Genomic DNA, 66743 nt, shown 5'->3' with positions numbered 1-66743 from the left:
CTGGGCACCACAAATCATCGTGGCTCCCTGGTAACAAACTCAGTTTTGTTTTTTAAAATTCTTCAGGGCGTTTGGATTCTCTTCACAGGCCAGCCTGACCCTGGCCTTTTGTGAGCTTTGCTCTTGAGCTACTCAAATGAACTAGGTTGGTATGGCCTGAAGTTCTTCATGGGATAGTTGTGGCTCCTGGATGTTGTTCCCTGATTGCCCTCTTCTGCCAGTCCTTGTGGGTCTGGCTAAGGGCTTTTACCTTAGTGCAGCAGTGGGGAGCCTGTGGCCTCGAGGCCACATGTGGCCTTCTAGGTCCTTGGGTGTGGCCTTTTGACTGAGTCTAAGTTTTACAGAACAAATCCTTTTATTAGGGGGATTTGTTCGGTGAAGTTTGGATTTAGTCAAAGGGCTGCACTTGAGGACCTACAGGACCACCTGTGGTCTCAAGAACGTAGGTTCCCTACCCCTGCCTTAGTGGCTTAGCCTGCATGCAATGCAACAGGGCTGAAAATTAAGATTTCAAAAAACCTGGTTTTCAACCAGTCATCAAGGTTATGTCTCCACAACCTCAAATAACTTTAGTGTCAAGGAGCGAGCAAGTCATTGTGGGCTGATTAGACTAGATTTACAAATACTCTTTGCTATAAGATGGAAAGCTAGCCAAATGTAGTATATGGGGCGGAATGCACCACAAGCCATTCAGCTGATTGGAGTAGTTAGCACTTAGATTAAAACAAGAAAAATATTGATGGTGCAGATGAGTCTTAACAAATGTCTTCCTCTGAAGGGGGTTGTTAAAATGGAATTTGAGCTTCTCCCTTTATGTGTAATGCAGCCTAATGCACTCCTGATAGCACTGTCAGGGAGTGGGCATTTTTAGAGTAATAAGTGGCTACTTTGGATAATGTTGAATTTTTCCCTTGAATTTGACTGACTTTTCTCGTCTGTTATTCCCACTCTGTGTATGGGGGTAACTAAATATGTAGTGAAATCATGCCTACCTTTGTCAAATATATATGCACCTATCTATATTTATCTATATATACATATATCTTCTTGCTGAAATTATGTTTCTCAGACAAAACATGCAAATGCAAATTACCCTTTCCTAGACCGATATTTTAAACCATGCAGTCCACCTTCCAGCTGCCAACGCCCAAGTCTCGCCTTGCTAACTTGCTGTGTTTACATGCCCTCCTACCTGTATACATAGAAGTTATTTTTTTTAATGGATATTTATTTTTTTATGTTGGCCAGTATGCAGATTGCTTCATCTGGCCTAGGGAGCTCTGATATTCAGTGGCTAGGACTTTGTCGAAGGCTGGCTCAACACAGGGGTGGTGCTCAGCCCCATTTCCAGTAGCCTGGGCTCATTTTGCTGTTTACTTGGTGTTTTCTCCCTCTACACTGAGCAGTGATGGCTCCTTCATTTTTTTTAACCGAATTCCCTTGTACAAGTAGCTTGAATTAGATTTCAAATGATCTGAGCCATTGGCTGTTTCCTGCCTGACAGAGTGACACATGTTCTTTCCTCAAACTCTAGGAAACAGGTTGCCTCCTGTAGAGCTGGCTGGGTGGATTAACCAGCTACTTCCCATGAAACTAGAGTTTCTACAAATCCTGTGTTTCACTCTCGAGTGGAGAGATAGTCATTGTTTTCCCTCTACTACTGTGTGCGTCACATGTGACTTGCTTTCTTTAGGAATTGTGTGTCAGTTACTGAAGTGTCTGTCAGTTTGGCTTTGATTAAGCTTTCTTCTTGGAGCCTGTGGGCATATCCTACATTTCTGAAGAAACATTCTCAAGAGCAGGGTCCAAGAAGGTTATATCATGACAACTTTATATCTTACTTACCAAAAAACCAATGTTTCTCAAGGACTAGACTGTCCTCTCTGCAGGGCCAAGGCAGCCTCTGGGCTTTGTTGTCATGTTCTTAAAAAGATCACTGCCAGCCAAACACTCACTTTTTAGAGGCAATTCCTGATTTTAAAGTAGAGACACATATAAACTACTGTATTCCTTCCACTAACTGTTCAAAACTAAATGACCAGAGACATTTGTATTTACCTTTCTGAATCATGTGGGATTTGCTGGGAAACATGCCAGCCCTATCAGTCATAACCTGGAGTGGACAACGTTAGATTTAATCTGGTTAAGGAGCTTTTAAAGTGAGGGAGGTGCTGGGAGCACCTTCGCTCGGCCCCATTTGCCATCCTTTTCTGTGGGCTCTTGATGTGATTTTGAGCTGAGGGGCCTGCTCCTCTCCATTGATACCTTGAATGACACAGAGCATCTTTGGAATTGTCCAAAAGTCTTGGCAACAGGCTGTGCAGGCACTACCACCACATGTGGTTTCATTTTACACCTGAGGAGGTGAAAAAAAGGTAATAGCAGCCAAATTTCAGTTAAAGCCAGGGAAGCAGCCATTGACCATTTTGGCCAGTTAAGACCAAATGAGATGGTAGAATGTGGCTGTATGTACTAACTATGCTAGCCATGTGTGGATGGCTTTGGGGGGATTCCAGAAACAGCTGGGCTGCTCAGCAAACCTTCTCTCTCCTTGTAGTCTCAACCCTTCTCCCAAAGCAAATGGAGGAAAAATGCCTCCAAGGAATTAGCTCTTTGTTTTTTTTTTGGAAGGAGCCCAGTTGATGGTCTCACATAAGGTAGGCAGCTAACCACGTGCAGGAAATACATGAGGTGCCAGAGCTTCTCTGGTCATGGTCACAATGTGAATGATACTAACTGTGAAGGGGCATTCCCTCTGTACTCTAAGCCTTCTGACCTTTACGAGGGGATTGACTCAACCCAGGCTTCTAAGAAGGCCCAGTCATCCCAACCAAACAGGAAAGGAGCGGCGTTCATTCCTATTTGGACAAAATCACAAAGGTGTCTAAAGTGGGAGCTGAGTAACTGGAGACAGTTTCTTGGTGACTCTTGTTGCATGTTTTGGGGAAAAGTGATTAGACAATTTCTTACTCAGTTTCTTTTCTTTGCTGCCCAGGAAAGAGCTCATTCTGACCAAGGTGTCCTTGGAGACTAGGGCAGGTCCAGGAGCTAAGTGCTATCCACAGTCTTGAGCCCTTTCCTAGTTCTCTGTTCTCTTTTTATCACTGGTTTTAGGCTTCACATAGGGAGGCTCTTGGAAGGTTAGCTGGTTGGTGGCTGCATGTTAGCCCGTAGTGGAAAATGGAAATAGAGTATTTGGAAACATTGAGCATCATGAACCTTTTTAATGCTGATGAACATGGCCTGGGAAACAGAATTTTTACTTGCCCTCAAATATGCTTAGCTTTACACCACTTTAAAATAATTCAGAGATGATTTTTTTTCTTGTTTTGTATAAGCCCACATTTACATACAATTATTCTTTGTAAACGTAATGCCTTTTTTCTTGAAATGCTAAGGTCTAGATGAAAAAATGGTTAGGTGAAAGTAGCAGTGATGACCCTAGAAAAGCATGTGTTGAAGCCTGGCTTGATCCTTTGAGTAAAATAAATGCTAGGATTGGGAAGGGGGTGGGAGGGGTGGGATGGGGGGAGGGGTTACTTTTGTGAAAGGTATTAGTGCAACTCAAAAGATCATGAAAACTTGATTCTTCACTGATTGGGCAGGACCAACATTCCTCCCCCGGTTATCATCACACTAAAGTTGTTAGCAATAAACTATTAAAGAAAAGCAAGCCCCAGAGGCCTGCAAATGACTGAGATCACTTTCCACATCAAACTATTTTCATAAAGATAATGACTTTTGACTTGAATGGTAGTTTTAACCATACAACTTTTAGATAGCTTTGTTCTATTTATATAGTGGCTATTGATCATTACAGATGTATTCTTTATGAACACTGCTGTAAAAAAAAGGTTTAAATGACTTGCTGAGTTGGGTAGTTATCATGGCAAACCCCACAAACTTCAGTAGAAATGACGATTGTCATACAGAGCATCTGAGAACTATGTGATAATCTAGACTTTATCATTTCAAAAATGTTTTTTTAAGAATATACATGCATGCCAAATGTCTTTTTCAATGATTTGTAATATACGTTTTATGACTGGAAACTTTTTTGTACAAGACACTTCAATAAATGTTTTGATTTAACTGTTGGTTGTGATTTTGTTGGGCTTTTTGCTGTTTGTGGGAAACTGCCTGAGGAGATTCACAGTGGAGGAGAGAAAGCATCAGACTGTGGGAGACAGGGTTGCTCAACCCCCCCAGCTTTGCCGGTGAGACTGAGGAAATCACAGGTCTTCAGATATATCTGTAAATGGAGTTAATACGGTCTGTCCATCTTTGTTTTATAAATCATGGTATCTGTCATCCTTTTCAATTTTCTTATGCTGATCTCCCACATAGATTTGTAGTAGGAACAAGTGAATGAATATAAAACCTAATGCTTAACCCTGGCATTTTACATTTTGTTCAGTGCTGACTAGTTTATTGGATGACCCTTTGAACTACCAAATATAGGAGATTGGTTTGCAAGAGCTTCTTGTGTGCATGCTGACTTGGATTTCAGATGAGGAGCAAGTGAATGGCCAAGCTGCTATGGTGCCCTTGGGTGCTTCTCTAGGAAGTGCATTGCTGCTCTTGGCCTGTACAATTCTGGTTCAGCTTTCACGCTGATTTATCTAGGTGGCACAGCTAGCGGAAAGTGCTGGGCCTGGAGTCAGAAGAGCTGAGTTTCCATTCAACCTCAAGACATTTCTTAGCTGTGTGACCCTGTGTTGGTAAGCAAAATGGGCTGTTAGCACTCAGTTCAACCAAGTGCCCTTGAAGACTTTGGCTTTTGTTTCCTTTGATTAATTCAGCGTATTTCATTGAGTCTTACTAGGTGCTAAGCCGCAGGCCCAAACCCCTATTAGGTGCTAAGCCTATGTGGGTGTGAAGCTCCCAGGGTACTAAGGGGAGGTGCTAACTCAAGAGCCAATTATAGGAGCCTAAGTTCTGGTCATTCAGATGACGTTTGATGACATCTGAAATGGTATAAGAAGAGAAGACAGAGCCATTTGCGCAGGGGCTCTCACTCTTGGTGGCGTGGAGACTCCAGGCAGCTGTAGCTAAGAGCCCTCCAGCTCATAAACCCAGATGCTGGGACTTTGTTAAACTCTGGTAACTACGTATTGAGATTTGAATCAGACCGTCGATGTTTGTAATTTGTATTTTGCTCTGAAGTTCAGGGTGCTTTTTCCCCTGAACTAGGTGAATGGTATTTGTATGCTGAATTAAAGTAAGCTTGTCAACCCCTTAACATTGCTTTCCTTAGTAAAGCAGATCAGAAGAACCTGGGCTTTGGCAGCATGCTTGTGGTTGGGCTTGTGTTGGTCTTTCACCCCCACAACAGCTGCTAGCTGGATTGTTGAAACACACCCTGGGTAAAGCACTGGACCTTCGGCTGCTTCAGTTTCCTCAACCACAAAATGGTACAGTAACTGTCAATCTCACAGGATTTTTGTGAAGACCAAATATTTATTTGTAAAGTGCTTAGCACAGCACTTAAGAGTAGGTGCTTAATAATTCTCTTCCCTGTCCACCAGAGGGTTCTGGGTCCAGTAGATTGGAGGCTGAATTGTTGCAATTTATAGCAGGCTCTTGTTTTTTGATCAATCTTAAAGATTAGGGGCACTGACATATACCTGGGTGCCTGGGGGCAGGTACTGCTTTTTCTAGTCACTCTGGGACAGTTCCTAATTAATGACCCGAGGGGTTTCGGATTACTAAAAGGTTGGCTTTTTGAAACTAAGTTGAATACTTAAAATTTATTCCAGTGGATCTGCCCGTCTCCCCGATGACCTTCAAATGATGGAGTCCACAACCCATCTGGGTTTAGATTTGTCTTCCTGTCCTGCATCACTTGCCCATTCCCTCCCATAAATTTCCCATAGGGGTCTACCTGAATTATTTGAAAGTTTTAAAGTTTCAACCCATGAAACTTAATATTTATCCCCTATTAGACTTCCCTCAAGTGTTCTAATTGATACTAAAAAAAATCAAAGGATTCGTTGATAGGTACTGCTGCCAATCACATCAACATGCAGAAACATTTTAATAACATGTTCACCTTTGCTCCCACAGAATACAGAAAGCCAGTGGGCTCTGCGCCTGTTTCAGGAACTTTTTATAGGTCTTAGTTCCATCAGGAGAAAGCATACAATGGAATTTTGTAGAGAGCAGAAGGGGAAGGTAGAGAACAGAAAGGAAACATCTGTTTCAGGTAGAATAAGCTAGTCAGTAAATCCTAGAGCTAAAGCTGGAATGTGCAGACTAACCAGAATAATTAACCTCTGAGTTTATTGCTTGCCATACTCATTTAAAGTAGGATAGAGGTAACCAAGCTGAGCCAGAAATGCTCATATCACTAACCAGTTAATGACCTGAGTTCATTTGGTGTCAGCCAAATTCTGAAATCCCTATCAACAGATGACACTCCTAGCTTTGCGTGTCCTCTCTGCGAGTTTGGTAAGCATGCCGTTTATGGTAATAGCTAGCATTTATAGAACGGTTTGCAAAGGGCTTCACAGAGAGTTATTTTCAGGCCCAAAGGACTCATAATGAAAAATGCTGTCCACCTCGGAGAACTGATGAATTCTGGGCGCACATTGAAGAACATTTCTTTTCACTGTATCTTTCTTGACTTTTTTTTTTGGCAACATAGCTAATAAGGAAATATGTTTTGCCTGACCACATGTATAATGAGTATAATATTGCCTGCCTTGTCAATGGGTGGGGGAGGGCCTCTGGGAAGAGAATTTAAATCTCAAAACATTTCTTAAATGTTAAAAACAATTTTAAAAAGCATTTTCATTTTATCCTCACCACAACCCTGAGGTAGGTGCTATTACTGATTCCCATTTTACAGGTGAGTAAAGTGGGGTAGGGTTCACACGGCTATCGAGTGTCTGAGGCTGGATTCGGGTTCAGTTGTTCGTGCTTAGAGGTCCAGCGCTGCCCCCACCTCGAACACGTCACACAGAAAGGGACCAGAGCGCTTCGTCACGCTTTCGGGTTGTCGTTGGCCTGATTTAATGCCTTCTCTCTATCGTTTGCTAAAACCCAGGTAAAGTCTAGCTGCGGCGTTTCCCCGATTTACTGCTCTGGAAGAGGAGGAAGTCAAAGGATCTGGGTTCAAATCTCAGCTCTGGTGGGGTACTTCACCGGCATGGGCCTCAGTTTCCCCAAACGCGCTTCTTTCTCGGTCTGCCACTGGAGTTCGGGGATCTGGGGAAGGCAGGTGGGTGTGAGTGTACCACAGGAACAGGAAGAGGAAGGGAGGAGAGCGCAGGGCGCCTGCGCGCAGAGTAGTCGTGACGGGCAGGGCGGGGTGGGGGTGGGGGTGGGGGTGGGGGTGGGGGTGGGGAATACATAAGTTGTGCGGGTCCGGGCACTTGCGCAGATGTAAGGCTGGCGGGTTGGCGCTAGGTTTGGCGCCTGCGCACTCAGGGTCTGTTCTCAGCTGGGCAGGGCGCCTGCTCGCGGGGACGGACGGCTACAAGTCCTTTGTGCTTTGATATTGGGGAAATGGGGGATCTCCCGGCTTGCATTGCGCGGCAGCAGGGGTTGACGGGGAGGGACTCTCCTCGCCGAGGTTTCTCGTAGAAGGGGAGGGGTGCGGACTGCGGGAACCCTCACCACTCACCTAGAAGCGCCCTGTAAGGGTGAGGAGGAATCAGGAGGCCTTAGTGACATCACAACCGTCTTTAACAGGTTCTAGGCGGTTAACGCTCCGCGCAAGCGCGAAGGGCAGGGTCACCTAACGGTCCTTGGTCCCGCCCTACGGGATCCCGCGGCGCGTGGGCCTGTGGGGCCTGTAGTTTTCCCTTTTGTAGCCGGTTTTTCCCCGCCCCTTCCGCTCTTGGTTCCCTTGGGACTCCGTTTCCCGTGGTGCGTCGGGGCCGCCTTCCGGTGTGGGTACGGATCGGCGCACGCGGCTGCAGTGGCGGTGCCCCGGTGACTTTACTCCGGGGCCATGGAGGGCAGTTTCGGCTCGGACTTCGGGGGTGCGGCGGGGGCCGGGGGCGGGAAGCTGGACCCGGGGCTCATCATGGAGCAAGTGAAGGTGCAGATCGCCGTGGCCAACGCGCAGGAGCTGCTACAGGTGCGCGGCCGGGGCCTGGGGGCGGGGGTGGGGGCCGTGGCCTGGCCGAGGGTCCCCTGGCGCGCGGGTCACTGTGTCTCCCTTTTCTCTCCAGAGGATGACGAACAAGTGTTTCCGGAAGTGCATTGGGAAGCCCGGCAGCTCCTTGGATAACTCCGAGCAGGTGAGGGCGCCTCGCGGGGGGGACCCCCGCCGCTCCACGCGGGGACCGGGACCACCACTCCTCCGTCCCCGCCCCTCCAGCTGGGGGCGTCGGGCCGTGGGCCCAGAGCTCAGCCACAGTGGGGCCTTGGGAGGCTGGCACTGAGCTAAGTGGATGGAGCCCGGGCTGGGTGGGCAGGACTGGGGTCGGGGGTGGCACGTGCCCTAAGAAATTGAGCCGAATAACCAGGAGCGAGAGGTCGGGGTCCTGGAGGAGCGAGTGGCTTCTGGGGGTATTCGGGAGGGAGGGGGCAAGAACTGGCGACTTCTTTGCGGGGTGGAAGAGGACCCAGAGAATTAGTGACTAGAAGAAGCAGTGCCTGCCCCTGGGCACCCAGACCTGGGTAAGGGGCTGTGTGTATGTGGTCGTCCTCTGTTCTGGTCGGACTTCAGGGTATCGTGTCCAGTTCTACTGAGGGCTACAGCAGGGCCAGAGGAATCCCGAAGCACCGTGGTATGATTTAAAGAGTTTGGATACACGAATTTGAATTCTGGTTCTGTTCCTTAATAGTTATTTATTTCTCTTAGCCTTACCTCAAGTATGAGCTCCTTGAGGGCAGAACCTGTCTTTTTGCTTCTCTTTAAATCTCTAGTGCTCAGCAGAGTCTTGCACATTGTAGGTGCTTAATAAATGCTTATGGAAGCCTTAATCACTGAATGGCGAAAGACCTTGGCTTAAATAGGCCGACGTCTCCCACTGCATCACCGGCCTCCTCCAGTCATCCTGATGAACATCGGGTCACTGCACCCAGATGGCTCTGGAGGAGAAAGTGAGGCTGGTGACCTTTCACAGCCCTCCTTCATTTAAATCCAATTCACTTGCAAGTCATGGTGGCGGTTGTTTTTTGTCCTTCTGTTCTGACATCAGGGGCATGTCATGGCGTCACCTTCCTGATGTCATGGTCCTTTTTGAGAAGGAAGGACAAACAACAAGCACATTGTAGGTGCTTAATAAATGCTTAGTGACTGACTGTCTCCAGTAGGGTAGTGAGGGGAGCCAGAAGGCAGAATAATTAAACTAGAGAAGACTTAAAGGGTGTTGTGATTCTTCTGTTTGAATATATAAATAGCTGTCATGGGGAAGAGGGGTTCCTTTAGTTTGACCCCAGAGGGCAGAACTAGAACCAATGGCTAGATTCAAGCTTGTTGGAAAGAAGGAACATCCCAGCGATCTGAAGTGTGCAAGAGTGGAATGGAAGCTTTGGAGCAAGGGAGCATTCCAATTGTTGGAAATGTGTAAGTAGAATAGTGAGGATTCGTGCTTGGGCCTAGGGTGTAGGTGTCAGGATTTAAAGCTAAAAGAGACTTTTGAGACATCGAGGCGTAGCTCCTACATAGGAGGCACTTGTGGGCCAGAGAGGTGAAATCATTTGCCTTGTAGGTTAGTAAGTAGCAGAATCAGGATTCAGGCATTGCAGTTGTACATTTGTTGTTCAGTCACGTTTGACTCTCCCTGCCCCCATGCGGAGTTTTCTTGGCAAAGATACTAGAGTAGTTTGCCATTTTCTTCTCCAGTTCATTTTACAGATGTGGAAACTGAGGCAAACAGGGCGATTGTGACTTTCCCAGGGTCACACAGTTGGGAATTGTCTGAGTTCGGATTTGAACTCAAGAGGAGTCTTCCTCAGTCCAGGCCTATGCGCTATGGCGCCACCTAGCTGCTGTTTCTCTATCAGTCTATTCCCTCTATTAGTCATTGTAGCAGCACAAGGGGTTTCCAAAATGGGGAACCTGGCCATTCAGCCACTTCACTTTACGCTTCTGGTGACCAGAGGGGAGGACCCCCACACAGGGCTGTACAGGACATAGTCTAGAGAGAGGAAAACCTGCCCCAGCCTACTATTGGAGTCCAGCAGGAACTATTCTTTGGAGAAAGCCACCCTCTCTTTTAGCTCTAGGGTTCTGTGGGCATTGGCCATGCTTGGCAGCCTCTGGATGACCCTCTGAAGATGAGGAGGAAGAAAAATTTGTTTTTCAGGTGTGTCTACTCTCTGTGAACCTATTTGAGATTTTCTTGGCAAAGATACTGGAGTGGTTTTTCATTTCCTTCTCCAGCTCATTTACAGATGAAGAAACTGAGGCATCCAGGGTGAAGTGACTTGCCCAGGGTCACACAGCTAGAGTGTCTGAAGTTTGTTTTGAGCTCAGGTCTTCCTGAATCCACCAAGCTGCCCCATGTAGGATCTAGAAGCAGTTAAATCAGGGCACTGAGCCCCCTCTTTACCTGTTTCATTTCTTTCCTCTTCAGAAGTGTATCGCGATGTGCATGGATCGGTACATGGACGCCTGGAATACAGTGTCCCGAGCCTACAACTCCAGGTTGCAAAGGGAGCGAGCCAACATGTGAGGCATGAGCTCTTCTCGTGGACATCCAGGGACTCTAGCTTTGTCATCCAGGGAGTGCATCCTCCCACCCTCCCTTCTGACAGGGCGCTTTGAGAATGAAAGGAATACGGCTGGGAAATTTGGCTCGATTCCTTGGTGATTACCCACTCCCTTCTCAGCACACTAATAAAAGCCCTGTTTGTGGAGCCTGGATCTCTGCCCTGCTCTAAGGGCCCAGTTCTCCCCTTCTTTGCCGTGGTCTCAGCCTTTAGGCAAAGGATGGCCCTCATGCCAGCTGTAGAAGCTCCTGGCCACCTCCCTGAGGTCCCTGACCATGCCTGGCACCAGGCACGCATCGATTTGGAGCTGGGCCTTTGGCTGTTCCCTGGGAAAGGTGTGGTTGGGTCCCCCCGGCAGGGGATATGCAGCTCATGAGCCTTGGGGACCGGGATGATGTAATCACTCCCTGTCATTCATCCAGAAAACAGTAAATCGCTGTCTGTGACACTAGAGAAACTTCTTTTCTCTCTCTTCTGAGCAATGACAAGTGTATGGATTTTTCTTTCAAAGGTTTGTGCCTCTGAGATGGGATGTGTCCTGCTGGTTGAGAGTGGGCTAGGTGAGATGTTCTGCCCAGCTATGAGGGCAGGGGCCTAGATTTGGAGTCACTGTCGCCCGTGCGACCTTGGGCAAGTCAGATAGTCTGTCTAAAAGGAAGAGCTGAGACTACATGATGGCCAGGTCTCTTTCTACTTAAATCTTAGTATAATAGTGTGAGTTAGACTATCTCCCTCTGCTGTATTTCCTCTTCCCTTTGGTATACTGAGGCTGTGGTGACCCAGATGAGCATGCAGGTGACAGCCTTTTCGAGGCCTCGAGCTGGAGCTGTCTTGAGGATAAGCAATAATAACGATAACAAATAGCATTTATAAAGCATCTACTATGTGCCTGGCACTGTGCTAAGTGCTTTAGAAATGCCTCACAGCAACCCTGCAAGGTAGGTGCTGTTACTCCCTTTTTATGGTGGAGGAAACAGGCAAACAGGTTAAAAGAATTGCCCAGGGTCTCACGCTGGATTCACGCTGTGGCTGGATTCACTCTCCAGCCTTCCTGATTCTAGGCTCCGTGTGCGATCTGCTGGAGCGCCTAGCCACCAAGGATGCTGTTTGTGCATTCTGAGGGTGGGGTAGGGTTCCCTTAGGTCTGGTGGTCTGCTTGGCTGGTGCCTCAGGGATTCAGGGAGGCTTTGGTCTGAATGCTGAGATGCCAGCAGCAGTCAGTCACCTCAGACTGTGAGGGTCAGCTCTGGATGTGGGGGGGTGGGGCAGGAATGATGACTGAAGTGATTCACATACATACCTATATATAGCTCCTTAAGGTTTGCATTGCATCTCTGTAAGTATTAAAGAATTATCCCCATTTTGCAGATGAATAAACTGAGTCTCCGAGAGTTAAATGATTAGTCCTTGGTTACCCAGCTACTGGAGTAAAGTTCAGCTAACATTTATTCAGTGCCAGCTAGTATGTTTGAGATTCCCTGTGCTCAGCCCTGGGGATACAAAGGCACAGAATGACAACATTGGCTGCCTGTGACTAGTGCTAATAATGGGTCTTGGTCCCAGCAGTCTTACTGCTGGACTAAGGGTGGCCTGCTGGGGAAGGGCTGAGTCATTCTTCCCCCACAAGCTAGAGTCTGAATCAGGTTGTATTTACTTGTACAAAAGAGCCTAATACAATTGCACCGTGTTAAATGCAACCCACACCCTCCCCTGCCCTACACCCACCCCAGGTGGTAGGGACCACCTTTCCATCAGTTACCACGTGGGATGGTTCTTGGCTTTCAGACTATCACTGCTGTCCAGCAGAAGGAGGCACGCAGCTCCTTAGGGTCAGCAGCCGCTGCCTGCTTCAGGTTGATTCAAACAGGCCGGGGGGACTTTGGCCTGGCCTCTTGCCTCCTGATTTTTCTGGCCAGTCAGAGTCTGATGTTCTGCCTGATCCAGCCCCTTACAGCTGTCACCTTGGAGTAGACCCCTGGGAAGTATGGTCTGGCACAGCCGTACCCCCAGCTGGTGACCCCAGCAAGAAACCACCTCCCGGCAGGCTCCTTGCAAGCCAGCGGGCCCCCGGCATCACCCTGGAAGGACAAGAGAAGCAAGAGGGTCAGAGGCAGCTGAACTGGGGCCCTAGAGAAGATAGGCCACCCTCCTCCCCTGCTGGGGCTCCTGAGAAGAAGAGATTTCGCTGCTAGTGAGATCTGCGGAAGGAGCGCACGGGGAGGCTTAGGCAGCAGTCCCAGCTCTACCACTAACTGGCTGTCCCATCACAAGTCATGTCACCTGCACGGGCCTCGGTTTCCTAATCTAAAGTGAGAACGACCATTTCTGCCCTGCTTTCCTCACAGAGTGGTTAAAACTGCTTTAAAGATTTACAAAACACTTTCCCCATGAGAATCGTGAGCCAGATATTACAACCAAGTTAAAAGTGTGGTCTGGATCTAAGGCTTGCTGGGCAAATGTGTCTGCCCCATGCGCTGGCTGCATCTGGTCACAGGAGAAAAGCCAGAGGATTCAGTGTTCTGGGGAGCCTGGGCTGCGGCCTCACCGAGCAGCTGTCTACACCTCCCTGGGTGAAGCCTGCGCACAGCATTCTGTTACTGATCTGGATGGGGTAAAACTTCCTGCACGTCTCTTCTCCAATGATGTTCACCGCTGCTTTCTGCAGGTGCCTCGCCATCAGCCCTGTTCAGCACAAATGGGAGTTAGCAGTGACCTGGAGGAGGGCCAGGTGGTGGGTGAGGAGCAAAGGGGAGGATCTCAGGACTCCTTTTTATAACATCTCCCTGAGAGGTTACCCGGCTTCTGCTGGAGGATCTCCAGAAAGGGGGAACCACCGCCTCCTGTTAGTGACCCAGTCCACTTTTAGATGACTAGTTTGTTTTTCTTTTCACCAGCCTCAGTTTGCCCCTCTGCAACTTAGACCCATCACTTCTATTTCTGTCTCTTTTGGGTGGCAGTCCTTCATGTATTTGAAGGATTTGTCATATCCTGCCTAAGCCTTCTGTCTCTCTTCCGGCCCCTTGAAGGTTAAACATTATTACACTTGGACTCTCAAGTCCCTTTGTAGACATGATCCAGCTTCTCATCTCCCTTCCTAAACTGTGCTTGGATCTAAGCACTGTACAGCTAGTTACTATGGGGTCTGCCATGGGCAGAGGCATCTAATAGAGGGGTATGAAGTGGCCCTTGTGTTGATACCCAGTTCCAGCTGCATAACGCTTTGGGACAGTGAGCAGGCGAGGAGGCCTCTGGAGGTGAGGGCTGGGGCTGAGGTGGATCCGAATGGGGAGGGCCCTTGGAGGCTGTCCGGGCCAACAGCCTCACTTTGCAGAGGAGGAAAGAGACCTGGGGGAGGGAAGTGAAGTGCCCAAGTGAGCACTCAAACCCAGATACTCTGACTCCAAGTTCAGAGCTCTTCCATGGTACCACACACTATTGGAGACCTGAATGATCGCCCCTGCTCATTACCGAATAAAATTATAAGCTCTTCGCATACTGCTTGGATAATGTTCAGTCATGTCTGACTCTTTGTGACCCCATTTGGCTTTTCTTGGTAAAGATACCAGAGTGGTTTGTCATTTCCTTCCCTAGGTCATTTTACAGGTGAGGAAACTAAGGCAAATGGGTGAAGTGACTTGGCCAAGGGCACATAGCTAATAGGAGTCTGAGGCCATATTTGAACTCAGGAAGATGAGTCTTCATGACTCTAGGCCCAGTGCTCTATCCACTGGGCCGCCCAACTACCCCATCCTAGAATGTAGTAGGTGCTTAATAAATTCTCTTCCCATTCCCACTCCCTGTTCTCATTTTTCTCCCTTTTGTGTTGGATTTAAAGTCAGAGGACCTAGGCAGAGATGCCAACTCTCCCTGTGTGACTATAGACTGGTCATGTTGTGGAGCTTATCTATAAAGTGATCTGATAAATCTGTGCCTCCTGCCTCTGCTCAGAGTGGGCTTGGCCACCCTACATCCTGCCTATCCCTGAGCCTTGGATTAGAGGGGGTAGGGTGGGGTTAGCCGGGCAGTGGCAGTGCTCAGGAAGCTGTAGGTGCTTCACCTACCTCCTTCTCGGATGGAGCCCCAGCCAGTGATGAAACACTTTGTGCCTTCAGTGAAGAGGTGAGAGTGGTCTGGGAGACAGATGGGCTTGATGACGCTGGTGTATTTCACGGGAGCCGAGAGTTCCAGGAGGGCCACGTCATAGTCCAAAGTGTAGACATTGTAGAATGGGTGCTTGTAGATGCGGTACACCTTCTCGACCTTCCCATCCGCACCACTTAGGGAGGCTGTCCCCAGGAAGGCCACCCACAGGTTGGGGTCACTGTAACTGAAGCCACAGAGGAGAATTTCACTGGTTTCATTTGTATCTCTAATAGCTACCAGTCTTAAAGCATTTTACTTTCCTGTGAAGTGGACTTGCAAGTATTATCTTCATTTTACAGCTGAGGAAACAGGCTCAGGTTAAGTGAACTGCTCGTGGTCTTCCTGCCAATGCCCTGACTCCTGACTTCCAGGGCACAGAAGCTTCCTGCCTCCATCTCCAGTAAATACTTGGCCTCAAGGAATTTAATCAAGGAGAGAGAAAAGGCTAGGATCTAGAGCCAGAAGGGGTTTTAGAGATGATTTGATTCAACCCCCTCATCAGACAGAGGCCAAGTGGCAGAGCTATGGCCTAAATCTAGGGACAGAGCCCACTCTTCCTGCGGTGCACAGGGCAGGCAGGAAAGGCTTCTTTGAGGAGGTAGCAGTTGAGTTGGATCCCAAAGACACCATGGAGCTGATATGAGGGCAGCAGCCCTGGAATTTCATGATCTCCAGTGGAGCAGCCGTGGCCAAGCACTTTCAGGTAACCCCTGAGGCAGAAACCGAGTTTTCAATGCTATATATGAACTGACTCCCATTTCCTGTAAAGGGCATTTGGTAATCACATTAATTATTATCTTCTGAGAGGCAGGATAATGTGGTGGAGAGAATGTGTGAACAGCCAGAAGACCTGAGTCTAAGTCTTAGGTTCACTACTCATTTGAGCTTCAGTTTCCTCCTCTATGAAATGGGCATCATAATCATAAGGACTATTTCCATTCGTCCTGATTTATATCTCACCACTGGGTCCGGATGGCTCTGGAAGGGAAAGTGAGGCTGGTGACTTTGCACAGTCCTGCCTCACTTAAATACAATACACTTGCATGTCAAGGCATCACCTCGATGACGTTACAGTCCTCTTCAAGAACGAAGGACAAGCAGCAACAGTAATCATAATCTTTGTACTCCCTACCTCAGGAGTGTGTCTGAAGCTCAGATTAGATAATATACATAAGGGACTTAATCAAATGTTACTTTTCTCTCCTTCCAGTGGAAATAAAGGCCCCATTTTCACAATATCTGGCAAATCCAGGGGAAGGAAACCACCTGATCTAGGGTGAACCAGCAGGAGGAGCATTTCTGAGGATCTAGGTCAAAGGGTCCACCAAGAAGCCAATCAAATAACGAGGCAGACAACTTCAAGGTGGGAGAGGGAGGAAAGTTAGCAGAAACAGGGGGCTCGGAGCTAATCCTGGTTCTGTACCGCTTCAAGTATGACCAAGCATTGTGCTATGGTCCTTTGAAGGAAGTGCTGTCAGAATTGTTCTCTGAGGCTCTAATAGGGGATGGGACTTGTCCCGCCTCACAAAGCTACCAAGAGGCAGAGCCAGGTCCCCAACTCAAGCCTTCAAATTCCCAATTTAAGTTGCTTTATATTATGTCCAGATTTGAGAGGCTGTGCAGTAAGAAGGAGTGAGAAGCTTTGGAATCAGAGGACCTGGGTTTGAATTCTCCCTTTCAAGTTGTTTACTTCCCTGGCCTCTGTCTCTTCCTGTAAAACAAGGGGCTTGGTCTCTGGAGTCCCCTTTATCTCTAGATGGATGAATCTGAGCTTTCTTCCCCCTTTAAATCTATGATTCTGTGACCCTAAGGAAATATACAGCAGCTTCTGGGTTGAGACTGTAAATACTGAGCTTTGGTGAAAACACTTTTCCTTTGGATTTTAACATAATCTTTTGGGAAACTATAAGGAGTCATTAAAATGTTTTCGTTTCAGGGTGACTTTTCACCCTTACCTGATATTTTAAAAGTTATTACTACTGTTAGTAGCTAGTGTTTTTATCAGTTTTAAAATATGCAAAGCCCCTCACATATATTATTTCATTTGCTCCTCAGAACAACCTCGGGAGGTAGGTGCTCCCATTGTCCCTATTTTACAGGTGAAGAAACTGAGGCTGAGAGTTTTCGTGGTGTGCTCAGGCAAGCTAGTAAGTGCCTGAGACAATGTTCAAACTCAGGTCTTTCTGATTCCAAACCCAGCATATTCCGTCCATTCTGTCACCAGCCTGGTGCTCCGAAAGCAGTGAAGCCGACAGATGAAGAGAGGTGTGTTTCAGCCCAGAAGCTGTGCAGCGTCTTGTTGGCATCCTCAAGAGCAGCAGGGGGAGCCAAAGATAAGGGAATGTCTGTCAGCAAGTGTCAAGTCGAGTATATTGTAGCTGCATTGGAGTCAGACCAAGGTGCTGTGTCACCTTGGACAAGTCATTTCCCTGTCTGTAAAATATAAAGTCCGTTCCACTCTTCTCTCTTTTTCTTTTTAAATTTCACTTATTTTGCTTTTTAAAAAATTAAGTATTAATTTTCTCTCACTCCCCCCTGCCCCCACTGGAAAAAGAAAACCCTTTTTAACAAATAAGGAAGCGTAGTCAAGCAAAACAAATCTTCACATTTGCCAGGTCCAAGAATGTATATCATTCTGCACCCTCGGTCCACCACCTCTCTCTCAGGAGCTGTTTAACCTGTTTCATCATTGGTCTTCTGGGATCGTGGCCCCTTTGGGGCCATCTCTCCCATGGTATTGAGTAGGGCTTTGTATGGCATTTGTATCGCCAGTACCCAGCACAGTGCCTGTCACATGGGAGGCCCTTAATAACTTGTTGATTGGTTGATACAAGCTGTGAGTTCTTTGTGTAAAATACATAAGCACATATTTGGAGGCCTATACTTGGAGGGATCATTGGCATTCTCAACTTTTGATAGCAAGAAAGGTGGAAACTTTTTTCTTTAAAAAATATTCTTTGGTATATGGGATGGCTCTCTAGGAAGGGAGTGGGGAAGGAATAGAGGGGAAAGTGTCAGCAACAGGAATAAAAGATATCAATACAAATTTATTTTTTAAAAAAAGTGGGATTAGGTCCATGTTGGAAAGGAAGCTGGTAAAGTGCTTTGCTAGTGTTGTATGATGGGAGTTGGATCAAAGTCCATTCTGTGGAATGTGCTTGGGGATGGGCGTTTGGCCCCATCCCATGGGGCACCTGTGATGTTGAATCTATGCCTCGGTTACTTTCAGCAACATGTGCCATTTTGCCTCTTCTGCAATCAGGGACTACTGGCCCCGCTCCAAAAGGACTGTGTCCTGACCCCGTTGTGATATGGGGCCTGAGGCCAAGAGAACTGGCCAATGAGCAGCAAGTGCTGTCCACTCCGCCTTTAAAAGGGAGAGACGATTTTTATCCCCCCCTCTGCTTTCCTCCTTCTGAGTCTGGCTGTCCTTTGGACTTGCCGTGGGAGAGGGACTTTCTTCTTCCCCTCCTCCCCTACCTCAGTCACGGCTGTTTGCGAATGGCAGTGAGACTGTGTGTTTGTCTTATTAGCCCGAGATTGTTACTCAAGGCTCTCTGGGTAGAGGAGGGGAGAGACATATTGGAAAATGAAGGTGATGTAGAAACAAAATATATCAAGAAAAAAGAAAGAAAAGAAATCCAAATCAGTGGAACCGTAGGTGCTGTTCCTCTCTTCCATTTCGGTGTTGGGTTGGATTTCTGGAGTTCATGTGAAGGGGAATTTTTCAAAGACTTCAGGCTCTGTGCCTTTTCCTTCTTCAGCAATGATGGGGTCCCCCATTTTAGCTCTTACTTCATCAAATCTGAGCTTAGGGAGGAAGTTATTTTGTGTAGCTGCCCCGCACAGGTCTGTATTACATTGTTATGAGACTGTTGACAAAAAAATGATCTGAAGCTCTTGCCGATAACTGTGAAAACATGGTTCCATTTTTTGTGGTAGCATCAGTGAGTGATAAAATTGTTCATGTCTTCAGCCCATTTCCTGTGCCTTTGGGGCTTGCTTGTGTTAGCTGGCAGCACTATCTGCACTGACACCTTTCTGGTGGGTGGGGTATTGGCATATCTGATTTGCTTTGGCATTTCTTGCCTTTTTGTGGCACTGGAAGAGAACATGAAGGAGTGGCATTTGCTTGGCTGTTCTCTGTGTCAAGCTGATCATCATGGTTTTAGAGAATAGATGCCCCAAAACCCTGGGCCACCCTATTGTTTCCTTGACTCTTAAGACCAGCCTCATCATACTGACCAAGGCACTAACTTGTAGCTTCCTGCTTCAAATTAATCAATCAATAAATATTTATTGAACATCTGCTTTGTGCCAGGCACTGTGCTAAGCACTACTCTGACTTCAACAAACAAAGATGGGAAGTGGAAGAGGATGGTCTAGGCACAGAGAATAACAAGCTGTGGCAGATCAAAGGACACACACAGAACAGAGATTGATCCAGTTTGGCTGGAAAAGTGTCCTCTTTCACAAAGACTCTTCCTGATGACAGTATTTTGCTAATCCTTCTCCTACAGGAAAGTGCCTCCTGGAAGTTCTTTGGTTTTCCTTGTTTCCTTCAAGACTTACAGGAAGAAAAATAGGATTTGTCTGAAAAAACTGACATAGATGTAAAGGGAACTCACTAACCTATTTATATTTGAAAAGAAATGCCCAGGAGGTGGAAGCAAGGTCAGATCACAGAGAATGAATACAATAGCTTGGCATGAAGTCCTATAAAAATAGTGTCAGGAGTGCTGACACTTGGAATGAGCTGAGACTAGCCAGGGAAGCTGAGAAAAACAAAAAGCATTGTGGGCTTATTTTCTGGTTGTTTTGTTTGTAAGATGTATTAGGAGACAGAGTGGGATCCAAGAAGGGATAAGACCTTTGCCCTGGGGTGTATAGGACAATGAAAACTAACAACAGAGAGGGCAGACCTGATCATTTCTTTATTTTGCTTCCATTTTTTCTGACAAGAAGAAGGACCTTTGTCCCAGGGAGGACAGAGCAAAGATGGCTAACAGGACAAGTGCCATAGCATACCTTAGATTAGTGAGGGGATAGAATAGAGCACTTGGTGGCTCTTGATGAATTCAAGTAACCAGGACTAGAAAGAATGGCATCCTTGCGTATGGAAAGAGCTGGTCAACAACCTGGGAAAGATCATGGAGACTGGGGCAAGTACCAAGAGTCGGGAGAAGGGCAAATATCAGAACATGCAAGAAAATGAGATCTGCAAACTCCTGTCTATGAGTTTGATATAGATTCTTGGGGAAATTCTAGAAAGGCTCTTTAGAGAGATGGTTGTCCAACAGTTAGGAGGGCTTCATCAAACATAGGTCATGCCAGGCTAAATTCATCGCCTTTTTTGGGGGTCAAGATGCACAGGAACAGAGATTTAGCATTGGAGGGGACCTTCAAAGCCATTGACTTTAACTCCTTCATATTACAGATGAAGATCTGAGGCCCAGAGTGTGTCCAGGGTCTTATCTATCTTGGTAGCCCTATAAATGTTTATTGAATTGAATCAAAGGGGAAAATGGGTACTGGAGGTGAGTCAGACCCAGGAGGTGAAGAGGGAAGGTTCAGACCCACCAGACAGATCTAGGAAAGAGGGAGGAGGAGAGATGCCCCCAGAGTTAGCCTGGGGGGCTGGTATGGAGATACCTCAGGACTTTTGCAGGGTCTCCTCACTTCCTTCTTCCATGATGGAACTGAGGCCATTGGGCTATTGACTTGTTTCCGTGCCTGTCCATGGAAGCCCTGACCTCCAGACGGGGTCAGGATGTTGCTGCTAGATTCTACTAGAGAGGCAGAGGGAATGGCCCTGGAAGAAGTCAGGAAGCTGTGAGCTGTGGACTCACCCTGCCACCCTGGTGGATCATTTAGCCTTACCCACTCATTTTATAGATGAGGAAACTGGGCTGAAGGCCCCCTCCCTCTACCCCGCCTCCCCCAAACTGCTCTCAGTCCCATCAAATGGACTTACACGTCAAAGCAGTGAGCGGCAGTGAGCAGCCACCTGTCCGCAATCAACACCGCCCCACACTTGTGCTCCTTCCTCCTCAGCCAGAGACTGACCTGCCAGGGCCATTCCCCACGGCTGGCAGCGCTGCCGCCCACAATCTTGGTGAGGGTGCCCACTGGAGAGACACCGCAGTCTAGAGAGAGGGGAGAGGGCAGAGACAATGCACGGAGACCCTAAAAGCCAGCTGCCTTCCTAGCCCTCCCATCTCCTCCCCACACCATGGAGAAGCAGAAAAGAGCCAAGCTTCTGCAGAGAGAGTAATTCTAGGCTGCTGTTGGGGAAAAAGGGTCATACTGGTTCTTTATAGCTCCGGGAGAGAGCGCTTGTACTAGTGGGTGGTTGGAAGTCACTGGAAGGCTAAATTTGGCTTCACAGGAGGGAGAGCTTCTCTGAAAGTGGCATGGGCTGCCTGGGGAGACAGCAATGCCCCTGCTCATTGTCAGGAATATTCAGTATCAGATCTGGAAGGAACCTCAGAGTACATCTTTTTGGTAGCAAGGTCGTATAAGGTGATGAAGTCTTAGACTTAGAGGCAGGGAGACCAGAGTACAAATCCTGCCTCCCACACTTACTAGCCAGGTGACCATGGGCAAGTCACTTAAATGTTTCCAGTCTCAGTTTTCCCATTTGTAAAATTGGGATTAAAGAAAAGTATGTACATCCCAGAGTGTTTGTGGGGATCAAATGGAATGTTTACAAAGTAGTTTGCAGAACTTAAAGCATCATGTTATTATTCTTTGGTGGAAAGAGCACAGGAGTGGGGGAGAGGGTGCTAGATTTGGAGTCAGGTGACCAGGGTTCAAATCCCAGCTCTGCCATTTGCTACTTCATGGAATACTGGACATCATTTAATTTCTTTGGATCTCAGTTTGTTCATCTATAAAAGGAGGGCAGAGAACAAGATGACCTTTAAGGTAAGGCCCCTTCCATCTAGAAATCTATGATCCTATGACCTGGCTCTGAAAGTTACTTTTGGGGTGACCCTGGCGCCACCTGCTTCACTGGGTGGTTTGGGAGAAAGTGTCTTGTTGATAGGGATGATGACAGTAATGCAGCCTTCTTTTACAATGAGTAAACTGGAGACCAGTGAGGGTCCATCATGGATTGGACTAGATGACCTCCTAAGGTCCCTTTCCATTCCAGAATTCTATGAAATGAACAAGATTTTAGCTTGGGATGATAAAGATCAGCCTGGGGCCCATCCACCAACACTCGTCATGGTGGATCTCCATTGGCCGTAAGCCAGCTGCCTGAGCTTGGTCGGGCCCTCTGAGGGTTCCCTAAATGGACCTATTAATTTTTGTGTAGATATTACATTTCTCCACCTGGCTCGTGGAAGGAATGCAAAGTCGGCTAGGAATGATGGACTCTGGACGAGATGGAGGGCGTCCAGGAAAGAGAGAGGACTGTAGGCCATCCAATAGGAAGTTCAGTAGAAGGAACTGGGGGCGTTTAGCTTGAAAGAGAGAAGATTTAGGGCAGATGTTACCAATGTATGGAAATGCTTTTCAAGCTTCCAGTCACTATACACATGTCAGATGTGATAACATTGAATACTCTGGAACCTATCATATATGGAAGAGGGATTAGGTTTACTTTGCTACTAGAATCATGGTGGGGAATGTGTAGAGAGGCAGATTTAGTCTCAATGCAAAGGAAAACTGCCTGACCATTGGAGCTGCCCAAAGGGGACTGAACTGCCTCCAGAGGTAGTGAGTGTCTCACCACTGGTGGTCTTTGAGTGGAGGGGGCATGACCATTTGTCAGGGATATTACAGAAGGGATTCCTGCTCAGGTATAGAGTGGACTAGCAGTGCTAGAATCATATTTTAGAGTTGGGTCTAGTCCAAAATACCCAGAAGACTTTCTCCCCTGCAATGTAGCCAGCAAATAGTCATCCAGTTCCTGCTTGAAGAAGTGCCGAGAGGGGGAGCTCACTACTTCCCAAGACAGCTCATTCCACTTTGGAACACCTCTAATTAGTAGGAAGTTTTTCCTTATATCACAGCCAAATGTGGCTGCCACATCCACCCATGGCTTCTCATTCTATCCGTATGGTCAGACCAAACAGATCTAATCCCTCTTGGACATATCAACCCTTCAAATACTTAGAGACAACTGTCATGCTGCTCCTGAGTCTTCTCCAGGCTAAATATCCCCTGTTCTTTCAACTAATCATCCTATGGGCTGGGCTCAAGACCCTTCGCTGCCCTAGGGTGGATCTGGAGCTGGAAAGGGGAGGGAAGAGTCCAGGAATAAGTATTTATAGACAGCCTACTATGTGCCAGGCACTGCTCTAAGCACTTTACAAATGTCTTATTTCGTCCTCACAACAATCCTGTGAAGGCAGATAGAACCTTAAAAGTTATCTCGTCCAATTTCCTCGTTTGACAGTTGAGGAAACTGAGGCTCAAGGAGGTCAACTGACTTGCCAAAGGGTACACAGGTAGGAATCAGAGGTGGGATTGGAGCTCACTTGTTTATGTGTCTTTATCATCCTGGTTGTCCCCTTCTGGAGGCATTCCGTCGTATCTAAACTGTGCTGCTCAGGCCTGGGTGTTAGTTCTCTAGTTTGGTCTGACCAGGGCAGAGTAAAGTTGGACTCTCACTTCCTTATTCTGGAAGGAATTTCTGGCCTGCCGGGTCCCAAGGCTGCTTCTTACTGAGCCTTGTTGTTCACTTGCATCTGACTCTTTATGACCCCATTTGGAGTTTTCTTGGCAAAGACACTGGAGCGGTTTGCCGTTTCCTTCTCCATCTCATTTTATAGATGAGGAACCTGAGGCAAGCAGGGTGAAGTGACTTGCCCAAGGTCACACAGCTAGTGTCTCAGGCTAGATTTGAACTCAGGAAGGTGAGTCTCCCTGACTCCAGGCCTGACACTGCACCATGGCACCCCCCAGCTGCCCCCATATTGAGCCCTAAAATTCAGAGATCTGCAGAAACACTTATCTAACCAGGCTTCTCTCATCTTATACTTGTGGAGTCAGGCTTTTGAAGCTGAGTGTAAGACTTACCATTTGTTCCTATTCAATTTATTCTTACTAGATTTGGCCCATCATTCTAGACCATCAAGCTTGTTTTGGCTCCGGTGGGTTAGCCATCCGCCCAGCTCTGTGTCCACTGCAGATGTGATTGCTGTCGATAAGGTGACTAAGGAGGCACAATGGACAGAACCTGGAGTCAGGAAGACCTGAGTTCAAATCCAGCCTCAGACACTTACTAGCTGCGTGACCCTGGGCTAGTCACTTAACCTCTCTCACCTGCAAAAACGCGGAAAATAACAGCTCCTACTCCCCAGGGTTGTTGGGAGGATCAGATGGAGTAACAGTTGTAAAGGGCCTAGCACAGTGCCTGGCACATAGGAATGTTAGCTATGATGATGATGATGACCTGAGTTCAAATCCTACCTTGAACCCTTTCTAGCTATGTGAGCCTGAGCAAATCACTTCACCTGCGTCTGCCTCAGTTTCTTCTTCTATAAAATGGGGATGAAAACAGCCTCTACCAGCCAGGGTTGTGATGAGGATCCAATGAGATAACACGTAAAATACTTGGAAAAGCTTAAGGGGCTATGGATACGCTAGATTAAAATCAATGAGAAAACTGGCCAGCAGAACAGAGGCAAGTGTGACCCGAGAATGAGAAAGCTTTGGCCAGCATGGGGTCAGAGGGGGCTTCCCCTTCCAGCCCAGGCCACCTCCGCCTTGGGGGGGGATCTGGGCAAACCTCCCAGTTTGTCCTGGTTTCGTACATTCAGTGCTTTCAGATTGGGGTCCGCTTGCTCTTTCAGGGGATGAATGAAGGCAGGCAGCCTGCCTGTCATCGCAGAAAACTTGTTGGCTGAGAGCACTTGGAATCAAATTTAAGCTCTGCTCTAAATACCTGTGTGACCCTGGCAAGTAACTGAGTCGGTCTCTCATCTATGAAAGGAAGGATCGGATGACCTCTAGGGTCTCTTCCACCTCTAAATCTGTACCCCTAAGAACTGAACTGCCATGATTTGTAAGAGAAGAATACAAGTGAACACCCCTTGTTAGGTGTAGCTCCTGGGAGGTGGCCTCCAACAGTCTGAAAATGGTAATAGTCAAGAAGCCCATGCCGCCCAAACTAACTTTTCCATGTCGTTACTATACCTGGAAGCTGAATGGGGGTGGCCAGTTGATGGGTTTGTGGTGGAGGGGGCAGATTACTGCTGGTGGGCCTGATTGCTGTGATGACCATACTGGTAGATCTCCTGGTTGTAGTTTCACTGGTAGGCTGTGGGGTAGTTTTGCTCATCGTGGGTCTGCTAGTGGGCTTCGGAGTAGTCCTGCTGGTCGGTGTGCTGGTGGTCTTGAGGGTGGGTGTGCTGGTTGGTTTGGGGGTCAGTTTGCTGGTGGTCACCCATGTGGTTGTTATGCTTGAGGTTGCTTCTAGGGGGTGACTGGTAATGACGGGTGTTTTCTCAGGTGAGAGGGTGGTGCCAGTCTGCAGGCCAGGTGAGATGGTGTCGACAATCCAGTCTTTGAGCCTGGTCATCCGGGAGTACACTCCTGGCTTTTTAGCTTGGGCACATCCAATCCCCCAGCTCACAACCCCTGCCAGATAAAACACGCCTGGGGTCTCTTCACAGGCCAGTGGCCCCCCAGAGTCACCCTAGGGAAGAAGCACAGGAAGGTGAGGATCCCAAAGCACGATCCGGAGGATCATACCGGACTGGTTTGGGGGATTTCCCTGGCATCCCCATTTGGTTCTAGACCCTCCCGTCCTTTTTTTTGGTCTGTTTTTAGAGGAAGCATCTTGATTTAATGGTGCTTAGGTTTGAATTGATGGTCTGACACTTACTTAGCTGTATTAGACTATGAGCTCCCTGAGGGCAGGGACTGTTTCTGCCTTTCTTTGTATCTCTAGGACTCAGGGGGTGCTTAATAAGTGTTTGTTTACTTGTCTTGACTGTGTGACCTTGCACAGATCTCTTTACTTCCACGAGCCCTAGTTTGCTCCTGTATGAAATGGAGGTAATGCTTACTGTGCCCATTTCACAGAGAGCTGTGGGGAAGGTACTTGGAAAAATAGTAGTGATGATTGAGACCTTCTCTCAGCTTGTCTGTAATTCTGGAGGAGGGTTCGGTTAGACAGATCAAAAATAGGGGGCTTGGTCCAGACATTCACAGAAGCATGGGATTTAGAGCTGGGAGGGCCTTAGAATACAGGAGATCAGAGCTGGGAGGGCCCTTAGAACACAGGATGTCAGAGCTAGGAGGATCCTTAGAACCCAGGATGTCAGAGCTGGGAGAGCCTTTAGAACACAGGATGTTAGAGCTGGAAAGGCCCTGAACCCAGGATGTCAGAGCTGGGAGGGCCCTTAGAACACAGGATGTCACATCTGGGAGGGCCCTTAGAACACAGGATGTCAGAGCTGGGAGGGCCCTTAGAACATAGGATGTCAGGGCTGGGAGGGCCCTTAGAGTAGGGAATGTCAGAAGTGGAAGATACTTCGTAACACAGAATATTAACATAGTCCAACCCCTTCATTTGACAGTTGAGTAATCAGGCCCGGAAAAGTGACTGTCCTAAGATCATCTGGGCAGTAGCAGCAGAGCTGAGGTTCAAACTGCTTTCCTAGAGCTGACAAAGGCACCAATCTTGGGGAGTTCACTCCCCACCTTGTGCAGTGACTTCTGTTTCTTTGAAAGGCATCAGCCTTGGGGTCAGAAGGCCTCAGCCCCCACCATTTAGGGTCCATATGATTTTTCACAAGTTAGTTGCTCTTTCTAGGCCACAGTTCCTCCCATAGTCAAATAAAAGGGTTGGACCAGATGGTGCAGCACAGTGGACTTGGAGTCCGTAAGATCTGGGTTGAAATCCTGCCCCAGAAGCTTAATAGTTATTGAACGTGGGCAGGTCTTAAGCCTCTCCATGCCTCAGTTTCATCGTCTGTAAAATAAGAGGTGGAGCCATCCTCTAGAGATCCCTTCTGACTACGTCCTGGATCCTCTGACACTCTGGGCCTAGGACCTTTTCAAGCTGCTCCTGATAGAGAAGATGCCACCGCTCCTTGTCCTGGTGGCTCCCCCCAGAGGGCCATGGTCCCTGCAGCCTTTTCTCTAATAGCTCTTTTTAAAGTAAGCTCACCTATGCACAGGTACTGCTGTTATTTGAAACAGTTATTCCCCTCTCCTCTTTTTTATTCTTTGTGGGGGAAGAGGAAGAGCATCCAGGGGAAACTGAGGCTTTTTCCTGCTTTCCCTTTGCCCTTCAGGGATGCAGAGTCCATCCTTGGCTGCTTTTCTCTGGACTCTCACCCATCATTTCACAGCCCCCTAAAGACATGGAGACCCAAACTGGTTTGTGACATCCCCATGAGTGCCAGGCCCAAACCAGCTCACCTGGGAGTGGGCAACTAATGTTTACTAAAAGGAGGAATTGCACCAATCAAGATGGTGGAGTGGGCACGAGTCAGACAGAAAGGGTGGAGCCTTTGCTTTGTACAAAACCCATCCCTATTACAAAGGGATTTACTCAGTTTCCCTTAAATAGCAAAATCCCTCCTTGGCCTGTCCCCAAATGTTAAATGAATCCATGCAGGAGGATTCAATATAGACATAACTCTTTAAAAATGATCAAAGTCCTTCTCTTCCTTCAAGGATTAGTGCAAGTACTCGGTCCTCTATGAAGTCCTCCCTGATTTCCCCTGCCCGAGGTGGAAGGGTTCTCTCCCCTTCCTCAAATGTTCCTGGAGCACATTTTCTGGTCCTCTTTCTTGTCTCCCAAGACGCTGGGGAAATGTCATACCTACCTCCCTACCCTCACCCCCACCACCACCCCCATAAGCTCCTCGAGGCCAGGACTGTGTCATTTTTTTCATCTCTGTGTCTCCAGCGTTAACCTCAGGGCTTTGCACAGAGTACGTGTTCAGTAACTTTGGTGAATTGAATGAGTCTGTTCTGTACATTGTTACACTGATACAATTACTTTCTTACTTCCTGGATTGCACTGTCTCTAATCCTGTTAATATATCTACGACTCCACTGGCAATGACTACAGCCCCTCCAGGCTTCAGTCATGTATTTTTTGTGTGTCAATGCAGTCAAAAAATGCATCCTCCTGTGGCCAACCTGGTGACAATTTCTCTGAACTTAGCTCAGTTGGTCCTTAAATGAGCCCAGCTGTAGGGTCTGAGCCAGTGGGGCCTTCCCAGCCTTCCTAGCTTGGGATAGTCTCCTGGGGCTTGTGCTGTGCTGGCCCCTGAGCCTCCAAGAGCCAACGGGCAGCTCCCTAACATGGGAAGGCCCATGTGTGAGATGGCCTTTAAGAAAACCAACAGCTGACTTCAGGTTCTAAGCTGCTGAAAATCAGGCTCCGAGTCCCAGTCACACAAACTCAAAGATTTTACTAGTTTACTATAAGGGGAGATAGAGTCAGATTGCTCTGAGTGCTGTTCCCGCTCAATGTGGATGGATTAAGCCATGGTGGAAAAAGCACGTTAGGACATTTTGCAGTTTCTGCATTCTCCAACTACAATATCTATACGTTGCATTCTAAGCCATGGTGCCTCATAAGTGTCCTGGTGTCCCATCAGTTCTAATGGACAGGGCTGCTCCGAGATGGAGTGGGTACTGTCTCTCTTTAGTGTTCATTTTTTCCGCCATGATGTTTCATGAATGGACAGGGATCCCAGCTATCCCAGTTATGGCTAAGCCTAAGGGGTCCCGCGATGGCCCTCCAAATGGCAAGCTTTGCTCTCCAGCTCCAGGCCAGCAATCGAACCCTGACAGTGTGAGTAGTGCAAAGCTAGGTAGTCGGGCTGCTCTGTGGCGCCTCTTCCCTCACTCACCAGGACTCTCCCTCTCTGTCTTCATTTGAACTGGTAGCTCTGAATGTGGCCTCTTCAGCTTTATGTTGAGTGACACTGACCACAGGGAGGAAGGTAAGGGTGGTTATGTCCTGGCAGGGCTAACAGAGGAGGAGGCTATGTTAACTCCTCCTACCTTGTAGGCCTTTGGAACTCATCTGTCTAGGAGAGTTTAAATACAGTCAGTCCTGTTTGAAGGTAAGAAGGCGGACCTTAAAGAGAACATTAGCAATCACTGGGTCCCCATGCTCTGTCCCCACCCCCCACCCCTGGAGTAGAAGAAGTGTTGGATTTGGAATCAGATCTGGGTTTGAATCTTGACTCTGACAGTGACCATGAGCAAATCTCACTTTTCTCTTCTGTAAAATGGCGATAATAATATTTATACTATCTACCATGCAGAGTTCTTGTGAAAAAAAGCATTTTGTAAACCTCAGTGTTATATAAATGTGAGTTATTTTTATTATTACTCTAAGTATTCCAGACTAGTCCTGAAGCCCCCTCAGTCCACCCTCATTTTTTTGTTTTAATAATATTTTATTTTTTCCCCAATTACATGTAAAGCTCACCCTCATTCTTACCCTTGGGTCTAGGCTAAAACCAGCCTAAATTCTGGGATGAAAAGAGCCCGTGGATAGTATTCACTTAATTCAACAATTCACTTCAGCCCTTACTGAATGACTACAATGTAGAAGGTCCTAGGGGAACAGATGAAAAATGACACCGTCTTTGACCTCAAGGGACTCATATCCTAATAGAGAAGTGAGTTGTGTACACAAATAAATACAAATGAGAATGAAATAAATGCATGGAAAAGGTCGAACCAAGGCCTGAGGAATTCAGAAGGAAAGGGATCATCTCTAGCTGGTGCAGACTCATGGAAAGTGTCTGGGGGAGGTGGTACCAGAATCAGTCCTTGAAGGCATTGGAAAGTTTTTACAAACTCTCAAATCCTATGATCCCATGGAAGAAGTTGGCTCCAAGCATGCACAAAGGTTCAGAAGGGGGATAAAGCTCAGGAAACATCATTGAACGACCTCCGTCTTGTCTTTGGATTGGACCCTTGCCTTCAGTGGCCCATCCGTGTCTCTGACTCCATGATTGGCCCTTATTGCTTCACCATGAGATGGGATTTCTGCTAGTTAACATGGCGTCAGGACTTGCCCATGCTTACCTGACAGGAATCTATTCTCCCCTCCAGAAAACCAGCACATATCATACGATCGGTGAGGGAGAAGTTGTAGAGGACGCTGCATGTCTTTTGGTCGATGATACCCACAGATGCCTTCTGCAGGATCTCGGGCTTAGTTGCTGCAACAACAACCAAAAGGTATGGGCTGAGACTGGTGATCATGGTAGTCAGTTAGACAAGTTACCCACAATTCCAGGGAAAGGACACGTCCACTAAGCCTTGGAGGGAGACTGATGAGGTTTCACTGAGTCACAGCATTTCACCCAGAGACCATTGTCCACGTTTTCATGCACCTCCAGACAGATGGAATATCCCATGATATCATGGAAGTGGGACTGGATTTGGAGTCAGAAGACTGAGGCTTGAACCCTGGCTCAGTTACTGTCTGTGTGACCCTGGAGAAATCCCCTCCCCCTCTGAGTCTCACAGAGTGTAACCAGGGGGCTAGAATAGATGATTCTTAAGATTCCATCTAGGTCTCAGCCCTACAAACCCTTCACCCATCCCTGTTGGAAGCTTTGTCATGACCTTTTTTTGTTAGAACCCCCAAGTCCTGAAGGGTGGAAATGATGTAGAATTCACTGGCATGATGCAGTGGGGAGGCAGGGGAGGCCAGTAGGCAGGTAACAGGACGAGGTGACCTCGGAGGTCCTGGCAGAACTCACTATTGCCTTCGTGAATGTTCCCCCATCCAGAAATCATGCACTTCCGGCCCACAGGGAACTTCTGGATGGCCAGTGGGAGGCAGACAGGCTGGATATAATTGTTGAAGAGGAGTGGGCTGGCCAGCTCCAGCACGGCCACGTCAAAGTCTAGTATGACGGGGTTGTAGGAGGGGTGGAGCACCACACTCTTGATGCTGACCTTCACAGCACTGCCATCTGCCCCCGTGAGGGACGTCGTCCCCAAATACGCCTTCACAAAGTCCGTCTTTGTGCTGTGGAGACAGAAGCCCACATAGACATCCCCCAACCCACCATCATCACCAGGGGCTTGGGAAATGGTTAGAAAGCCCGCTGTGGAAGAAAGGGAGGGCATCCAGTAGCTTAGCCCATCATCTCCTGGGATAAGAAGCAGTAGGGTGAAAGAACCAGGAGGCTCTTCTAGGAAGGATGCCGTTGTGTGATCCAGGGTTCGAGCCTGGCTATTTGCATAAGACTCTCCCCATTGGTGGACAGAATGATTACTCTATGCACATACCCTGGTTTGAACCCCAGCTTACAGTATGTGACAACCGCCTAGAGACAGTTAAATTTTTCCCGTGTATTAACCTGTGAATCTCTCCCCATAAAGGCACCCTGCACTTTACTACTTCCATGCCTTTGCTCATGCCATGCCCTCTCCCAGGAGTGTTGTTTCCTTCTGTCAAGAGCTGAATTCCTACCCACCTTTTGAAGCCTACCTCAATTGCTATCTCCTCCACAGAGCCTTCCTGGATCTTCCTGCCTCTTTCCCCTTAGACCCCACCTCCTCTAGCCCCAAGGGCTTTGTGGGAATTTCTCTTAAGCATTTGTCCTAACAGTATGCAGAATAGTTTTGTGTGTGTGTGTGTGTGTGTGTGTGTGTGTGTGTGTGTGTGTGTGTGTGTGTTTCCCCTTTACTATTAGCTCCTGGAGAGCAGGGATCATGGACAGGGAAATCACCAACCAACTTAGATTTTTAAAAAGACATGTGCTGAATTTGGAAGCAAGAGCTGGTAGCAGAGGATGAAAATCATGGCATGGCATGGTCTTGGTATAAGAGTGCCAGGAGTCCTAAATTCAACCTGATTCAACGAGCATTTATTCAGTGCCTACTGCATACCAGGGATTGGGGATGATGCAAAGGGCAAATGAAACCATCCTTGCTCTCAAGGCGCTTACATTGTAAAGGCTCTCCAGTGGAGCTAACATCCTAGATGAGATGGAGAGAGTCAAGATCCCCAAATATCTTAGCAGTCTGAAGTTCAGAATGAGCCCGGGCTGGCAAGAAAAGCCAACAACACCCCCAAAAGGGGTTGGTTTAGTTTTTGAAGCAAAGATAGAGAAAAGAGGAGGTTTATAGATAGGACAGACAAGCGATTGGGGTAGAAAGGACAATGGTAAGGGAACAAGGTGGCGCTGCACAGTACTTTTGTTTGGTTTGTTTTCTGGGACAAGGAGAACATTCGATAGTCTAAGAAGGAGATGATGGCCAAGGGTGCCTGTAGGAAGATAGCGGCTGTCTCTGCCTTTGATGAGTTCAGTCCCCAAGCCCAGGTGAGATACGTGCAATGAATCAACCAATAAACATTTATCAAGCACCTCCAACATGACACTCCAGGCACTGCACTAGGCACCAAAAGAAACATTGGCCGTGGCTGCTGAGTCCCTGTGATGTCGGGAAGATCTTGGAGAATGCGGCAGGTGCCGCAGAGTTGAAAAGGGCAAATGTCCTGATTTTCGAAAAAGGGAAGAGGACAGAGTTGGGCTTGGGAGCTTGAATTTGACTTCTAATGGAACTCTCTTATGTATTATTGTTAATGAGTTCTCCCTTATTACAAAGGAAAACAGTTAAGGAAAGCTGATCCAGCAATGGCATCTGATAGCATGTATGACATTCTACATCCATAGACCCCCTACCTCTCCACTGAAAAATCCATTTTCTTATCTCTTCTCTGGGGCTAAGATTGTTCAGTACAATCTCTATCATGTTGTTATCACTGTCATGTTATTGACCAATCTTAGCCAAATCTTAACCAATAGCATTCATTAATTTAGCAATCTTAGGGCAGTTAGGTGGTGCAGTGGGTAAAGCATTAGGCCTGGAGTCAGGAAGACTCCTCTTCCTAAGTTCAAATCCAGCCTCAGACATGTGCTAGCTGTGTGACCCTGGGCAAGTCACTTAACCCTTTTTACTTTAGTTCCTCATCTGTAAAATGAGCTGGAGAAGGAAATGGCAAACCACTCCAGTATTTCTGCCAAGAAAACCTCCAAATGGGGCCATGAAGAGTTGGACATTACTGAAAAACCACTAAAGAACTTGCTAATATGATCTATCCTAAAGTAGGAGGAGCTGCATCAGGGGGTAACAGGTTTCCTTTCCCTGGAGGACCCCGAGCAAAGGTTAGATGACCACTTACTTGTCACGTGTGTCCTAGTGGGGTTCTAGTTGGGCCTCTGAGGGCCCTTTCCACTCTTTGATTCTGCAATTTTGTTTAAACTTTGTCTTTTTTCCCTTAGCGCCTACCTAGAATTAGGCTCTGCATACAGTTGACATTTAATAAATGTTTGTTGGATGGATGGATGGATGGATGGATGGATACATGAGAGTGGATCAGGGGCACACATCCTGACTAACTGAATTTTAACCTGAATGTGGGTGAAGCTATATTGATGGGGGATAACCACAGGGCCATCAGAGGAGCCAAATCCCCACTGCATTTCCCAGGTGGGTGAGGCATGTTCTTACTGATTGAAGCAGTGGGCTGCCGACACCAGCCATCTCTCCCCCACCACGGTGGCTCCACAGAAGTGTCGAGACCCCTCCTTCAAGCTGACCTGCCACGGAACCTCACCCTTGGCAGCATCAAATCCCCCGACGATTTTGCTGGGTTTGGGCATGCCGGGTCTACCCCCACACTCTGCAGAGAAGCGAAGAAAAAAGTGTCCTACTTGTCAGAGACCTTTTCAAAAACCATAGGAGAGAAGGATGAGCAGAGCTTTCAATCCGTCTAGGTTGATACATGAATCTGAGATGGTGTGGGCATCTGTCTATGGTGGAGTAGAATACAATTCATAGAGATCCAGGGCCTGGCAGAGGCCTGGGCCTAGCTCTGCCCAGCTGTGTGACTTGGGGGAAATCAATTCGCCCCTCTGAACCTCCCTTCACCTTTAAGGTAAAGTTGTTGGACCAGGTCATTTCTGAAGTCTCTTCTAACTTCTATTTGTAATCTGAGTGGAAGAAATCAATCCATCAATTGATCAACCATCATGCCAGCCCAGACAGGCCTTCATTCCCCTCCTGGCCCTACTCCTGCCTCCCAGGCTTCCAAACCATGCTTCTCATTCTGAAATTTCCCTCAGCACCCAGAGCCTCCTTGTCCTGGAATATCCAAAACCCCCATGGCCTTCTCAGTAGGGAACGTCTCTGTGTAAGGGCCACCTGCTTCTCCCTGTGGTGTGCTCTGGAGCCTCCATTTTATGGAAGAGCCCAGGCTGTCTTCATTCCCTTCCCAGATCTGTTCTTGGCTTTCCAGCTTTAAAACTGTCCTCCCATTTTTAGCTCCCTTTTGTAGGTTTTCTTCCCCCATTGGAATGTAAGCTGCTTGAGGTCAAGGATTATCTTTTTTTTTCTTCCTTTTATTTGTATCCCAAGCTTAGCATAGGGCCTGGTCTTAGTAAGGACTTAGTAAGGACTTCCTTCCTTCCTCTCTTCCTCCCTTCTTCCCTCCCTTGGCATTGTGAGCTGGCCTTGGAGCCAGGAAAATGTTGGTGTAAATCTTGCTTCTGACTCATAGGGTCTATGTGGCCCCTGGCTAAGTCATCAGAGATTCTTAACTTTTTGTGTCATGGACTCCGTTGGTAGTCAGTCTAGTGAAGCCAGTGGACTCCTCAGAATAGTTTTCAAATGCATAAAATAAAATATGTAAGAAACCAATTATATTGGAATACAGTGTTTAAATATTTTAAAAAATGAGCTCCTGGACCCCAGGCTGAACATCACTGCTCTGGACAACTCTCTAAGGCTTAAAGTTGCAAAGAAGTGCTGACCTACCTTGGTAAAGAGAGTTTCCCGCTCTGGGAGGTCCTTCTACCAGTGGAAGTCCATCCTTATCCCTAGTAATTATTATTGTCAATATACTCCTCTACTGGGGAGTGGCTATGAGGAATCCTGCCGCTGTTCTGAGCTGCTGATATAGAGTTCCAGGTTAGCACCTGTCAGTGGCCTTGTAAATTACCTTGTGGCCTGGAGGTGGTGCCTGGATAGAGAGACACCATGTCCAGCTCTGTGCTGGTGACCAGCTTGGGCTTGGTAGTGATGCTGGTCATGAGCCTCTCTGTAGTCAAGAGCCAGTCACTGCTGGTGGTGGAGGAGTCAGGAAAGACAGCTGGTGCGCTGACAGTTGGTGCTGTTGAGATGGTCTCTAAAATCCAGTCTCGAACCCTGGTCACACGGACATAGACCCCCGGCCTCCGAGCTTCTGCACAGCCGATGCCCCAGCTTACAATGCCAGCAAGGAAGAACCTCCCTGAGGGCTCATCGCAGACTAGTGGTCCTCCTGAGTCACCCTGTGGGCAAAAGCCACAGATTTGGGACCCTGTGGGTCCCAAATGGCTTCTATGATCAGCTCAAATCTCAACTTGGTTGACCCTTGATGAAGAAATCACCTTCCACTCCCCATTTTGGGTTTCCCCATGTAGGAGTCCAATGGAAGTACTTATGTTGGGTGAGAGACACCACCCATCACAGAGATAAAGGAACCATCTTAGGGATGGGTGGTGGAGTGGGGGCAGGGGGCAGTGTCAAGATATAGATCAGGATGATTGGAGGTGACCTCCACCATCTTGAACTGAATGTCTAGTAGACATCTTTTTTTTTTCATAATAGTCTGTATTTTTTTCATAAATGGTATTTTTTTCCAGAGGAGGGCAGGGGAAGGGAGGAGAAGGGAGGGCAGGAGAAGGAAGGGGAGGGGAGGAGGTATGAAAAAAGGAAGGAAAGAGCTGTGTTGCCCAGCTGGAGCCATCCAGTTGGGTCCCCATTGGGACAGCTCATGCTACTCACAGGTTGTTGTCTGTCCTTTGTTCTTGAAGAGGACCGTGGCATCAGGAAGGTGATGCCACATCATGGTCCTCTTCAAGAAAGATATGTATGTTTTTAGACATGGACCGTGCAGGAATTTGTTTTGTTTGATTATACATATTGGAGGGGCAGCTAGATCGTGCTGTGGATAGAGCAGTAGGGCATGCAGTTAGGAAAACGTGAATTCAAATCTAGCCTCAGACACAACCTAGCTGTGTGACCCTGTTTGCCTCTATTTCCTCATCTGTAAAATGAGCTGGAGAAGGAAATGGCTCAAGTAACTTTGCTAAGAAAACCCAAATGGGGTCATGGAGAATCAGACATGACTGAAATGACTGAACAACGACTGTTAAGTTGAATTTTAAAAAAAGCAGGGTAGGAAAGACTTTTTTTTTTTCTTTTCGGAGGAAGGAAGGCAGGGCGATTAGGGTTAAGTGACTTGCCCAAGGTCACACAACTACTAAGTAAATCAAGTGTCTGAGTTCGGATTTGAATTCAGGTCCTCCTGACTCCAGGGCCAGTGTTCTCCTCACTGCATCACCTAGCTGTCCCTGGGCAGGGAAGGCTTTGAGGTGTAGTTTTCTAGTTCAGCCCAAAAGGAAGCTGGATCTCAGTGGGCCCATAATTCAAAATAGATTGTTCCCCAACCCTCCCTCCCTGAGAAGGTCTAATCAGGAGACATGGCTTCCGTTCCTTGGTTAGATGTTAGCAAGTCACTGTGTTTCCACAGAAACCACAGGGCCACAGAATTTGAAACCAGGCCAGCTACTCACCAACCAGGGGAACTGAAGGAAGAGACCAGGCCCAGGGGGCATCCGGTGGCAGCGAGCCAAGGAACACTACTGGGTCAGCCTCAAGCCCCTGAACAATCGAGCCCTCCAACTTGAGCTGGTCTCATGACCCTGCACCAGGACGGAGCAGGATGCTGAGAACCACTCATCCAAGGCTTCCTGGGCTCGGGCTGCTCACTGACCACCCCGCCACATTTGTATGAAGAGAAAATCAATCAGCAAGTATTTGTTAAGCACCTACTATGTGCCAGGCACTGGGAACCAAGAGAGATCTGATTTCAAATCCTGCCTCTGACGCCAGCTGTTATTTAACCTTTCAGAGCCTGAGTCTTTTCTATAAAATGGGAATAAACCTGTGGAGGGCAGGTGGTCTGTATCTGAACTTTTACTGGCTATAACCAGAGTTGATCATAGCTCTGGAGCTACGAGGGACCTCTGAGACCATCTAGTTCAACTCTCTCATTTTGCAGATGGGAAAATTGAGGCCCAGAGAGGTGAAGGGATTTACTCAGGATCACAAAGGTCAGGGGTGGGATTTGAAGTCAGGTCCTCTCTGACTCCAGGGTCAAAGTACCATGATGCCAATCCATTCTCTGTCTATTCCAGGTAGGTCATGTCAGAAACCTCTTTTTCCCCCCATTTCTCCTTTTGGATGGGATAAAACCTCAGGACAATTTGAAGTATGGAAAACAAAAATGAGAATAATAAATGCCCCCCACCCCGCCCCAGTATCTTGCTTCCTACATGAAGCTGGGAGTCTTAGAGGAGCCTGCGTCTCTGAAGGTTTCACACGCCCTGATGGGCTGTTGGAAGGGTGAGCTGCTGTTATTGTTCCTGGCAACCTTTTAGTCACAAGAAGGAAAAATCCCCTGTAAAATGATGGCCCTAAATCTGTGATCCCGAGATCCCTGGAGGCCAGGTCTACATAAGAGCTCTAATTCGCTTAAAGGCCCTCAAGACACAGCCAGCCGGGAGCATTTTCCTCATTAAAAACAACAACCAGCAGTCGGGTTTGGTTCCTTTGCCTGGTTGTGGTGGGTTGGACCTTCCCTTTTCTAGGTCCCAGTTTTCCTGTTTATCAAAGGAAGGGACCGGACCAGGTGGTTCTTTAGGTCTTTCCTAGCTCTGAAATTCTTTGTCTTCTGTCCCTCCAAGCTCTGACGTTCTGTGTTCTATGTTCAGCACTGCAGTGCCTGAAAGGGCAAAACACTGGCCTGCAAGAGTGAGCTAAGCCTCTGTCTTGCTATCAGGGAGTGGCTGAGGCACCAGGAAGTGCATCTTCATGAAGCAGATGATAATAATTATTACAAGAGGTGATGTGACCCAGTAGATAAAGGGTCAGCCTTGGAGTCAGGAAGGGAATAAGCTTTTCTGTAGGACCTACTGTGTGCCAACCACTGTCCCAAGCACTTGACAAATATTATCTCATTTTATTTTTACAACAACTGTGTGAGATAAGGGCTGTTATTTATCTTCCCTTTACAGGCAAACCCAAGGGTTAAGCGGCTTGCCCAAGGTCACACAGCTAGGAAGTGTCTGAGGCTAGATTTGAACTCAGATCTCCGGGACTCCAGGTCCACCTTGCTATCCACTGAGCCACCTAGCTCCCTCAAGGTAAACTTGGATTCAGATACTACCTTTGACCTCATCTGTCCTGTTCCCAGACAACTCCTGAAAGCTTTAAATTAGAGATTAGTTGCCTGTCTGTTTTGGTGGAGGGAATTTCCACGATAGGAGTTCATTAATCAATGAAGTTAAGGTCCAGACCAATTTTTGTTTAAAGCATTACAGATGAGGACACCAAAATTCAGAGCTGATGCTGTCTGCCTAAGGTCTCTCAGCTATTTAGTATCAGAGGCAAGATCCAAACCCAGGTCTTCGGATAACCTTCCAAGTCCGTTTCAACTGTGCCACACTGCCTTTCAAAGCAGATGCATTAGGCATTTCAACTGGTTGCCTAACACAGAGTGAACACAGAGGCAGCTGGGTGTACTTAGACTCAGGAAGACCTTGAGTTCAAATCTGGCCTCAAACACTTACTAGCTGTGTGACCCTGGGCAAATCATTTAACCTCTGTCTGCCTCAGTTTCCTTATCTGTAACAGCAGGATAATAATAGCACCTCCCTCCTTGGATTATTGTGAGGATCCAGTAAGCTGGCCTATGGAAAGAAAGCATTTGCACTTCTCAAAAGCACGACAGAAGTGATAGTTATCAGTTTTCCCATCTGTGGCATGGGGATAATAACAGCACAGTCAAGTCAACAAACATTTATTAAGGACCTGCTGTTGGACATACGAGACAGCTAGATGGCTCAAGTGAGTGGAGTGCTGGCCCTAGAGTCAGGAAGAGCTGAGTTCAAATTCAGCCTCAGACACTTCCTAGCTATGTGACCTTGGGTGCTTAACCTCTGTTTGCCTTAATCCCCCATAGAAGGAAATGGCAAACCACACCAGTATCTCTGCCAAGAAAACCCCCTGGAGAGTGTTGGCAAGTATGGTCCAAGGAGTCACCAGGAGTGGGACACAACTGAACAGCAACATGTGCCATACTAAGTGCTAGAGATACAAAGAAAGGCAAAAGGTTCAAATGATATGACATATAAAGTTCTTCGTAAACCTTAGGATGATATGAATGCTAGTTATTATGATGATTATTATTAGCTAGACTACTAGAGTGCTATAGGAGAACAAGTGTGGATGGCACTGTGAGCTCCTGGAGGTTAGGGCTATCTCTTGCTTCTTGTTGTATCTCCAAAACTTAGCATGATGCCTGGCACATAGTAGGTGCTTAATAAATGTTTATTGACTGACTGGTAAGGAGAGGCTCACACACCGGCTACTGTCTCGTAATGGTAGTAGGTGGTTTATAGGAGTCACTGGCTTATCTCTTGGGATTTGATGAGGCAAGAACCAGATGCTCAATAAGGAGGGCTATGCTCTGCACCCAGAGGCTGGCACCTCACCTGGCAGGAATCCACCTTGCCGTCCAGGTAGCCGGCACACACCATCTGGTCCGTGAGTGAGTTGCCGTAGAGGCTTGCACACAGCGCCTGGTCTAGGAGTTCCACAGTTGCCTTCTGGAGGACCTCAGGTTTCACCACTAAGGAGGAAAGAGAAAGCAGACAAACAGTCTCAGGAACACCCTCCCAACCTTATTTGGCCTCCTCTCTGGGCTTCTAGTTATTTGGCCATCCCTCGCCCCCTGCAGTGCTTACAGAAGTCCTCCTTCAGGTAGCCCCAACCTGAGATAAGACATTTCTTCCTGGGAGGGAAGACGTGAGTGGCCGAGGGAAGGCACACTGGCTGGATGTGGCTGGTGAAAGGCAAGGGGCTGCCCAGCTCAAGGACGGCCACGTCGAAGTCTGCCGTGTCTGAGTTATAGAAGGGGTGCTTGATGATCTGGGCGACGCGGGCCTTCACGGTGCCACTGTCAGAGCCGCTGAGAAAGGTGGTACCAGCATAGGCCATCCAGACTGTGGGGTCCTGGAATCTAGGGGAGCAAACCACCAATCAGACTCCCCTTGGGTCATCTCTCTGGGTGCTTCAATTGCTCTGCAGCTTTGGAGAAATGCTCTTCTCACATTTGGAACCATGCCCCCGAAGCTATTACACCATGCTTATTCTCTTACTCTAGGCCTGTACCCCCAAAGAGATCAAAGAAAGAGGAAAGGGACCCATGTGTACAAAATATATATATAGCAGCTCTTTCTGTTATAGTAAAGAACTGGAAACTGGGCAGGGGTGCCTCTCAATTGGGGAATGTCTCATCCTGTTAGGGTACATGCATGGAATGGAATACTTCTGTGCTGTAAGAAATAATGAAGGGTTTCAGAGAAACCTGAGAAGATTTGTAGGAACTGAAGCAAAGTGAAGTGAGCAGAACCGAGAGAACAATTTGTACAGTAACAACTACGTTGTAAAGATAAACAATTCTGAAAGGTTGGTCTGCATCTGTGTATACAGTCTGATTCCCAGATTCACTCAAAGCTTTCAGTCTCTATTCTTCCCCGGTATACTTTAGGAATTTTATACTTGTCAAATCTAGATTACATTTTTATATTGTGGGAGAAAGTTTCAATGATATGAAGGTGAATGTGCTTTTCAGTGGAGTGATAGAAGGATGTTGTTCAGTCATTTTCAATCCTGTCAAATTCTTTGTGGTTCCATTTGGGGTTTTCTTGGCAGAGACACTGGAGGGGTTTGCCGTTTCCTTCCCCAGCTCATTTTACAGATGAGGAAACTGAAACAAACAGGGTGAAGTGACTTGCCCAGGGTCACACAGCTAGTCAATGTCTGAGGCCAGATTTGAACTCTTCCTTACTCTAGGCCTGGCACTCAATCTACTGTGCCACCTACACCAGGATATGATAAAGACATCCATGTTAATATGATATTTTCTTTTGGTTCCTTTTCAGATTTAAGCAACTCCTCAGTCTCCACTCATTTCATCTAATCTGGATTTAGTCGTGAAGTGAGGAGGAAGAGGAGGAGGATCATGATGGTTCTAGAAAGTTTATAAGGTGTTTTCTTCACAATTTCCAGTAAAATAAATGAAAGTATTATTGCGCCATTTTGCACATGAGCAGAAGCTCAGACAGGTTAAGTGATTTGCCCCAGGTCACATAGCTAATAAACGTCAGAATTAGGACTTTGAATCTGCATCTCCCTGCATCCATTATAATTCCATGCTACCCCATCCCACTTCAAGTACTGAGTGCAAAAGCTTCTTTTTTAAAAAAAAAATTCCATTTTACTTCTTATTCTCAGTTTCTCTGAACTTCACTTTGCCTCTCTCCCCCTTCCCAAAAAGTCAAAATGAACAGGCATGTAGCCATCTGGTCTGGGTACCTGTGTCACATGGGTGAAGTGACTTGCCCAGGGTCACACAGCTAGTCAGTGTCTGGGGCAAGATTTGAATTCAGGAAGATGAGTCTTCCTAACTCTAGGCCAGGCACTCTATGTACCATGGCGCCACCTAGCGGCCTGTTTTATGTCTTACCTAACGTTTATGGTCAGAGGTAGTTCCTTGAACAGGGTTCTATTCTTCTGTAGGGAAGGGAGATGCCTTGTTGGAGGGAACCCTTTAAAGTGGTGTTTTGTTCTTCCAAATCAAAAGCTTTTTTATAATCAATGAACAATAAGCACAGTGGGCTCTTGCATTCCTCTCCATCTCTTAGTCAGTTGAAAAAGGGCAAAGGTATAGTGATTGTAGACTATCCCTTATGAAAGCCTACCTGTTTCTCACAGGTGCCCTCATCAAGGATGACCTCAATTTGTGTGTAGACGAGAGTAGATATGTGTTTTACAAAATCTTTATGAGGAGTTATTGGTGTTGTACCACGTGCTTTGGGGAGGGGGGAGTATTAGTAAGGTTCAAGACTTTTTTTTCCGTGTCTTTGTTATCTTCCCTTCCTGCAGAAGATACCTTGTGAATTGGTCTGTTGATGCCCTCGCAATTGCATCACCTCCAGCATGGATGGATCTCTTCTACATACATTTGGTATAATCTGGCTGCTTTTCCTATCTTTGTTCTGCTTATTGCTATTTCTACTTATCCTGTCAGCCTGTCCAAGACTATAATGTTAGAGTTCAAATGTGGTGAAACCAGCTGTACCTGTAAACAGATTGTTATAAAAAAGTTTTTACAGATCTCTTCCATTTTTCTTTTGTATGTTATCCTCTAATTTTCATTCTTCTATGTCCTTGGGATGATTTTGTTTAGATGGATATTTTGACAAAACCCTTTAAACAAATTTTTACCTTTACTACTTTGCCTCAAAAAGCAGAGAGGAACAGTGGAGGGAAGAATAATAATGCCATTTATAATAATAGCTAGCATTTATATAGCTTTAAGATCTACCAAATATTTTAAGATTTGCATTTGTCACAACCAACCCTGTGAGATAGGAAGTATAAGTATTATGATCCTCATTGCACAGGTGAGGAAACAGAGACTTAGGCATAATAATAACAAAAACAAGAATGATTACATGCACATTTCCATGGTGCTTTAAAGTATATAGAACACTTTAAGGTAGGCAGTAAAAGTATTGTTATCCTCCTACACTATTGTAGAAATTATGCCTTGTCTAAATCTTACTCTTCCCCCAGTACCTCACACACTATTCTGCACATAGTATTACTAAATATTTTTTGAATTTGTATCCCTGTTTTTACAGAAGAGAAAACAGGATCAGAGAGTTTAAGACCTGCCTTTGGTCCCACAGCTAGAAAGTGTAGGAGCCAAGACTCAAATTCAGATCTTCTGAATCTAGAACCAACCTAATTCCCACCATACAATACCATACCACCTCTCTAGGTCACACATGTTATAAATTATGGAAGCAAAAGTCAAAATCTCTTCTTCTGATTCTATGTAGCACTCTTTCTCCTATACCACAATACACAAGCCATATGGCATGGACCTACACATTGTAAGGCAACACAAGAGACAGAGTATTCATAGAGTGTTAATGGTAGAAGGGTCTGTAGAGATCATCTAATTCAATAATCCCATTTTGCAGACGAGGAAACTGAGGTAAAGGTCACACAGTTAGAAATATAGCCATTGGAATCTGAACCTATATCTCCTGACTATAAATTCAATGCTTCTTTCTCAATGCCTCCTCACCTTCTGGTGCCGCCCTTTGATTCAATATGGTAGAAAGAATTTTTTTCAGTTTGCCTTTAGTGGGAAATGGTGGCTATTCTGAGCCCATTTGAGAGGTGGATGGATGAGGAACTGGTGATAATTAGCGAGCTTACTCGTTGAAGCAGTGAGCTGCAGATACCAGCCATTTGGCACTGAGGATAGCTGCCCCACAGAAGTGCTCATTGTTTTCTCGGAGGCTGACTTGCCATGGAAACTCCCCTCTGGCAGCCTCCATTCCTCCCACGATCCTGTTGGCTGATTTCAAGGCAGGTTGGCCTCCACAATCTGAAAGAGAAAAGACCTTGGACTTTCATCATCAAGAACCTGATAACCCGTTACTGAGAAGACCCCACAAAATTGCAGACTTGGAAGAAACCTTAGAGGCCATGCAGTGTAACCCATCTTTGAGAAGGACTTTACCTCCCCAACAAGTCTAGCTTCTGTGTAAAGAACTGTAGCTTCTTCTGTTGCTGCGCCACTACCGGGACTCATATTGTCCTTGCAGTCCTTACTGATGACCTGATACCTCCAGGTCTTTTTCAGCTGAACTCTCATCTAGCAGCCCCATCATATCATATCATGCTATCATGCTATCATATCACACCCATCTTGTATTTGTACTTGATTCTTTGAACCCAAGTATAAGACTTTACATTTAACCCTATTACATTCCATTTTATTAGAACTAATCCTTCATTCTAGTCTGTCAAGACTTTTTAAGATACTAATCTGACATTCAGTGCACTACCTACATTGCTTCAATAAATATTTCAACCATTTTGTTGTTGTTCAGTTGTATCCAACTCTTTATGACCCTATTGGGGGTTTTCTCGGCAGAGATACTAGTAGGTTTGTCATTTCCTTCTCCAGCTCATTTTACAGATGAGGAAACTGAGGCAAACAGGGTTAAATGACTTGTCCAGGGTAACACAGCTAGTAAGTGTCTGGGGCCAGATTTAAACTCAGAAAGTTGACTCTTAACTCCAGGTCTGGCACTCTCTCCACGTCTTTACCTAAGTTATTGATTAAAATGTGGAACAGGCCTGGATAAAGCACAGATGTGTTTTGGGAACATCATTAGAGACCTCCAAGTTGACATCAACAGGTGTTCAACCAGTTCTAAGTCTACTCAAATGTGCTAATATTTGACCCACGTCTCTCCATCTTGTCCACAGAGTCACACACTGGTAGAATTGGAAAGGACCTTGTTGTCCATCTAAGACCAACCCACAGCCCAAAAAGAATCCCATGACTGCACATCTGAGAAGCGATCATCGAGCATGAAGACCTTCGAGGAGGAGAAGCCTACTCTCTCCAAGGCAGTCCATTCCAACTTTGGATAGCTCTAAGAATTAAGGAGTTCTGCTTCTTTTCAATTACCACCCATTGTTCCTAGTTCTGCCCTGAGCCAAACAGGACAAATCCAATCCCTCTTCCATGAGAGCTCTTCCAATACTCGATGACCTCTCTCATGTACCCCCTGAATTGTCTCTTCTCTGGGGTAAGCATCCTTTTCTTCTTCAATCAATCTTCACACGACAGGGACTCCAGGCTCTTCACTATCATGGTTGTCCCTCTCTCGACAATCTGTATGTTATCAATATCCTTCCTAAACTGTGTCACCCAGAATTGAACACAAAACTGAGTCAGGGTATATCGGGGTAAAAAGCACAGGATTTAGAGTCAGAAGACCTGGATTTGAATCTCAGCCCTGCCCACTTACTATCTGTGTGACCTTGAGTAGTAAGGTAGAATACAGTGGGACTACTGCCTCCTTATTCTTTAATTATACCTCTCACTGCAGCATTGATTTTGTTGTTGTTGGTTTTGGGGGCTGCTATATCACACTGTTGCTATCTATTAAGCTTGTGGTCCACTAAAACCCCTAGATGTTTTTCAGACCAATTAGTCTCTAACTGTACGGCCCCCATCTTGTACCTAGGAAGCCTATTTTTTTTAATGCACGCATGAATTTGCATTTATCCTTATTACATTTTATCAAGATAAACATGAGAAGCTTTTACATAAAGTCCATGGCCAGCTGTATGACTCCCATCCTCTACTAGGCTCCTCTTTACCTCAAACCTATTTCTGTCTCTACCTCTCTCTCTTCATTTCACTCCCCCTGGTTTCAGAGAGAGAAGTAAGTGCCCTTCCTCCCTAATCCCAATTCTTCCTCATATGTTATTTCCCATTCTTTCCTATTTCCTAACAGATTGAGCTCCCATACTAATCCCTTCCCCCTCAATTTCTCCAACTTCTCTGCAGACCCAGGAAGGCCTTGACTTTCATGAAAAGCCCTCACTTGGCCGTAGCACGGGAATGCATTTTTCCTCCTTTTTCATGACTGAAGTCCCAAAGAAAGGTACAAAAGTCCAATAGTCTTTTCACAGACTTCACATCTTGACCTCGCTGCAGCATCTGACATTACTGAAACATCTCCCCTTCCTGTGGTTTCTTTGATAAACCAACACGTGAAGGATCTGTGATTTTACCAGTGTGAGAACTCCCAGTGTGGGAACTCCCTTCATGGATGCAGATCACAATCTGAGAACCCTTGAAGCTTAGAGAGGTTACATGAACCAGGGATTGCACAGCTAGTAAGTGTCAGATTTGAGAGTGGAACTAGGTCCTTTTCGACCTCTAGACCAACACTCTCTCCACCATTCCACACTGCTGCTTTGGGCTTCTATGAGATTACGTTTTAATCGTCTCTGCTACGTCTATAGCACTTTGCTTGCAAAAGCACTGTGAGGTTGGTAGTATAGGTATTAGCATCCCCATTGTACAGATGAAGAAACTGAGGCAGGGTGTATTGGTATAAAAAGCACAGGATTTGGAGTCAGAAGCCTGGATTCTAATCTCAGCTCTGCCACTTACTGTCTGTGTGACCTGATACCAAGTTTCTTCAACACTTCATTTTTTTTTTGAGGGGGGAAGGCAGGGCAATTGGAGTTAAGTGACTTGCCTAAGGTCACGCAGCTAGAAAGTATTGAGTGTCTGAGGCTGGATTTGAACTCAGGTCCTCCTGACTCCAGGGCCAGTGTTCTATTCACTGTGCCTTTTCTCATCTGTAAAATACTTTGCATTTAAATACTTTGTATTTATTAACTGTATTTTTATGTAACATTTGTTTATAAATTTATATACTTGCATCTAGCTACTTTGTCTTCATTAAGTGTATATTTTATATAGCATTTTATTTATAACTTTACCTACTTGCATTTAGCTACTTTGTATTTATTAAGCATATATTTTTATATATCATTTGTTTATTTATAAGTTTGTATGCAGGGTGTCCCCAAATTCTTAGTGCAGCTTAAAACTGCACTGGAATACCTTGTATCTGCTATTTGTTTCTATTTTTATGGTTCCTTGTCTCCCTCATTAGAATGCAAGGTCTCTGAGAGCAGAGATTCTTTCCTTTTTGTCTCGTCTCTGTATTCTCAGCTCCTAGCACAGATTCTGACTAAACACTGATTGTCGACTGACCTCTAAAATCCCTTTCAACTCTAAGCAAGATCCTTGAAAATGACTTGTCCAAGGCCATGCAGCTTCTAGGTGACAGAAACGAAAATTGAACTTAGTTCTCCAGTGCTCCAATACAGAACCATTTTCATGACACCCTGCTAAGTCCGTGTGGCAGTATTCTGGCCTCGCCAAGTATCTCTTTTGTTTCTCCTTTGCAGGCACCATGGATAGAGCTCTGAGCTTAGAGGCAGGAAGACCTAGTTCAGATCTTACCTCAGACACTCACTACTTGTATGATCCTGGGCAAGTCACTTAACCTCAGTCTGCCTCAGGTTTCTCCTCCCTAAAATGGGGATAAAAATAGTCCCTACCCCCAAGGGTTGTTGTGAGGATCAAGTGTTTTGTAATAAGTACAATGTACATGCCACCTTTTATTATTATTATTTCTGTCATGGGGGTATTTCCTAAGATTAAATCTTGGTTCCTTTTCCCTTTTCTCTTGATGTTTCCTCCAGCTCCAAACATCAGCTTTGTGTAGCCCATTGTGACATCTGGCCACCTGGGGTTGACCATATCCTCACCATTTCCCCAAGGGCCAAGCCCTGTCCCAAGCCAGGATGTCTCGGGGTAGGTGGGGGGACAGACCCAGGCGGTTTACCAAAAGAAGCCCTGAAGTTGTGGCCCCCTCCCCTGCTCAGTCCCCTGTCAGAGAAAAAGATGGTGGGAGCAACTGACCACAGTGGGCTTCATCAGAACCATCGGAGCAGTCCACTTTGCCGTCACATTCGGGGTTCACTTTGGACACGCAGTGGTTATTCTGGCAGACAAATGCATTCCCTGGACAGCGCCCTGGGGGCAGAGAAGAACCCAGTCACCATGTTCTTTAATCACTGGCCAATCATCCAGGCCTGCAAAGCGCCCATAGGGTCCCCCTCTTCCTGTAAGCTGCAGCTTGGGCGCCATCTTGGCCTGAAGCCCGGCCTCACTCCTCTACCCCAGCTGCTGGTGCCCTCCCTCCCAACTTGTCTTGAATCTCACTGCTGTGTCTGCATTTACTCCCTTTAGATTTTTGCTGTCTAGGTGCTTATTTCCTCCATTAGAATGTAAGATCCTGGGGGGGGGCAGGGATCTTTTCATTCTTTGTATTTATAACCTCATTGCCTTGCACGCTGCCTGGCACACAGTAGATAATAATTAAATTATTATAAATAAACATATAAACTAGATATCCTTATAAATAGATAAATATTAAATTAAATAACCTGCTGATGGATCGATTGACTATTATCCTTTCTTGTAGCCACCTTCTGCCAAAATAATCTTCCTGAAGTACAAGCCTAACCACGTCACTCCCCTGCTGCTAGATCTTCACTCTTCCTTCTTGCCTAGAGGATAAAAATAGAGACTTCTCTGTTTGACATTTAGAGTCCTGCCCAATTTGGCTCCAAACTACCTTATGAGACTTATTTCATATTACTCCCCTTCATGCACTCTTGTTCCAGGCAAAATGGCCTACTTCCTATTTCCTAAACTTGGCACTGTTTCCCACTTCCATACTTTTGCACAGGCTGTGTCTCATACCTTCATGCACTCCCTCCCTCCTTACTGCCACTTCTTAGAATGCTCTAGGGTCTTTCAAGGCTCAGTTCAGATGTTACTTCCTATGAGACACCTTTCCTGACTCTCCTTGTTAATTCTATTCTTTCTCAAATACTTTGTGTTCACTTATCTATAAATAGGCCATATCTTCTTGCAGACACTAAGCTTTTTGAGTGCAGAGACTCTTTATTTTTGTCTTTGTATCCCCAGGGCTTAGCACAGCGCTACACACATAGTAGGCACTTACTAAATGTTTGTTGACTTGAATTAAGAATGTGATATTAGACTTCCTATAACTTTTTGTTTCAAAGAACTTAAACACTGAGCCCTTCCTGAACCTAGAACCCTTCCTGAACCTAGAACCTGGAACATGGAATGCTCTTGACATTTTCTTATCTTTTTGCTTCTTTCTAGCTATTGCTGAGATAATGGATTGCTTCCCCAATAAAGTCCCGCACCGATGCCTTGTGATGGCATGAAAGTCAGTTTCCAAAACCTTCACTGGGAGATAGTAAGAAATCCTCAAGTATGCAGCCCAACCCCCCACCCCACTCCCAATTTTCCAGTCTTCTTACACCTTATGCTTTCCCCCTCCCAGTGCATTCTTTGACACAGGGACACTGTTCTTGCAGTTTGTCAAACAAGATAGACTGTCTTCTAACTTTGGACATGTTCATTGGCTGTCTGCCATGCTTGGAGTGCTTTCCTTCCTTATCTCCATCTTCCTGGCTTTCCTGGTTTCCTTCAAGTCCCAGCTAAAGTCTCAGTTTCTGTAGGAAACCTTTCCCAGTCCTCCTTACTCTTTGTGATTTCCCCCTTTTGATTATTTTCAATTTATCCTGTATATAGCTTATTTGTATAGTTATTTGTATGTTGTTCCTCTTCATTAGACTGTGAGGTCCTTGAAGGCAGGGACTGTCTTTTGCCTTTCTTTGTATCCTTGGTGCTTAGCACGGGGCCTGGCACATTGCTGTTGTGGTTCAGTCATGTCTAACTCTTTCTGACCCCATCTGGGGTTTTCTTGGCAAAGCTAGTGGAACGGTTTGCCATTTCCTTCTCCAGCTCATTTATAGATGAAGAAACTGAGGCAAACAAGGTTAAGTGACTTGCTTAAGGGTCACACAGCTAATAAGGGTCTCAGGTTGGATTTGAACTCAGGTCTTCCTGACCCCAGGCCCAGTGCTCTATCCATTTTAGGAAGGAGATTGACAAGAAAGGGAACGCTTGTTGAGGATGACGAAGGGCTTTGAAGTCCTGCCCATATGAGGACCTTTTAAAGAACTTGGGGACGTGTAGCTTGGAGAAGAGCTGACCAAGGCAGATCATGAGAGCCACATTCAATATCTGAAGGGTTGTCATAAGGATGAAGCTCTGCCAGGTCCCAAAGGGTAGAACTGGAAACAATGGGTAGAGTTTGTAGGGAGGCAAACATCAGGGGAAAAAAAGCAAATTTAAAAATGAGAATCCAAATTCTATCCCAAATAGAAACAATCCTCCTTGGGAAGTAGAGTGTTCCCCTTCCCCAGAGCTGTCAAGGAAAGGCTATAGATTCATTTGGGGTCCATGCTGTAGAGAGAATTCTTGCTTACCACTGTGCTTGGCACATAGTCAATGCTTAGTAAGGCCAGCTGGTGCAGTGTATAGAGTGCTGGGCCTGAAATCTGGAAGACCTGAGTTCAAATCCAGCCTCAGAAACTTACTAGCCATGTGATGCTGGACAAGTCATTTAACTTTTGTCTGCCTTGGTTTCCTCATCTGTAAAATGGGGATTGGGGCAGCTAGGCGGCACAGTGGATAGAGTGCTGGGCCTGGAGTCAGGAAGACTCATCTTCCTGAGTTCAAATCTGGCCTCAGATATTTACTAGCTGGGTGACCCTGGACAAGTCACTTCATCCCATTTACCTCAGTTTCCTCATCTGTAAAATGAGCTGGAGAAGGAAATGGCAAGCCATTCCAATACTTTTGCCAAGAAAGCCTCAAATGGGGTCATGAAAAATTGGACATAACAACAACAGTGAGTTCAGTTTGCTCATTTGGAAAACCACAGGAAATGAACTGCAAAGAAAATCTCTGTCAACGGAGGAAAGCGCTTCTCCCCAAAGAAAGGAGGCTCACCTGACTTCAGATCGATTTCTGTGGCCGGCAGCTCCTTGTTCCCTACAACGACAATGAGAGGGCAGAAAGCCAAAGTCTGTTAGCCATGTAATTCATCTTGGTGCCATGAGGTAGGCACATGGTAGTGGAGAGCACAGAGGTGGAAGGAAGACTTTAACTAGGGAAGGAAAAATAATAGAGATTTGGGAACACGATGGGAAGTTTGGGAACATTTACAAATGGTCCTTGACAACATGGTTGCATTGGTGGTGTCCTGCTCTCAAATATACAAGGCCTAGAAAAGTACCACAGCAATTCAGTCAACTTTTAGGATCGAGAGTTTCCCTTGAGTGTGTGAGAGCTTTTATCTCATCCTTGGCAAAGAGGGAGGATATGATTTCAAAAGTGAAGTTAAATACAAACTTTTTTAAAAATCAGAAAATTGCTGCTTCCCTCTCTCCCTACAAGCTCCACTTGAAAACAAAACAAAGCACAGAGTCCTTAGAAGTGTTCCCACTTCAGAAGTTTTCCTTGGGCCTGATGCCTTCCTGGCCCAGGCTAGCAGGGCTCACCTGTGAGTGCAGCAGAATAGATGGTCCCATAGGTGGGCAGGGGGATACTGTGCTCCCGGAACCTCATGGTTAGACCTTGCCGGAGCGTTTCCTCCTCCAATCCAGAGCTCAGGGACCAGAGGGCTTGGGACACAAAATGTAGGCGAAAACGGACCAGGACGCTGGAGTTCCCATCCCTGAGGTTAAAGAAACAGCAGGAACAAACACACAGAGGCAGACATTGCCAAGTCTCCGTACCCCTTTTATCTGACTTATCTACGCCAGAGGAGGAGAAATGGGAGCAGGGGGAACTCACCTATAACTCAGCACAGTGCAGCCAACACAGCTCTCCTCTAACTTTGTCTTCTGAAAGCTACTTATAAACTACAGAAGAAAAAATGGGGAGATTGTAAGGATGGTCCCACCTTCCTTCTGCTTGCTATATTTCACCTTCACCCCTACAGCAGGGGGCAGCACCCCTGATGAATATAGTCTATAGGGGAGTCTACTGGGGAGATTTTCTGTTTCTTTTGAAAATTTGGGGAATGGGATACATCATTCCTGGGTGACTGTTTTCTTCTAGAATCTTCAAATATTAGAACATAGACTAGGAGAGCTGGAATAGACCTTCAATATCATCGGGTCCAGACTATTTTTTCTTATAGTCAACAATACTGAGAGAAGTGATTTTCCTGAAATCCCATAATGTGGGAGGGTCAGAGCTGGGATCAGAACCCAGGTATCTTGGTTCCCAGGCTGACTTCTTTCTCCTACATTTGCTGCCTCCCAAATCAAAAGACTCTTTTCCCTCAGAAGAAGGAAAAGTAGGAAAAAACCTTTCCCGGAGAACCCAACATAGAAGAGGCAGCAAGGATCAAGATGACACATTCATCCCTGACCCAAAAAACCACCAAGCGCTCAGAAGTGTTCCTACTTAGCATGAATGTGAATTCTAAGAATGCTGTGTAACACACACACACATACACACACACACACACACACACACACACATATACACACAGTCTAGTAAGCCCTCTCTCATGGAATTCAGACTTACATGCATAACTTCACTGCATGAATAACACATAAACGCATCTAGAGAACACACATACCTAAAAATACACATATGCTCATGTAGTTCATGTAGCACATTCTAGAATGAAGGAAATCCATAGACCTACGTCTAAACTATAGCAGTAAAGGAAACCATTAAATATAAGTTGCTTTTACACATTGCGGTTTTCAGACTTTCTCAATGGACTGATCAGTTGTGCTGACTTTTTTTTCTCTCTAAAAATACTATTTGTCATATGGGATGGCTAACAGGAAGGGGTGGGAGAGGGATAGGTGGGGTACTATGGTGATGTAAAAAACAGAAAACATCAATTTTTAAAAGTGCCTAAAATAGTTGCTTTAATACTGATGGTGTTTAAAAGGGTTTTTGTAGGGTCTCCCTTACCCTACTCAGAAAGTGCTTTAAAAACATGAAAAAATGGTTGGCATCAGCATTGACAGGAATGAAGATATTTAATGGGAGAGATCGGTCCATGCTTGGTTTTTTGGTACCAGATTATCTAGCTTAGCTACAGTCAGTTCTTCCAGCTCCTATGCTGTTCATCCTTCTGGGACTTGGGGAGAACTGGTAGGTTAGGTGATGAAATGGACATGTTGGTTGAGGCATTGTAGAGTAGCTAGCAAAAGTGCTAGAGTTGGAGATTGGGGTTCTAGGTTATTGCAATAGCCTTCTGAGTGGTCTCCCTGCCTTAAGTCTCTTCCCACTCTAATCTATTCCCCGCTCAGCTGTCAAAGTGATCTCAAAATACAGATCACTCACCTATATAAACTCCAGTGGCTCCCTATTACCTCAAGGATCAAACATAAAAATCCTTTGGCTTTTTCCCAGCTGCCTTCCCAGTCTTCCTTCACCTTACTCCCCTCCACGTCCTCTGGGATCCAGTGACCCTGGCCTCCTTGCAGTTCCCCACACAATACCCTGTCCAATGCCAGGCCTTTTCTCTGGCTCTCTCCCATGCCTGGAATTTTCTCCCTCCTCGTGTTGGCTTTTCTGAGGACTCGGCTCAGATACCAGCATATGCAGAATGCATTCCCCAGTACCCCTTGGTGCTAGTGCCTCTGAGATTTCCTTTCATTTACTCTTTCCTTTCTTATCCCCATCTCCTGTCTCTTCCTTCAAGTGTCAGCTGAAGTCTCACCTTCTACAAGGAGCCTTTCCCAGACCTCCTTAATCTTTGTTCCTTCCCTCTGAGACTACTCCCAATTTATCCTGTATATATAGCATCTTGTTTGTCCATAGTTGTTTATATGTTGTCCTGCCCCTGCCCCATTAGACTGGGTGCTCCTTGAAGGCAAGGACTGGGTTTGGGTGTTTTGCCTGTCTTTGTATCCCCATGGCTTAGCACAGTGCCTGGCACATAGTAGGTGCTTAGTAAACACTGATTCCAACATTGACTAATGTGTGATCCTAGGCAAACCACTTAAACCTCTGTGGGCCTCCATTAGCCTAAGAAAGGCAAAACAAATAAAAAATAGACCTACTTTGTGCTCTTGAGAAGCTCATAGTCTATTGCCAAATCCAATCACTTTTTCTCGGTCTTCATCCATTTTGGCATCTTTGCAACATTTCGCACTGGGGACCACCTTGTCCCCTTGACTAGTCTCTTCTCTCTGGGTTTTCCTGACACTGATCTCTCTTGGTTCTTTTCCTACCTATCTGACTGTTCCTTCCATTTTCTTTGTTCAGTCCTTACAGGGTCCAGCCTCCTAATCAGAGTTGTACCCCAAGGCTCTGTCCTGGGCCTCGCTTCTCTTCTCTCTCTACACTCTAGACATCTTCATCAATTCCAAAAGGTTTGTTGCCATCTTTCCTTCTCAAAGAGGACTGGTGACGTCACGAGGGTGATGTCTTGACTTGTGCTGGAATTGGATTTAAATGAGGCAAAGCTGCACAAAGTTGTCAGCCTCACTCTTTCCTCCAGAGTCATCAATCCAGCAGCAGGACAAAGGTCAAGACAACTGGCCCCGAAGGTTCAAGTGTCATCTCTATGCAGGTGACTCCCTCATCTATTTATCTAGCTCTAACCTCTCTCCTGAGCTCCAGTCCTATTGGACATTTCCAACTGGCCTTCCCATTGGCAATGCAAACACAACATGTTCAAAGCAGAATCTATTCTCTCTTCCCCAAATCCTGCTTTTTCTCCATTTCTCATTTGCTATTGAGGTCATCGCCATCCCATTGGTCACCCAGGTTTGTAACTTTAGAGTTATCTTTCACTCTTCAGGCTCGTTTCACCCCACACCTCAACAGTTGCCAAGTTTTGTTGGTGTTATCTCGATGATACTGCTCACATGCGTCCCTTTCTCTTTACTCACGCAGATGCCAACCTTGCTCAGGCCCTTCCCATCTCTCAACTGGATTGTTGCAATGGTTTCCCTAACCCGCCTCCCCATCTCCCCATCTGCATTCTTCCCAATCTTTTAATCCATCCTCTACACAGCTGTTGAGGAGATACTCCTAAATACAGGTCAGAGTATACCATTCTCCTGTTCACTGACCTCCCTATTACTTCTAGGATCAAACACAGACTCTTCTGTTTGGCATTTGAAGCCATTTACAACTGGGCTGTAACTTACCTTTCTAGCCTTGTTATATACTATTTATTCATTTATTCTATTATGTACTATTCTGTATTATATACTATTTGTGTATCATAAACCATTTCCCTTTTCAGTGAACAGTTTGGCCAAATTGGCCTGCCTACTGTTCCTCACACATGGCATCCCATCTCATACCTCCGTGCTTTTGTACTGACTGTCTGCCATGCCCCAAATACATTTCCTTCTCACCACCTCCTTTTAGAACCTCTAAGTCGCCTTCAGAGGGCAGCTCAAGTACCATCTCCCACATGGTGTCTTTCATGATCCTGCCAGCCATTAGTGTCTCCTCTTTAAAAAAGTTATTTATTTTTTATGTCTTTATATGGGTACATGTTGCCTTGCCCAATAATGAAAGTGTCTGGGGGGGACTGTTTTGCTTATTCTTTGGAACACTTGGCATATGGTAGGCCCTTCTCCTCCCCCTCCTTTATGCCAAGCTTGTACCACGCTGGAGAAACCTCCACTCCAAGGCCTCTCTCTTCTAACTAGTGGCTGCCTGTCCAACCACTATTCAAGGCTAGGCCCCAATTATGCTTCACTTCACTTAAGATTGGACTCTTCAGCCTTCTTCTCCTTCTTGTTCTCTTCTCTTTCTCTTTTTACTTATTATATTAATTTTCCCCAATTATATTAATTTCCCTGATTAGAATGAAATCTCCCTAAAGGCAGGCACTGTCTTATTTGCTTAGATAGGTATTTCCAGGACAAGTGGTTGAGTGCTTAGTAAATGCTTTATTTAGCTAGACATTTAATAAATGCTTATTGGTAGTTTACAGAGTTCCCTGGGATACTGAGGCAAAAATGACATGCCCAGGGTCACAAGACCAGGAGGTGTCAGAGGCAAGATTTAAACCCAGGTCCTCTTGGCTCCAAGGCCAACTAACTATCTTTCTACCAAGCTATACCATCTCCCTGCACCATTTTGGGAGAGTCGTGGTATGCTATCTTGGTCTTTTCAACCCCCAGATTAAATGATTCAAGGAAGAGCTTTGGATGTTTTTTTTCAAGGCACTAGGAGGCACATGCCAAGTGGAACTCAAGCTAGGCTGTTCCCCAAAGCCCGGAAAGGTAGGCAGGGGACTCAGGCCAGAAGATGTAGGGAGCCAGCCAGGGTCCTGCAGTGCATGTGCCAGAGTCACTGCGGGGCTGGAGCAGCTTTGGTAGCATACACCCCAGTGGCCCTTCACCTCTAGAGTCCACGTAAAGCTGTCACTCCTGTGCAAAAGAGGTTTCTAACCCCTTCCATATAAATACATGATGCAGAAGAACTTGGGGAAAGCCCCTGGCGTGCCAGAACAGGCTCAGAGGAAGGTGCCCAGGGTGGCAAGAAGACTGAAGATTTTGCCATGTGGGGAGCAGGGATAGGGACCCGGAATGCTTAGTATAGAGAGGAGAAGGCTTGGGAGAGACATCTGGGGCACACATGATGATATATAAGACCTGATTCTTCTTGCCTGCACCTCTGGGCTTCCCTGGCTTTTTCTAGTCTCAGAGGAAATCCTACCTTCTGCAAGAACCCTTTCCCTGTCCTCCTTAATGCTTGGGCCTTGCTCTGATTTGGACTTAGTCATTTATACATCTCCTCCCTACCCTCTCTTAGACTATGAGCTCATTAGAAGGGACTTTTTTGTTTTGTTTTGCCTTTCTTTTTATTCTCAGCCCTTAGCAATGTGCTTGGCATATAGGAGGCACTTCATACATGCTTGGCTTGGCTTGACTTGGGATGTGGGGGAGATATAGATGCAGACTGGAGAGAAACAAAGATGGCCGGGAACAAGAAAACAATCCTGGTGTGAGTGGGAAGGGTCGAGGTCTAACCCTGGATGACTAAGAATGGTGGTGTCCTTGACTGAAACGGGGAAGCTGGGAGCAGGGCTGGATTTAGGTAGAAAGATAATGAGTTCTACTGAGTTTGAGCTACGTATGGGAAGCCAGATGGAGATGTCTAGAAGGAAACTGGGGACTGGGGCTTAGGGAGATAGTTGGAATGTACATTTGTGAGTTATCTGCATAGATGCTTTTCCCTCCACCCCCTCCCTTACTCCTACCCCATGGGGTGTTAATCCATTCAGTTTTGGAAATCACCCAGGGGTAAAGCTGCTTGGATGGGGGGGGGTGGTGAGTAGATACTAACGTCAACCTTCTATTTCTACCAGCCTCAGACCCTTCCCTCCCTTACATACTTCATCTTGCATACCCATCTCCAACTCCCCTCCGCTCCACTTTCAGCTTTTGGTTAGGGAACAATACTCAAATCGCTTTTACCATTGCTACTGGAAAGGATGTGACAATGAAAGTGCCTCTGGCTTCACTCACAATTCCCAAGAACCCCACATAGGGTTCTTAACCTGGCACCTGTAAACTGGTTTAAAAATATTCCAATGCCTATGTTTTTCAGTTAAATTGATTTTCTTTATAATGCCATACATTTTCTTTTGTGCATTTAAAAATAGCATTCTGAGAGGAGGTCCACAGGCTTTGGGAGACCACCAGAGGGATCCTGGACACACTTAAGCACGCCTGGGCTCACCCAAGGCTCCTTGTTCTTATCACTGAGGCGTATTATATCCCCTTAAGAGTTTGTAAGCTCCTCGACGGTAGGGCTGGTCTCATCCTTATATCTGAACCCCAGAGCTCTGCACGGTGCCTGGCACATAGTAGGCACTTAATGAACGCTCAGTGATTTACTAATCGACCCATAGGAGATGATGAGAAGAGGGAAAAGAGAGAAAAGAGGAGAACATGGGAGTGTCCCCATATATAGGGCGTGTGGCTCGAACGATAACCCTGCAAAGGAGATAGAGAAGAATTCGTCAGCCACGGAGAAAAGAACCACCTTTGAGGTGTGTCAGTGGTTTCAAACTCCTAAGAGAGGCCAGTAATACTGAAGCTAGCATTCATATGGTGTTGATGAAGCATTTTGTACGTCTCATGTCATTGGATCCTTGAGACAACCCTGTAAGGCAGGTGATGTTATCTTCCTCATTGTGCAGGTGAGGAAACCGAGGCCCAGAAAGTTTAAAATGGCTTGTCTAGGTTTACACAGCTAAGTAAGTATCTGAGGCAGGATTTGAACATATATCTCTTAAAAAACATATTTTTATTTATTTTATTAAATATTTCCTAATTACATGTCAAAATTTTTAACATTCATTTTGAAAAATTTTGAGTTCCAAATTCTCTCCCTCCTTTCCCTCCCCTTCTCTTTGAGTAGGCAACAATATGATATCAGTTATGCATGTGAAGTCATGTAAAACATATTTCCATATTAGCCATGTTGCAAAAGAAAGGAACACATCACTTTCTAATTCTGTGTTTGGAGTTCTGTCCACTACAACACCTAGATGCCATAAAAAGAGAAGAAGGAGAAGAAGAAGAAGGAGGGGGACGAGGAGGAGGAGGAGGAGGAGGAGGAGGAGGAGGAGAAGAAGAAGAAGAAGAAAAAGAAGAAGAAGAAGAAGAAGAAGAAGAAGAAGAAGAAGAAGAAGAAGAAGAAGAAGAAGAAGAAGAAGAAGAAGAAGAAGAAGAAGAGAAGGAGGAGGGGGAGGAGGAGGAAGAGAAAGAGAAGAAGGAGGAGGAGGAGAAGGAGAAGGAGGAGGAGGAGAAGAAGAAGAAGAAGAAGAAGAAGAAGAAGAAGAAGAAGAAGAAGAAGAAGAAGAAGCATTGAGCAAATGATATTGGATCTCGCTATAAAGAAATCTTTGGTGACCTTGGAGAAAGGTCTTGCAATGAAATGGTGGGGGCTGAAGTCAAATTACAAGGATCAACCCCTTGCAAATGGGCAATGAGAAAGTCCAAGCAGTGAGTAGAGAAGTTTGGCCATGAGAGGAAGAAGAGACATTAAGATGTACATTAAGGATGGCTATGATCTGGGCAGTGGGGAAGAGGCCAGTGAATGAGCAGAGGCTGAAAATGAGGGGGCTGGTGAGTGACTGAAAGGGTAGAAGGGGTGGCCCAAAGTAGAGAGGAGGGCATTGTCAAAGAGAAGGGTCAGCTCTTCCTCTGCTGTGGCAAAGGAAAAGACAGTGGGAAATAGGTAGGAGGGAGGACACTGGAGGAAGGAAGTAGGAGGCAAGAGGGAGGATAGAAGAAGAGAGAGGATGAAAAGAAAGGGATAGGGAGAGGAGGAAGGATGGACGAGGGGAAAAAGTATTTTCCCTGTCATTTCTCTTCTTTTTCCCCTCTTCCATGGAGGTTCTAGAATGCTCCCCCAAACTTCCCCAGACTCACCCTAGGCTTGGACCCCTCACCACCACCCTTGCCCAGACCAGGGCTAGAGCCCTCCCTTCAGCCCAATATGGTGCACCATATTGGGGATGCTACTGTATGATGTCATTTGCTTGTACAGTTTCAAGATCTTGAAATGAAGAGAGAAGATAGGTTTCAGTCCTGGATGGAGGATCCTGCAACTTAACCCTGTCTATCAGGCCTCTCTCTCAAACCCCTCCTCTTTCCACATCTCCACAGTCCCTTCACCTAGACATGCCATCCCAGGGCCCAGCCCAGTGCTTTCTGGGAATACTCCCATCCATTCACCCGTGGCTTATCTGCCTGCTACAACTCACCAGCATTTCCAGAGCTGGGGTCAAAGCCCTGTAATAGCTGGAGGTCTCTTGCTGTAGGCTGTGGTCATACAGAATTCCTTTGAGTTCAGCCGAGTGCTCAAAACTGACGTCCTGCATGTAGAGGGAGGCTGTGGGCAGAGACCAGGGCCCCATGAGAGAGCCCAACTCTAGGGGACTCATTGCTTGGCTAAGCCTGGGACCCTGGGCCCAATTTCAGGCTTGGTACAACCTATTTGATTAATAATAATAACACAACAAGTTATTTTTATAAAACACTTTAAAGTTTGCAAAGCCATTTACCTAATAAAGATTGATCCTTCCAACAATCCTAGGAGACAGGTATAGACATATTATTAACCCATTTTATAGACAAGAACACTAAAACTCAGAAGAGTACCATGATCAGGAACAGGTTCCTTGTTTCTTCAATTTAGAGAAAATTGTAATGTCTCATAAGCCTTAGACATCATCAGATTTCAATCTGAAGAGAACTTTAGAATTTATCTATTTGAACCCCACATTTTACATTTGAGATAACTAGGGTCCAGAACAGTGAAGAGACTTGTCCAGAGGATCACAGAGTCATAGGGCTTCATTTTTCTTTCTTTTTTTTGAGGGGGGAAGGCAGGAAAATTGGGGTTAAGTGACTTTCCCAAGGTCACACAGTAAGTGTGTTAAGTGTCTGAGGCCGGATTTGAACTCAGGTCCTCCTGAATTCAGGGCCAGTGCTCTACTCACTGTGCCACTTAGCTGCCCCGGGCTTCATTTTTCAAAGGGAAAAACTGAGGCCTGGAGATGAGAATTGAATTGTGGGAGAAGGTGGTGTGAAATAGGGGCAAAATGGCTGGACTTGGTATCAAGATGGACATGGGTTCGAATACTGGTTCTCATGGTCACTAGTGTTAATCCTGGGAGAGGCTACACTTACTCACCTCTCAAAGCCTCAATTTCTTCATCCCTAAAATGTGGGTGATAATACTCAGGAAAATGCTTTGTAAACCACAAAGCATTTTGTGCACCTCAGTTATTGGTGGTGGAGTCAGGATTTGAACAGACATTTATTGAGCCCGCTAAGGTTTACAAGGAGGCGGCTAGGTGGCTCAGTGGATAGAACACTGGGCCTGGAGTCAGGAAGACCTGAATTCAAATCTAGCTTCCGACAGTCACTAACTGTGTGACCCTGGACAAGTCACTCAACCTCTTAATTCATTGGTGAAGGAAATGGCAAGCCACTCCAGTATATTTGCCAAGAAAACCCCATACAAGGTCACCAAAAGTCAGATACAACCAAATAACTGAACAACAACAACAGATGAGGTTCACAAAGCACTTTCCTCATAACAGCCTTGTAAGGTCAGTGGTAAATTTGTCAGGCTCATGTGCTTTCAACTCATAGATCCCAGCCAGCCTATTTTGAACTCAGGTCTCCTTGACCCTGGGGTCTTTCTGAGGAGGTGATGAAAGTCCCATTTTAGAGATGGGGAAAACTGAGGGACAGGGAGGTCAAAGGACTTGCCTGCAGTCACAGAGCTAATTAAGTATCTGAGGATGAATCTGAATGCAAGCCTCCATCCAACTCTGGTCCTCTCTCTAGTCTATGACAATGCTGTCATCATATAGACTTTCCATCCTATTAAAATCCACACCCACTCACCCAGAAGGAGACCTAAGCAAATGACAGCAATGGCACTGCCTAGGACGGTGGCCACGGTCACCTTCCAGCAGGTTGTGTCTGCAGCCAGTTGGGTCTTTGTATTACTAGGCGTGGGATCCAAGTTGGCAACGGCTACTTCCATGGTTCTTCGAAGCATTCGAGGTCAGCCTACGAGCCAGCCTGGGTGTGGACAGAAGAACAGAAAGGGAAACTGGGTCAGACCATCAGAGAGACGCTATCAGGCCTCATGTGCCAAGCAGGTGCTGGAGCTGTCTGGGAGTTGCTAGCTGCTACAACCACACCTATGGGCCTTTAGGAGTCAGTGATGTTTCAGCAGAGAGAAGACGCTGATGCTGAATGGGGGCCAGGTGGGACAGCCAAGCAGCTGCCCCATTTGCTGCTCCAGTGGGTTATGAGAATTGCCATGAATAAATTGGTGAGGAGAGATATGCTCAAACCACCGAGGAGCCTGAAGAGTTCTGCCTGACCTATTTTGAGTTCCCATTCTACTTTCATTTATCAGACATTTTTTGTCCTCTGCTCCTTCTCTCTCTGTGTCCCTCTGGTCGGTTGTTCAGTTGGTCAACTGGCATTCAGTGAGTACCTACTATGTGCCAGGCATTATGCTAAGTACTAAGGACACAAAGAAAGGCAAAACTCGGTCCCTGCCCTCAAGTAGCCCACAATCTATTGTGGGAAAATATGCAAAGGACTCCATACAAATAAGCTCTATACAGAATCAAATATAAGCAATCACCAGAGGGAAGGCGCTAGCAGAGGGGGATCAGGAAAGGCTTCTCATAGAAGGTGGCATTTAGCTGGGACTTGAAGAAAGCCAGGGAAGCCAAGAGGCAGAGATGAGGAGAGAGGGGAGTCCCAGGCACGAGAGACAGCCAGTGAAAATGCCATCCAGGAGACATGGAGTGTCATGGGTAATGAACAGCAAGGAGACTGGTGTCCCTGCATCCCAGAGAACATGGATGGGACTAACGTGTAAGAAGATGAGAAAGGTGTGAGTGAGGTGGGGAGGGCAGGCTAAGAACGGTTGTGAACAGCCAAACAGAAGATTTAATATTTGCTCCTGGAGGTAATGGGGAGCCCCTGGAATTGGTTGAATGGGGATGGGGTGACAGGGTCAGACTTGCATTTTAGGAAGATCATTTTGATAGTTAGGATGGACTGGAGTGGGGGAGACTTGAGGCAGGCAGAACAGCCAGTAGGCTATTGCAGTAGTCCAGATGTAAGATGATGAGAGCCTGTACCCCAAGGTGGTAGCAGTGTCAGAGGAGAGAAGGGGTGTATGCAAGGGATATTAGGAATGCAGAAACAACAGATGTGGGGGGCGAGAGAGTGAGGAGTTGAGAATGACCCCTAGGTTGGGAGCCTGGATGATTGGGAAGGAAGAGGAGAGCAAAGATGGAGGCAAAGATGAGGAATTCAGTTTTGGATGTGCTAAGTTTAAGATGTCTATGGGACGTCTAGTCTGAGATATCCAATAGGCATTTGGAGATGTGAGACTGCAGGTCAGGAGAGACGTTAGGGCTGGCCGAGTAGGTCTGAGAGTCATCAGCACAGGGATAACTGTGAGATCACCCAATGAAACAGTATAGAAGGAGAAGAGGAAAAAAAGGGCTCAGAACAGAGCCTTGGGGGAACCCCACTGTTAGTGGGATTGATCTGCATATACATCTAGCAAAGGAGATAGAGGAGCAGTCAGAAAGATCAGAGGAGAATACAGAGAGATCAGTGTCACAGAAACCTAGAGGAAGAGAGTATCAGGGAGAAGAGGCGATCTACCATGTCAAAGACTGCAGAGAGATTGAGGAGAGGGAAAATTGGGAAAAGGCCACTGGAATTGGCAGCTCAGAGATCACTGGTAACTTTAGGGAGAACAGTTTCCGGGAACAGGAAGCAGGAAAACTATGCTAATACATGGGAGGATGAGGAAGAAAGGCTTCATGGCCAAAGTAGCAGCCAAGCTGACCTTGAAGGAAATATCTTTCCACACACATTACCTGCCCATCCCCTCCATGAACTCTAAAGTCGGCATACGGGCCTCCTTGCTGTTCCTCACACAGGACCCTCTATCTCTCATCTCATGCCTTTGCCTGGAATGTTCTCCCTCATCACCTCTGTGTCTTGGAATCCCTGATTTCTTTCTAAGTGCTAGCGTGGCATTCCTCTGGAATCATGGTTGGTCATTGTGTTGATTGGAGTTCTTAAGTCTTTCAAAGTTAATCGATTTTACAATGGTGTTATTGTCTATAATGTGGCCTAGAGGCCACAGGATCCCCACCTCTGGTATCATTCTCCCGGTTCTTTTCACTTCCCTCTGCATCAGTTCACACAAGTCTTCCCAGGTTTCTCTGAAACCATCCCCTTTGTCATTTCTCACAGCACGATAGCATTCTGTCGCATTCACATACTGGCTTGCCTAGCCATTCCCCACGTGATGAACATCTCTTTAGTTTCCAGTTCTTTGCCATCACAAAAAGATAAGAGCTCCCATTCTGTAGCACTCTAAGGCTAACGAAGCACTTTCCCCACAGCATCCTCACGAAACAAACAACACAAGGATTCCTACCGTCCTGTTCCAACTGTAGAGACTGAAGTTCAGAGTTGGACCAGGAAAATGATCACATGGTGTTTTCCTTGATCATTTTGAGTTTGCTCAGCTGTGAATGTGGGTGGGGGTGGGTGGAACTAGCTGACCTCACAATTCCCTTCCAGATTGTAGAGTCTATGATTTTAGGATAACAGTAATCTGGGGCATCAAACTAAAATAACAGTATATTGTTTCTTCCATAAAGACCTTGACAAGGCAAGATGTCCCAGCCTCACACAGAAGCCATGTTGGACCCTGGATCAGGGGTTGCTGAGCACAAGGAAGGCTGGTCATCAACGATACGAAATCTCCTGAGGACTGCCAGTGAATCTGAGTCCAGTTTGGGATCCAGGAAGGAGGAATCTTGTCTCGCCCCCAAATCTTTTATCCCTGGCTCAGATGAGGGACAAGAACCTCTCCTCTGTTCCTTTATAAGCCATGGAAATGTGTCAGACTGGGGATTTAAATCTAGGGCTCCCAGCTTCAAGTCTAACCCTCTCCATGTTATACGTTTGAATTGAAACTGGACATAATCACGGACCAGAGTTATCAGCCTCTCAAGCCCTCTCGGTGTCCAAAGGCTCCTTCAGAATCTTCACAAGGCTCCATCAGCCTCTTTATCCACTCTTCTTTAATGAAACCTGCTTTTCCTGAAGCACCAACCTTTGGGAGCAATAGAAACCTATAATTAACACTGCCAAAGTACTACTTTCGACTATTTTTCAAAATAGAAAATGTATCAGGTTTCACTTCGTTGTGGGGTTAAACATTTTGGCACCAGTCAAAGAAACCAACTCCTACTGAAAACATCATTTCAGTGGGGAAAATGCATTCTGAGTTCTAAAATAGCTGACCTTTCACCCCAAGTAAATGAACCTTCAGAACACCCCTCGGTTTTCGAAATGTGATCACTTTGTCTTTATTAACATGGAATTAAGTGGAACTAAACAGGCAAAAGTCTATTTTACCTGAGCAAAGATATTCATGGTTGGCTGTCTATCCCTGTCATTCTTGCTGCGGTCCAGGACCTTCTAAGACAGGGGTGGGGAACCTGCGGCCTCAAGGCCACATGTGGCCCTTTAGGTCCTCAAGTTTGGATTCAAAGGGCCGTACCTGAGGAACTACAGGGCCACATGTGGCCTTGAGGCCGCAGGTTCCCCCCCTGTTCTAGGAAGATAGGAGAATGTTCCAAGCACACACTCCTATGGCTTAGAAAAGAAGGGGGAAGAAGCTCTTTTGTTCCTTATTTAGATCAGAGATAGAAGATCAGAGGGAGAAACAAGACTCCTCCTTACTGACCAGCTGGGTCCCAAACAGGACTCAGATTCCCTGGCAGTCCTCAGGAGATTTCATATTATTGATGACCAGCCTTCCTTGTGCTCAGCAAAACCCGATCCAGGGTCCAACATGACTTATATGTAAGGTTGGGACATCTTGGAATGTCAAACTCTTTATAGAAGAATAGGACAGCACAGTGTAATACTTTTCCAAGTCAAGAAACATTTATTAAACACCTACTGTATGCAAGGCACTGTGCTAAGTTCTGGGGATATAAAGAAAGACAAAAGACAACCTCTGCGGTTCAAGAGATCAGTCTAATGGGGGAGATACCATGCAAACGATGTATAAACAAGATATGTATATAGGATAAATTGGAGATTAGCAACAGAGAGAAGGCACTAGAATTAAGGGGTATTGTGAAAAGCTACTTGGAGAAGGGGAGATTTTAGCTGGGATTTGAAAGAAGCCAGGGAAGCCAGGAGGCAGGAATGAGGACGGAGAGCATGCCAAGAATGGGGGAGAGCCAGAGAGAAAGTCCAGAACTGGGAGATGGAGCACCTTGGGCAAAGAATGGCAAGGAAGCCAGCCGGTATTGGTGGACAGGAGAGTGTGTGGTAGTATGTAAGATTTAAGAAGACTGGGGAGGAGGGAGGGACCAGATGATGAAGAGCGTGAAAAGCCAAGCAGAGGATGTTACATTTGATCCTGGAAGTAATAGGGAGCCCCTGGAGTTCACTTAAGGGGGGACGGTGACATGGGCAGGCCTGAGCTTTAGGAATATCAAGATGGTGGATTGTAGTGGGAAGGGACTTGAGGCAGGGAGGCCAACCAGCGAGCTATTGCCATTGTCCAGGTATTATCAGTCAAGGAGTCATCAACATTGGAACTCTCACAGTGTGTTCTTCCTCTCTTAGAATCCCATGTTCCCAGAGTTCAAAACATAGCTTAAGCACTCCTTCCTACACCTTCTTGGCCACCCCTGTTGTTGTTCAGTCATTTTCACTCATGTCCAATTCTTTGTGACCCCTTTTTCGGTTTTCTTGGCAGAGATACTGGAGTGGTTTGCCATTTCCTTCTCCAGCAAATTTTATAAATAAGGAAGCTGAGACAAACAGGGTGAAATGACTTGCCCAGGGTCACACAGCTAGTGAGTGTCTGAAGCTGGATGTGAACTCAGGTCTTCCTGATTCCAAGCCCAGCACTCTATCCACTGTGTTACCTAGCACTTGACCAGCCTCATCAACTACTAATGCCCTCCCCTCCAAATATTACCCTGTGGATATTTTGTATAGACTTATCCACGTACATGGACAGCTAGATGGCACAGTGGATAAAAGCACCAACAGGAGGACCCAAGTTCAAATGCAGCCTCAGACACTTACTAGCTGTGTGACCCTGGGCAAGTCACTTAACCCTGTTTGCCTCAGTTTCCTCATCTATAAAATGAGCTGGAGAAGGAAATGGCAAACCACTTCAGTATCTTTGCCAAGAAAAACTCAAATGGGGTCACAAAAAGTCCAACATTACTAAGCACAACAAATCCATACACAAGCTGTCTCCTCCCATAGAATGTGAAGGGACTGTTTCATTATTTATTATCTTTCCATCTCTAGCGCCCAGCACAGTGTCTTACTAAATGCTTATTGCTTAGTCAGCCAGTTAAGTGTAGAATGCACTGAAATGGAATTAACTAAGCAAGCAAAAGGGAAGGGCAAGAGAAAAAAAAGGGGGATTTAGCAAGAGCACAATATTCCTAAGTGAGAAGAAAAGGATATGATGGAAAGCAGCTTTTTTTTCCTGCACCAACCACTGGGTGACACATTTTTCTTATGTTTCTGGCAAGAAAGACAGAAAACTCCCAGATGGAAAGATGGAAGAGGCTCCTACTTAACATCTGATTGGCAAAAAGAAAAAAAAGCGGTTACAGGAAAAAGACATGAGAACACTCAGAGTAGAACATGAAACAAGTGTAAGTAGAGAAAGTGCAAATGACACACGTATTCCTAAGAAGACTTGGCTGTGTGGGCTCCACATGATTGTGGGTGAGTGCAGGTGACCCAGGGGACAGACAGAGGCTCAAAGAGATACTCAAGAACATGTATGCTTAGGGCAGGAAGTGGGAGCAGAGGTTATCTACAGGGGGACAGCCCCAGTGTTGCTGAGGCCATGATGAAATAGTAGTAAA

At 46.3% G+C, this 66743-nt stretch overlaps 2 protein-coding genes across 2 annotated transcripts; one reads left to right on the top strand and one right to left on the bottom strand.

Moving 5' to 3' along the window:
* The first annotated feature begins 7709 nt into the window (after nt 1–7709).
* On the top strand, nt 7710–12068 carry TIMM13 (translocase of inner mitochondrial membrane 13). Its single transcript, XM_036741987.1, has 3 exons — nt 7710–8086; nt 8181–8249; nt 10536–12068. Exons 1-3 carry the CDS (start codon nt 7958–7960, stop codon nt 10632–10634), a joined length of 297 nt encoding a protein of 98 aa, XP_036597882.1. The 5' UTR covers nt 7710–7957; the 3' UTR covers nt 10635–12068.
* A 343-nt stretch (nt 12069–12411) lies between these two features.
* TMPRSS9 (transmembrane serine protease 9) lies at nt 12412–60829 on the bottom strand. The gene is made up of 18 exons (XM_036741986.1): nt 60673–60829; nt 59019–59146; nt 51095–51162; nt 50800–50975; nt 50249–50290; nt 47270–47383; nt 43177–43348; nt 39627–39901; nt 39375–39511; nt 34775–35105; nt 33286–33457; nt 30522–30793; nt 29839–29975; nt 24964–25465; nt 20789–20960; nt 14733–14998; nt 13217–13353; nt 12412–12749 (listed from the first exon to the last, which is right to left on the bottom strand). Exons 1-18 carry the CDS (start codon nt 60827–60829, stop codon nt 12588–12590), a joined length of 3420 nt encoding a protein of 1139 aa, XP_036597881.1. The 3' UTR covers nt 12412–12587.
* Between the last annotated feature and the right edge of the window lie 5914 nt (nt 60830–66743).

This window comes from Trichosurus vulpecula, chromosome 1, assembly GCF_011100635.1.
Source record: "Trichosurus vulpecula isolate mTriVul1 chromosome 1, mTriVul1.pri, whole genome shotgun sequence".
NCBI lineage: Eukaryota > Metazoa > Chordata > Mammalia > Diprotodontia > Phalangeridae > Trichosurus > Trichosurus vulpecula.
This window is presented reverse-complemented; position numbering and strand designations above follow the sequence as displayed.

What these genes read in the sequence shown, in the direction of transcription:
- TMPRSS9 (XM_036741986.1), bottom strand. Translation starts at nt 60,829, where the DNA reads ATGCTTCGAAGAACCATGGAAGTAGCCGTTGCCAACTTGGATCCCACG. An exon ending in AGAAATCGATCTGAAGTCAG is followed by an intron (nt 47,384 to 50,248) that starts GTGAGCCTCCTT and finishes CTCTGCCCCCAG; the next exon opens with GGCGCTGTCCAGGGAATGCA. An exon ending in GCCGCTCACTGCTTTGACGT is followed by an intron (nt 14,999 to 20,788) that starts GTAAGTCCATTT and finishes CTGTGGCTTCAG; the next exon opens with TTACAGTGACCCCAACCTGT.
- TIMM13 (XM_036741987.1), top strand. Translation starts at nt 7,958, where the DNA reads ATGGAGGGCAGTTTCGGCTCGGACTTCGGGGGTGCGGCGGGGGCCGGG. An exon ending in ACGCGCAGGAGCTGCTACAG is followed by an intron (nt 8,087 to 8,180) that starts GTGCGCGGCCGG and finishes TTTTCTCTCCAG; the next exon opens with AGGATGACGAACAAGTGTTT. An exon ending in CCTTGGATAACTCCGAGCAG is followed by an intron (nt 8,250 to 10,535) that starts GTGAGGGCGCCT and finishes TTTCCTCTTCAG; the next exon opens with AAGTGTATCGCGATGTGCAT.